We start from the raw sequence: 60,948 nt of genomic DNA on the forward strand, positions 1-60,948 counted from the left end.
TCTGTGAGTCTCTGGGCGCACATTTTCTTTAAAAAAATAAAAATGTTTTATTGATTTTTTACAGAGAGGAAGGGAGAGGGGATAGAGAGTTAGAAACATCGATGAGAGAGAAACATCCATCAGCTGCCTCCTGCACACCCCCTACTGGGGATGTGCCCGCAACGAAGGTACATGCCCTTGACCGGAATCGAACCCTGGACCCTTCAATCCGCAGACCGACGCTCTATCCACTGAGCCAAACCGGTTTTGGCTGGGCGCACATTTCCAACAGAGAGGTCGTTTGGGGGTGGGTGGTCCACGCTCACCCAGAATCGGTTGAGATGTTGAGACTAATGACACCACGAGCACCAAGAAGGAGTGAAAAGGTCCACTCTCGTGCTGGGATTTTCCTGGGGAGACCAGGGCAGGCACACGCCAGTCCCCGTGGCTTAAACAAAATCGGAGTGAGCGTGTTGGGCCTTTCCAGAGGCTGGGGCTGGAGGTTTGCAAGGCTTGACCTTCACTCCCACTCAAGGGCGGGAGCAAGCCAACTCTTTTAGGGCCTTTCCCGGATGTGGGGTGGGCCATCCAAGGCTGTCTGTCCACGGCCAAACCTCCGAGAAGAGAGCCCGCCTCTTTACGGCAGAGGTTTCAGCTTTTGGAAAACTATTTGCACATGATTGCAAAACGCACGCGGCACGAGAAATGGGTGCTGCGCTTAGACCCTGCCCAGTGCTGGGTACTGTTCACAGCAGCCCTGTGAGGAAGGGGCTACTCCCATACCCCCCCACACCGCACCCCCACCCCCACCCCCACCCCCATTTTCAGACGCGGAAGCCGCACACAGAGGTGATGTGACGCAGGGAAGGTCACACAGCCAGTGAGTGGGAAGGTTAGGACCTGAACCCAGGTCCCCTCCAGAGAGTAGACTCTCGGCCACTACGCTGTGCTCTCTCTTTGCAGGAACACCATGCAAACCAGATCTTTTGTTCATCTACACAGACATTTCCTCTTTTTTTAAAAAAAAAATATATTTTTATTGATTTCAGAGAGGAAGGAAGAGGGAGAGAGAGACAGAAACATCCATGATGAGAGAGAATTATGGATCAGCTGCCTCCTACAAGTCCCCCACTGGGGATCGAGCTCACATCCCCGGCATGTGCCCTTGACCAGAATCGAGCCTGGGACCTTTCAGTTCTCAGGCTGACGCTCTAGCCACTGAGCCAAACCTGCTAGGGCTATTTCCTCTTTTGTTGGTCACTCACATGGTAATGAACAAAAAGGGCGGTGTGTCCCCAGGTCACCCAGAACCGTGTAAGATACAGGTCCTGATGCGATAGGTCTGAGTGGCGCCGAACAAATTTCCAGATGTTGATGCAGTCGGTCTCCCTTTGAGAGGCCGCCGCCCTGCAGGGAGTCACTTCCCGCAGCCTGGCGTTCAAAGGACAGGCGGCGCTTCGGAGCTTCCAGGCGATGGGCCGATGGGCCAGCGTCTCAGGCACCTGGAGCGCTCAGATGCGCCGCCTCTGCGCGACTTTAAACCTTCGTTCCCGAGCGCCTCCTGGTGGGGACCGTGGGCGCGCCCTGAGAGCGGTCTTGGAGCGCCCCCTGGTGGGAAAATAGAGAGAAGCAACTCGCGTAAGTGGACACACCTCCGCGGGCCTAGAAGCCGGGGGGCGGAGCGTCCTGTGTGATGGGGCGGAGCCTGAGCTGAGGAAGTCGGGGTTCCTTGCGAGCACCAGGCTTTAGGGAACCCGATGGAGGGGAAAGGGTGTCGTTTCTGTTCCAGAAACCCTGACTTCTCCCTCCGGGCCATTCTAGGACCTGGTCACATTCTCGAGATCTTGGGGCGCCCCGTCTCCGTTTGAGCCTTAAGAGGTGCCCTGACAGGTTCATCCTCAACACACCCCTATTTCTCTGCACGGCCCGACCCCGATCCGGACCCCAGGGGCTCTGGACATTCATTTCAAGCCTGGCTCACAGCTAAACTCCAGTCACAAGGATCTAATTAGACAGCCACCCCAAGCAGGCTGGTGGCCTGTTTTTGCAAAGGCTGGCTCCCCTAAACCCGGCACCGACCCTGGCCTGCGGGGTCAGTGACTACAGGCGAACACCCCCCAGCACCACGGCCCTGGCTCGGGGCTTTGGCACCGGCTGCTCCTGCCCCCGCGTGCGCCCCGCTCGGGTATCCGCTGCCTCACCGCTCCCTCCTCGGGGTGTTGCTCACGCGTCCCCCCCTCAGCGAGGCTTCCCGCAGCCTTCAACGGGCGGGCACTGCAGACCCTCCTGCCCGCCTCCTGGGCCCGCCCGCCGGGTTTTCTCCGCAGCCGCCACGTCTAAGGCAGCCCTGCTTCTCCGGGACAGTTAGCCCTGCCGCCACCCCACCCCCACCGCACCCCGCGTCCGCATTGGTGCGGCTTCCCACACCCCAGCCTCAGCTCCAGCGCCGGGCCCGGATCCACGCCCTTTCAGCCTCGCAGGCGCCCCCGGCCTCCGCCCGGGACGCCGACTTCTCCCACCGGAGGCGACCGCGCCCCCCTCCGCCCACCCCCGGGGCCTCGGCACCTCGGGGCTCCTCGCGCCGCCTTCCCGGCGGGACCTCAGGGCCTCGGCGCGGCTGCTCCGTGGGCCTGAGACGCGGCTCCGCGCCCCGGGGCCCTCCCGCCGGCGGAGCGTCCAGCGCCGTCCTCGCCCGCGCAGCCGGGTCGGGTTCGCCCAGCGGTTCCTTCGGCCCGTGAGTCACTCGACAACCGGAACAGCCGCCGCCGTGTGCGGGCCCCGGGCTGGCGCTGGGGTCGCGGCGGGGACCGAGCGGACCACACTCACGGCCCCGACTCTGCTGCCCTAGATCCGCCCCCCGCCCCCCAGTCCGGTCCCCACTCACCCCCCCGCCCCCACCCCCACCCCCTCCACCGGTGGACCCTCCGCCTCAGCCCGCCCTGCTCCTCTGCCAGCTGCGCTGCGCCCACGGGCACGGGTGGCAGGTGGCGGCGGGAGGGGGCGCCGTCCGGAGGCTGCTGGGCTGCGGGGGCAGCAGCAGCGACTGAGCCGGGGCCTCCGCGCCCCGTGACCCGGCGGCCTGGGCTCCCGGCAGCAGCATCCCCTGGGCCGGCGCCGCTCGCTGCGTTTCTAATCTTTGGGGAACCCGACGCCCCCTTTCTGCACTTTGCCTGCAAAACTCCTGTCAATTCCCTCTCCTGACAATACACTCGGTGGCTCTTTAGAAAGAAGCAGGTGCACCGGGTGGCAGTCAGAGCTGACAAACCAGGTGGGGAGGGGCGGGAAGGTGACCTTTTTAACAGGGTGGTCGGGGAGCCCCCCTGGGAACGTGGCATTTGAAGAAAGACCCCATGAAGTGAAGGACAGACCCCTGCAAATACCCTGGGCGGGCACGCCTGTGGCCTGTGGGTATGTCCGAAGCCTTTAAAGGGTTTGGAAAGGGGAGTGACTCCATCGGCACCAGACCAGTCCTGACCCGACCCGCTGGCAGCCCCGTGGCCATGTGTGGGTCTGGGGCAGGGACCCAGGTAGGAGGGGAGGCCTCTTGGTCTGGGGTCCAGGGCAGAGCCTTGAAGGTCAGCACGGGAGCTGGGAGCTGGGCAGAGGTTTCAGGGTACGAGGACACCGCTGACGCCAGGGTGAGCACCAAGGAGGGTGGCGTGGGCGGAGCGCAGAGCTGGGCCCCAGTGAGTGAGGTGAGGGCAGGGAGCTGGACTGGGTGAGGGTGTGCCAGGCCGGGGTCTGGGCAGGTATATTGGGTGAAGACTGACCTGAAAGCTAGAGACTGGGGCAGAGACACGGCAAGTTGTGGGGAGGGAGGTGGGCTAGGGGCCAGGATCAGGGGTGAGGGCTGGGGCCCCAGAACCTGTAGTTGGGGTGGGGCCAGCAAAGGGGTTGTGGTGGCAGGGACCTAAAGATGATGGAGGCCTGGGACTGGCAAGACAAGACAGGCAGGAGGCAGCAGGAGGAGCTGGGAGGAGGGGAGGAGGCGGGCGGGCAGAAGCTAAGGCCTGGCAGGATCTAAGGGGGAGGGTCAGGGCAGGGGGGTGGGGCACATCACTGAGGCAGAAAGGACACTGGGGCTAAGTCAGTGACAGGGCGGTCCAGGGGGTTCTGGCTGGACCTCAGCCACGACAGGCGGGGCCTCTGGTGCCCAACCTCATACACGCCCCTCCCCCACTGCCCAGAGCACAGAGACCAGCCAGAATACTCAGTTCACTTTACTGGGGAGCCCAGGAGACAGCGCCCAGGAGAGGGCCTAAACGCTGCAGGGAGGAGTCAGTTCACGGGGGTCTCCCAGCCCAGGCACACACACACCCCCTCGAAGCTGCTCAGCCCGCCAGGCCCTGAAGCCCATTGGACCCCAGGGAGGACAGGCCGCCTCTCCCGCTCCATGCCCACCCCGACCCCACCCTGTCTGTCCCAGGGAGGTCCCTGCAGCCCAAGGGGGGCCACCTCCCCGCTGCTCCCCGTCTGTGTCCCGAGTGGGGCTGGGACAGTCCAGTCGGGCTGTGAGGACACGCCCAGGCGCCATGCCTCCCTCCAGGTGGGCAGGGAGGACCCTGCTGGCATGATGGGCTGGGCACCTCCTGGGGACGGGAACTGGGACACAGACACACGCAGCCCGGGACAGAGGGCTTGGAGGGGCGGCCAGTGGAGGGCGCTGCTGAGGGGACACTGAGATGGGCAGAGGGGCCGATGCACCGGCCACCACGTGGACAGGACACGACAGCGCTTGGGGCAGCAGGTGCTGACCTGCCAGCGCAGGCCGGGCTGCTGGGGGAGGGGTCAAATCGAGGGACCCGTCCTCCCCTCTAAGCACAGGACCCTGGTCACCCCCTACACTGGCAGGACGGGCCCCTGCCCCTGGGTGTCCCCTCAGGGTCCCTCTGGCATTTCATTCACTCAGACTCTTGATCAGGGGCTGCAAAGCCAAGTGCTGAGGGACTGGTCAGCCCGAGGGAGGGAGGGCAGCTGGTGGGACTACGGAGGAGCCACAGGCCTGGGGGAGGGCGCTGCCTGGCACGGCAGAGAAGCCATTAACCTGGACGGGAATTGCTGTAACTGAAAAGGTTGGAAATAATTCGGACTTTTGGAAATCACTGTGCAGTCTGCGCGAGAGTCAGCCTGTGGCAGCGGCAGGCGGCCTGGCCTTATTGCTGATTCATCTGCATCAGCGGCTTGGAGGTGGGCAGGGATGGTCCCTCCTTTCTTCCTCCTCCCCCTCCCGCTCGGGGTAACAGGTGGCCACTCCTCCCACCTCTTCTCTCCCCCCCCCCCCCCTTCCAGGGGAGGCGCCAGCGGCCTCTCAGGCTTCTCTTTCTGGAATCCTTCTCCTTCCAGGCAGGGAGCTCAGCTTCACCCAGACATCCACTGGCACGCTGGTGGCCAAGCCTCCATCACAGTCCCCATCAGATTGGGGGGGGGGGGGGGGTGCCACAGGCGCTGGCCAGAAGCAAGTGTCTGGAATCTTCGGGGCACCGCGAAGAGCCACAAAGAACTCACTGGCATCGCTGGCCTTCCCAGGTGGCCGCGTCCAGGGCCCACTCACCCCCGTGCTAACTGGGGTCACCCAAAGCCACGCCCACCGGTGCCCTCTGAGACACGGTCCCAACACCTGGGGCTACTGCCTGCGGGGTGTGTGTTTGTGTGTGTGTGTGTGTGTGTGTGTGTGTGTGTGTGTGTGTGTGTGTTTCTCCTTCTTCCATTAGGATCGCTCGCGCCGCCTGCAAAGGAGGGACTGGGAGGTAGAGGTGAGACCCGAGGCAAGCGCCTGGCGCACAGCAGGGCGCAGAGCGCGCGGCTAAGCGGGAGTCCGGCCTCTGCTGCCGGGAGGGCGGAGGGGACGCGGAGGGAGAGGCCTCCTGGCCGGCCGCTCCTCGCTGTCTCTGGGAGCCACTAGCAGCACTTGGGGGCCAGCCGCCCGCCCCGGCGAGCCTTCTTCCCGCGGGTCGGCTTGGAGCCGGTGGGCGGCTGCCCCCTGGCCTCGCCGGCCTTGGCGCGGGCGCCCGCACACCCCTTCTTCTTCTTCTTGTCGCCCGCCGCCTCCTCCTTGGCTTTCTTCTCGGGAGTGTTGCCCCGGTCGCCGCGGCCTCGGCCTCCCCGTCGGGTTTTGCGGGACCCCGAGGGGGCGCCAGCCGGACCCAGGACCTTGGAGGCCGTGCGGGCTCGCTTGGCCCGGGGCTTCTTGGAAGCCCGAACCTCAGGCTCCGACTCCTCGCTCTCCGTGTCCTCCGACGTCTCCTCGGAGCCGCCCTCCGAAGTCCCCTCCTCCTCCTCCGACTCTCCGTTCTCACGCGCCGCCAGGAGCGCCAGGAGCTCCCCGAGGCTGCCCCGGTGGTGCCTGCACTTCCCGCCTTCCCAGGCCCCTTCCCTTTCTTCCTTCACCCCCTCGGCCACGTCCTGGGCCGCCAGGAGCGCCACCAGCTCCAGGAGGCCCACCTCGCCTTCCTCCCCGTCTCCCCAGCCCGCGAAGAGGCCGCGCGGGGCCGGCTCCCCCCGGGGGCGGGGCTCGGGCTCGGCCAGGCTGGCGATGCACTCCAGGAGGTTCCCGTCGTCCGTGGCCTTCCTCAGCACCAGGGCGTCCACCTGGCGGCCGGCCTCCTGCACCTGCACGCGCGTCCCGCACGTGTCCTTGGCCATGACGGACAGGACCTCGGGGAGCGCGTCTTTCCGCGCGTCTTTCCGCTCCTTCTTGTCGCTCCAGCCCAGCGACTCAATCACGGAAGCGATTTTCAGCATCTCCTCCCGGGCGGACGGGTCCGCGGGGTCCGTGTAAGCCACGATGGCCACAAACTCAGGATGGCCCCCCTCCGGCTCCTGGTCCCCGCTGCCCTGCGACGCGTCGCTTTCCGAAGCGTCGCTGTCCACGGGCTCCTCGAACCACGTGTCCCTCACGGCCAGGAGGGCCACCAAGTCGGGGACCCCGCTCAGGTCTTCGATGTTCAGGCTGATGGACTCGGCCCCCGGGGTCTCTTTCTCGAGCTCCTCCTTCTTGGCCTTGTCCGTCACGGTGACCAGCGCCAGGAACTCGCGGGGACCGTGTGCGTCCTCGGGGTCCCCCTGCAGGGCCCACTTCCGCACGAGCTCCCTGGCGGCCACCTGGAGCGTGGAGTACAGCGCTCTCTGCGCGTCGAGCCCGCCCAGGGCCTCCTCGTCCAGCTCCTCGATCACGATGCCCAGGCTGTCGGAGGAGGAGTCCTCGGACCCGCGCCTGGCGCCGCCGGGGAACGGCCGCCCCCCTCGGCCTCGCTTCTTGCCCTTCTGGGTCAGCCTGTGGCCTCTGGCTCTGCTTCGGCGACTCCGCCGGCCCTTCCTCGCCTTGCTGGCTGCGCCCGGAAGGGGCCCAGCCTCCCGGGCCGCCCGCTCCGACCCCTGGGCCTGAGCCTCGGCGGCGGCGGCGGGAGCGGTGGGCGTGGCCCCGGGGGCCCTTTCATCCAGCAGCAAGCGCTTCATCTGCCTCAGGACCCTGGTGTCCTCCGCGCGGTCCTCGCACAGGACCCTCCAGGCGCCGTCCCCGCCGCCGGGGATGTCGCTGGGGATGGCGGAGAGATCCATGTCCTCCAGGAACTCCACCAGGGCGGCCTGGGCCTTCTCGCCCAGCATGGCCCGCGTGCTCCGCAGCCTGAACGTGCCCAGGGGCAGGAAGGCGGGCTGCAGGGCGGCCTCGATGGCCGCCGGCTCCAGGCCCTCGGGGATGCCGGTGACCAGCAGGGCCCGGCGCACGTCCACGTCCAGCCCCCTGCACCAGTCCTGCAAAAGGCTCCGGGCCATGGTGCCGCCCGCGGCCGCCGACTGCCCAGCGCCGCCAATCCCACCCGGAAAGCGCCGCGGGGCTCGGAGTGCAGGTTCGTGAACGTGGCGGGGCTGAGGGCTCGGGCTCGGGGATCCCGCAGCCACCGGCCGGCTGACGCAGCGGCCCGGCCCGAGGTCCCCTCCCCAGGCTGTCGGGCAACCCGCAGGGGGCTTACGTCTCCGGCCGGGGGCTGCCGCCGGCCCCTCCGCTCCGCCCTTCGTCGCCGGCCTGGGCGATGCGGCGCCGCCGGGCCGGACGCAGGGCGGGTGGCGCTGTGGCACCGGGAGCGGCGCGGGGAGGGCAGCCGCTGGGGCCCGGCTCCCGCCGCGTCTGGACGCGCACCCTCCGCTCCGAGCTCAGCAGTTCCGCTGCGTCGCGGCTGCTCTGTCCTGCGCCTGCGCACACGGGCTCGCCCCTCGGTGAGCGGGGCCTGGTCTCCATGGCAACGCGACTGGTCCGAGCTGGGTTCTGGGGACCCGCTCTTAAAGGGCCGGACCAAGGGAGGAAAGGAGGATGTGGGCGCTGGCAGCACCACCTTCAGCGATGAGCCCCCAACAGGCCAGATCCGCAGGGGGAGGATGTGGGGACCTAAACCAAGGGGCTCTGGCCATGGGACCCGGGCTCACGCTCGGGTTCAGAGTTGATGGGTGTCACTCCGTGGGAACGGGATTCAGTAGGGCACACTGGCCGCATCTGTGGGGTGCAGGCGCCATTCAGGTGCACAGGCCTCGGTCAATGAGCGCAGGCCTCGCTCTTGCTTATGGTCCTGATCCTGAAAGAATGCCGTGCAATGCGCCCTGGGTCTGTACATGGTTTGGATAGGGGTGTGGTCACCACGAGGTCAGACACGAATTCTGCAAGAAAGCATTTCCCTGCCTGGGTCCACCGACTGGGGCATGGGGCTGTCATAGCCGCTTTCACACCTCTGCTTCCCCAGCCTTTGCCTCCACCACCACCACCAACAACAACACCCCTGGGTGCTGTCGTCCAGCTGTGGGGTTTCTGTCCCTCCTGCATCTCCGGCTGCAACTTCCCGAGCTTCTCTAAACCTCAGTGTCCTCTGTGAAATGGCCATAGCCGCTCCCTACCTCATAGGGTTCTTACGGGATTAAGGGGGTGATGTATGAAAGCACTCGGAAGAGAGGGTGGCCCACAGCTGTGCTCCATCGAAGGTGGCCATGGGGATGATGTACTGAGATCTTACCATTATATAAGCATTTGTTAGATAGATAACCCAAACACTTCAAGCTTTTTTAAAATTTCTTTATTGATTAAGGTATTACATATGTGTCCTTATCCTCCTCCACTCATGCCCTCACCCCCTGTTGTCTGTGTCCATTGGTTATGCTTATATGCATGCATACAAGTCCTTTGGTTGATCTCTCAAGCTTTTTTTCCCCTTAATGTCAGAAGAGTTTATTGCAAGGTTACCATGGCAACTGGGCCTACCAGCAAACCAAAGGCTTTCTCACTCTCCTACCAACCCCCCTGCAGCTCCCGTTTCCCTGCTTTTCTCTTCTCCTTTCACCCCCCTGCTCCCCAAATGGATGTCACCTTCTCTGCAGAGCAACGCCCAACAGAAATAGAACGCAGCCCCAAACGCCAGCCACAGGATGTGACATTGGCTCTGGCCACCTTCGGTCAATGCACAGACACAGGTGAGATAAATTCTCAGAATAGATTTCATTTATCCCCAGATAGACAAAATATTATTTGTGCTTGCCAGCAATATAAAACAATTACTAATGAGATAGTGAACATTTTCTTTTTGTTGTTTTTTTTTAAATACATTTCTTTATTGATTTCAGAGAGGAAGGGAGAAGGAGAGAGAGAGATAGAAACATCAATGATGAGAGAGAATCATTGATCGGTTGCCTTCTGCATGCCCCACACTGGGGACCAAGCCCACAACCTGGGCCTGTGCCCTTGACTGGAATCGAACCCACAACCCTTCAGTCCACAGGCTGACGCTCCATCCACTGAGCCAGACCGGCCAGGCGGTGCTTCCTTCCTTTTTATGGCTGAATAGTATTTCATCGTGTGAATAGCATTTCATCGTGTGAATATTCCGCATGTGGCTGTTGTATGCTCATGTTTCTGTGTGAACGTGTGTTTTCATTTCTCGTGGGACATTCCTGGGAGCGGAATTGCTGGGCCACACGCTAACTCCGGAACCACTTGAGGAACCGAGCGGCATCGTTACAGCAGCTGGTTTGAGCAGAGCCCTTTTTCCACTCCCCCCAACGGCGCTGTAATGGCAGCCCCGTGTCTGACCAGCAGCCACTCACCAGGCAAGTCACGTGTCTCTTCCTGCCTCAGTGTCCCTACTGTGTCGCGAGGTGCTGAGGGTTCGGGAGGCGGCATGTGTGGGTGTTGGAACAATGCCCTGTCCTGAGTTACTGGCCTAAGGTTTCATGCTCACGGGGCTCAGGACAGGGCGACACACTGGGCTGCAGATTGTGGTGGGGACCCCCCAGCAGAGCAACGGGCACCTACGGGACTGAGGCCAGTCCCTTCCCTGAAGGTTGGCCTCTTGGGGGCTGTTTGCTACGTGATCCGGGCCCCACGGGCACCAGGGGGCGCCTGGGAGCGCCAGCGTGTGGGATGCAGGGAATGGTCAGGGCTTTGAGCTGTTGCTGGGAAACCCCACCAGCCCTCTGAGCTCAGAACCTAACTCCACTTCGCATGCAAACGCAACGCTGCTTTTTATACGTGGCTTTTAAAAAAAAATTTTATTTTTAGAGAGAGAAGAAGGGAAAGTGAGAGAGAGAACCATCTACATGAAAACAAAACATCCATCAGCTGCTTCCGGCACGCCCCACACTGGGGAATCGAACCAGCAACTTTTTAGTGCCTAGGACGAGGCCCAACCCACTGAGCCACACGGCCAGGGCTTCTGTGTGGATTTGATTGACACGCACTATGCCAGCTTTTAGTCTAGGGCCCCGCCGTGCTTCCGGTGTAATTCCACCCTCTTGCTTCTCCTAGGCCCACGTTTATTCAGGAAGAGCAGGTGGGACAATCTGTCCTCCTTTTCTGGCTGCCCCGTCCCCCGGAGGGAACCCCCATTCCTTTCTCTCCTAGTGGGTGGGCGTGGGGCAGAGTGGGTGGGGCGGGGCAGAGTGGGTGGGGCGGGGCAGAGTGGGTGGGGGCGGGGCAGAGTGGGTGGGCGTGGTGCAGAGTGGGTGGGGCGGGGCAGAGTGGGTGGGGGCGTGGCCCCAGAAGCTGAGTGGAGAATTAGAGACTCAGAAACTTCTGGGAGAAGGAGGCATCCAGGAAGTTGAGGGTCCCCGTGGCAGTGCAGCAGCGCCAGGGCAGGGGTCAGGGACCCCTCGGGATCCCCAAGGACAAGCCCGCTTTCATCGTGAGGCTAAGATGATATTCAGAGGCTGCATGGCCAGGGACGCCACAAGGGATGGACGGAGCCAGAGGCCGGCTCGGGACCCAGCGCCCTCTGCTGAGTCAGGCGTGGAAGAGATTTGCAAAAACACCTAAAGCAAGGCCACTCTTCTCAGTTAGTTTGGGTTTTGAAAACTACGGCAATGGGAATACATGTGTGCTACTTGGGTGACCGCGTAACATGCTTGTTGCTGCTATTTTTAACGAGCTCATGAATAAGCACCTTCCGTTTCTCAGTTGAAATTCCTGATACAGAGGGAACCCTCCCACACGCACGCCCTTTGGGGCGCTGGTCCTTGCTAATAATGTAAGAGGTCCTGAGACCCATAGTTGGAGGGCCGCCGTGTAGAGATTACACAATGTTCCCCGGCCACCACCCCGAAGAGATTGTTGGGGGGCCGTCCTCCAGCGGGCAGCCATTGAAAGGGGGGAGGTAAGCAAGTGCACGGTGGATTGTGGGGGAGCTCGGACGCCCTGGGTTAAAGGGGCGCCACCCAGAACAGGAGCTCTGCGTGGGGACCCCGGGGTGTCAGCCCCCATCAGACTACAGACTGGGGACACCCCCGAGGGCGAGGAGGGGCACGCCCCCCTCCAACTAGGAACCCGGTGGGCCCTGGGCCTGCCCCCGCCCTCCGTACCCCCCCCCTATCTTCCTCCCTGGGCTCAGCCCCCGCCCCCCGCCCTTCCCATTCACCCTCCGCAGCACGTCGCGAGCCTGACCTGGCCTCTCCCCAGTTCCCCCCCTTTCTGTGGCTCCCGGGGCCCGAGGAAGCACCCACTCCTCACCTTGGCCTAGGAGGCCCCGCCCACACTGCAGCCCCGCCCTCCTCCGGGTACCTTTCCCTCCTAAAAGGGCCCACCGGCTCCTCTACTTAAACTCCACCCGGGAGCGTGTCCGGTGTCCCCCTTCCCGCCCCCCGAGCCTGGGCTGTGAGCCCCGGAGGGCGGGGTGGACTGTCTCGGTCACGGCTGGCCTCTAGCCAGGCGGGAGCAGGTTCCCGGAGACGGTGCGTGGGAGCAGGGAAGGCGGCTGGGAGGGAGGGAGGGACAGAGGGATGGAGAGAGGAAGGGACAGAGGGAGGGAGGGAGGGAGGACCTAAGAGAGTAGCCAGAGAACATATACAGGGTGTCCCCAAAAAGTGTGTACACACTTTAACAGCTGATGGCTCAGTTGATGTTCCTTTCTTTTCCGATTTAACCCACCGGAATTATTATTCAACGTGTGCATACATTTTGGGGGGACACCCTGTATACATACATAGCCCATAGACACAGAGCGGTGCAGGCCAGGGGAGGGGTGCGGGACTGGGGAGGGGTGGGCAAAGCGGGGTGGGGGTGGGGGGGTGTCTGGAATGGTGTTAACAATAGAAAGAAAATCCTCATTCCACCTCCGCCCCCCGCGCTGAGTCTCCCTATGCCCACCAGAGGGCGCACTGGCCCCGCCAGTCCCTAACGCTGAGCCTCCGCCCGCTCCGCACCCAGAGAGGAATTGCAATGCGGACGATTCACAGGAATAGCCCGACTGAGCTGGCCCCGCCCGGGGTAGGAGGTGACTAGGGCCCTCGGTAGAGGAGAGGAAATGTCCCCGGGAGGGAGCTTCAGTCAGCCTTTGAGTCGCCCCCCAGCAGCCCGGCCTGCGCTGGCAGGTCAGCACCTGCTGCCCCAAGCGCTGTGGTGTCCTGTCCACGTGGTGGCCTGTGCATCGGCCCCTCTGCCCATCTCAGTGTCCCCTCAGCAGCGACCTCCACTGGCCGCCCCTCCAAGCCCTCTGTCCCGGGCTGTGTGTGTCTGTGTCCCAGTTCCCGTCCCCAGGAGGTGCCCAGCCCATCATGCCAGCAGGTCCTCCCTGCCCACCTGGAGGGAGGCATGGCGCCTGGGCGTGTCCTCACAGCCCGACTGCACTGTCCCAGCCCCACTCGGGACACAGACGTGGGGCAGCGGGGAGGTGCCCCCCCCCTTTGGGCTGCAGGGACCTCCCTGGGACAGACAGGGTGGGGTCGGGGTGGGCATGGAGCGGGAGAGGCGGCCTGTCCTCCCTGGGGTCCAATGGGCTTCAGGGCCTGGCGGGGCTGAGCAGCTTGGGGGGGGGGGGGTGCCTGGGCTGGGAGGGCCTGTGAACTGACTCCTCCCTGCAGCGTTTAGGCCCCTCTCCTGGGCGCTGTCTCCTGGGCTCCCCAGTAAAGTGAACTGAGTATTCTGGCTGGTCTCTGTGCTCTGGGCAGTGGGGGAGGGGCGTGTATGAGGTTCGGCACCCGAGGCCCCGCCTGTCATGGCTGACGTTTAGCCAGAACCCCCTGGACCGCCCTGTCACTGACTTAAGCCCAGTGTCCCAGGGACTGTGTCCCCGCCCAGCCTGCAGACCCCACCCCACCCCCCATTCCCAGGATCATCTCCTGCAGCCCAGCCCCAGAAGGCCCAGAGCAGGGGTTTTTGCAGTTTGGAGTCTAAGAAGCCCAGAGTCACGGCTGTAGTCCACTGGGTCCCTGGTCCCCGGCCCTGGTGCCGGTTTCAGCCAGCACTGCTCCGATGGCTGGGTCCTGGGTTACTCCTTTAAATGTGCTGAATGTCCCCCTCCAGCTGTCCCCTCCCGAAGAAGCGGGATTAGCAGAAGGGGCCAGTCCCCTCCCCAACAATTTCCTGGGCTGTGAGATCCAATTGCATATGGGTCCCCCATCAGCCTTTCTGACACTGGGTCATCACTGACTAACGCAGAGGTCTGAAATTGGGTGGGTGCAGGGGATAGGGAGACATGAATCAATTTATTTTATTTTATTTATTTGTAATCCTCACCCAAGGAAATGCTTATTGATTTTAGAGAGAGGGGGAAAGGAAAGAGAGAGAAACATCCATTGGTTGCCTCCCATACATGCCCCAACTGGGGATAGAACCTGAAACTTAGGTGTGGGCCCTGACCTGGACTCGAACCCCCAACCTTTTGGGATGACGTTCCAACCCACTGAGCCACACCTGCCAGGGCAATCATTTCAGTTTTACTCCAGTCACTGTGCCTACTTGGACCACCTAGAATCTTCCTTTCCTCAATGACATCCAGGGCCTGGCCCAACCACATCTGGTGAGGGAAAAAAAGTCCATCCCTCCTGTTTAAAGGTCTGTCTCCTTTCTTCCCCTCCCTCAGCTCTGGCCCCGGCACTTGCCATGAGCTGGGGCACAGCCTCATTTCCTCCTCACCCCCCTTTTTCAGGGTCTTGCTCCTGGTTGTGTCCAATGGGGAGAAGAGAGGTGCAGGAAGACACATCTCTGGCTTGCCTGGCCAATGTCATGGCCCTGGCTTGGTTTTGTGGCTTCTTCAGCCATCACAGACCAACTGGGCATCCAGTTGCTGATGGTCTCATGAAGTGCAGCTGCGGATTCTTTGGGCGGTGATAAGACATGAAGGAAAAAGTAATAAAACAAGCTAACAGACTGGGAATGACAGATCATCTGTCCCCCTAGGGCCTAGGAGGACAATCAACCTAACTCTTTGCTTCTAAGACAGGAAATCATCTGGCCGCCATATCTGATTCTCTATCAGCCTGGAGCACATTGCTTGCTCTGCCCTGGTGATTCCCTGAGACCTGCCCTATCCAATTTCCAGCCCCACCCAAGCTGTTTGCAGTAGCTTTTCCATATAAATGGCCTGTCCTAGTTCAGGCCTCAGATGTTGCTAAAATCTCTCAAACAAGCTGCAGCTGGTGACAGTGTGCCTCAAACCTATCAATAAAAGGCCTGAGACCTGGCTCAGGTGACTGGGGAGGCTGAGCTACTGGGCCCTACAGGGTACCCACTACACAAGGCCACTCTATCAATTCCAGAAGGCATAGCAGCTCTACCTAATACATAGAAACAAACACAGGGAAGCAGCTAATATGTGGAGACAAAGAAACATGTCACAAATGAAAGAAATGGAAGCAAGAAAACTACTAGATAATGAGTTCAAAACTATGGTTATAAGGTTACTCAAGGATCTTCATGAGATATTCAGGAACCTTAGTGAGAATGTCAAAGACATGAAAAGGACCAGTCAGAAATTAAGCATACACTAACTGATATAAAGAGTAATTTACAGGAATCCAACAGTAGAGTAGAGGATTCAGAGAATCAAATCAACACTTTGGAATATGAGAAAGCAAAACAAACAAACAAAAAGCCACCCAAGCAAAAGAACAAAAAGAAAAAAAGAATCCAAAAATATGAAGACAGTGGTCTGAGGGGTGCAAAGCCCCAACAGCAGAGACAGAGGATCCCCTAAGCTCATAAAACCGTGAAGAGAAAACGAAGTCCCCAAACGGTAAGAAAGCAAGCAAAGAACATTTGTATCAAGGTTACATGGCAGACGGACAGGCACTCTCACTAGCTAAGCATTTCTGGTGGCTGATGCCTTGAGAGGGAGAGCAGGGAGGGTCCCCAAGAGGAAGACGTCTCGGCAGCTGCTGGGAAGTTCCTGCAATCCCTGCCACGGGTTCCGCCTGCCACAAGCTGCTGGGCCCCCGCCCCGCCCGCCCCCCCCCCCCACGTAGCAAAGTGGGATGTGCCCCATCTTTAAACAAATTAAACCAAACAACAGAGAGACACAAAACAATAATCAACAGAGACACTCTTCTTTTTAAAAATTAAATGTATTGGGTTGACATGGAGCGACATGAACATACTGGTTTCAGGTGTGGTTTTCTGTTACAAGATCTGTGTATTGCACCATATGCTCACCTCATCACTCCAAGTCAAATCTTCTCCTGTCGCCCTCTATGAGGACCCCCACCCCTTTCCTTTTGGCAACCACCACACTGCTGTTTGTGCTCACAAGTCTCAGTTCTATAGCCCACATATGAGTGAAATCATATGGTTCTTGGCTTTTTCTGACTGACTTCTTTCACTTACCATCATGTTCTAAAGGTGCATCCATGTTGTTGCGAATGGCACTATTGTATCCTTTTTTATGACTGAGTAGTATTCCGTTGTGTATATGTACCCCATCTCCTTTATCCAGTCCTCTATTGTGGGACACTTTGGTTGTTTCTGTGACTTGGCCACTGTGAACAATGCTGCAGTGAACACAGAGGAGCATATATGTTTGGGAATACATGATTTTGAGGTTTCTCGGGTATATATCCAGAAGAGGGATTGCTGGGTAATATGGAGAGATATTCTTATATACAATATTTACAAGTGCACACAACAGACAGATAGTTGTTTGTGGCTTACCATGCACAGCCAGACAGAACCCCAGACAGAAGGCCCTGCACCCCACAGGGCCATGTCTCAACCCTAAGCTGATCAAGCCCAAGTGTGAGACCAGGCAAGGACTATGAGAGGCCGCTTGCAATCAGGAGCTGATCAGGCACACACCCGATTGAGGCGTGAGGTGGGGGGGGGCGGTGGTGTGGGGAGAGGAGTGCAACAGACAACAGACAACACACTCCCCTTGTCACAGAGTGACGGAATGCTCAATTCGATATAGGTTTTAGGTGAGATTACAGGGATTGCTGAGGCCGTGGCTGGGACTCAACACAGGAAAATTCCTGGAGGCGCCGCAAATACAGGAGTCCTGGCCTCAGTCCCAAGAACCCCCAGCCCAGGCAGCAAGCAGATCTCTGGCTCTCACCCCCAGAGGAGTCCCCTGCTTTTCATCCCACCAGAGTTGCCAGAAAATGAAACCAGACAACCAATGGGTCAGGCTGCCTGTCACTACCCGAGCCAGTTAAGCTGAGACAGGACTGAATCACACATGAGCGTTTATTCCAATACTGCCGGCAGGATGAGGAAGCAGCAGGTCATCCACTCAAATCTGCTCTGCCCCCCCCCCCCCTTCCCATAAGCCAGCTGCTTATATTGGGTAGAAGGACAAAGATTGCATGGGAAAGCAGGAATCACAGGCATGGAGAAGTAGGCAAGGGATAATGGTTAGAGGTTGCAGGCAATTCGGGCTGGGGGTTGCAAAGAGTGGGTGCCCCTGGGATCAGAATGTTTCAGACAGGCAGTTCTCAGGAAAGGAGGATGGACGGCGTTCCAGGTCAACTCCCATGTCCCGGGCATACGACTCTCAGCCAGGGTAGAATGTTCTCTCTCTGATCAGAACGGAACAATCACAGTTAACAGAGCATGATTAATATGACTTCTAATTATAGCTAGTCCCCACTCTTCTATTCCTGCCCCTAACAGAAGCACAGGGCCTGCAAGGGAGATGTTGTCAGGCCCTTTAAGAGGATGGAGGGTGTACCTGGGCCTCAGGCGGTGTAGCTCCGGCAGTCCTCAGCCTCCGTCTTGTCTGGGTTCTTGTGGATGACAAAGAAGCTAGTCTTCACCGAGCAGCACCGCTGGGTGGGTCTGTGAAAGACCAGCTGTGACCCACAGCAACTGGCTTCGGAGTTGTTGGCGTCCAGGGCCACCATCCCACAGACTCGCAACCTCTGGTATACGACGGTCATCACCGAATCTGGAAATGGGAACCCTCAGCCAGGGTGAGACCCCAGGGGCGAGCACCTGCTCTGGGCGATCCTGAGTCCTTTCTCACTCCCACTTCTCCCCTCGCTCAGATCCACACGCGTTACTGTGATCTACAAGCCCCGTGTGTCTAGCTTGTGCACAGCAATCCAAACTGTGGACAGAAACTGCTTTCCGTTCACTAAAATTCATTCTCTTCTCCCTCCCTTAGTAGCAAGATGCTCATGGAGGTCCAGTTAGAAACATCTGCCAGCCACCCTGGTTGGTTGGAGCCTTGTCCATACCCAAAAAAGTTGCGGGTTCAATTCCCAGTCTGGGCACATACCAAGGTGGCAGGTTTGAATCCTGGTCCGGGCACATGAGGAAGGCAGCTGATGAAAGTTTCCCTCTCACATCAATGTTTCTCTCTCTTTCTCTCTCCCTTCCCTCTCTCTAAAATCAATAAAAACATATCCTCAAGTGAGGATTTTTAAAAAAGAAACATCGAGGAAGAACCAAGATGACAACATAGGTAAACACCAGTGCTCACTGCCTCCCACAATCACATCAAAATTACAACTAAAATACAACCATTATTTAGAACCACCTGAAATCTGGCTGAATGGAAGTCCTACACCCGGAAAAGTAAAGAAGAAAGTACACCGAGATGGGTAGGAGGTGTAAAGGCACCAAACGGCTGGCCTGACACCACATGTGGCATTTTTTTTTAAATGGGGGCCTTCCATGAGAAGTGAGGAATCTCAGCCTCAAACCAGACCCCTAACCCAGGTTCCAGAGCTGGGAAGAGAAGTCCCTGTAACTTTGGGCTGTAAAAACCATCCTTGAACGCCTGGGAGGGGCCACCCAGGAGGCCGTGGCTCCCAGGCCTGAGCTCAGCGGAGGGCTGGTGTGGCCGGTGAGTAATGGGCCCCCAAGACATCCCGATCCCGAGCCTGTGGGCGTGTGGCACTGCCTGGCAAAGGGGACTGAGCTCCTGTGACGCCGTGAAGGCTGCTGAGATGGAGAGCGTGTTCTGGATGAGCAGGGGGCCCTCTGTGCACACAATAGTCTTTATAGCCTAATGGGCGGAACTGTGTTTCCAAAAAGACATGCTGAAGTCCTGTCCCCCAGACCTCAGAATGTGGCCTGATTTGGAAAAAGGTTGTTGCAGATTTAATTAGTTAAATTAAAATGAGGTTCTTGCCCTGGCTGGTTGCTCAGTGGTTAGAGCGTCGGCCCGAGGACTGAAGGGTCTCGGGTTCAATCCCCAGCCCTGGTCAGGGCCTGTGCAGGAGGCAAGCAATCGATGTGTTTCTCTCACATTGATCTCTCTCTCTCTCTCTCTCTCTCTCTCTCTCTCTCTCGCTCTCTCTCTCTCTCTTCCTCCCTTCCATTCTCTCTAAAAAAAAAAAAAAAAGGCAATGGAAAAAGTATCCTCGGGTGAGGATTAACCAAAATAAAAATAAAGTAAAATGAGGAGCTACTGGAGCAGGGCGGGTTCTTAATCCAAGAACTGGCGTCCTTATAAGAAGATACAAGGGGCCCTGGCCAGTTTGGCTCAGTGGACAGAGCATCAGCCTGTGGACTGAAGGGTCCCAGGTTCAACTCCGGCCAAGGGCACATGCTCGGGTTGTGGGCTCGATTCCCAGTGGGAGGCATGCAGGAGGCAGCCGATCAATGATTCTCTCTCATCATTGATGTTTCTCTCTCTCTCTCTCCCTCTCCCTTCCTCTCTGAAATCAATAAAGAAATATTTAAAAAAGAAGAAGATACAAGGGCAGGACATCATACGAGGCGGCAGACGGTGCAGTCCGCAGCTCTGAGCCACGCAAGGCCACGGCCACGGCCAGAAGCGGGAGGAGGCCAGCAAGGTGCCTGCCGGGTTTCAGGCCGAGTGTGGGCCTCTCGGCCCCTTGATGTTGGACTTCTCTCCGGCACCATGAGACCATGCACCCAGTTTGTGGTGCTTTGTTACAGCAACTCTAGAAAACTAATACAGTAAGACAAAGAGAGATGTCAGAGAGAGAGAGCAAGAGCGAGAGGGAGGTGAAGATGCCACGCTGCTGGCTCCGCCGATGAAGGAGAGCGCACAGGCCCGGAAGGCAGGCGGCCCCTGGGAGCTGGAAAAGGTTGGGAACCGCATTCTCCCCAGAGCTTCCTGGGGAGCACAGCCCTGCCAGCACCTCACTTCAGCCCCATGGGGCCGGCGCAGACTCCTTGCTCCAGAACTGGGAGATCATACACACCTGTTATATTTAAATATGTTTTTATTGATTTCAGAGAGAAAGGGAAATCGAGAGAGAGAGAGAGAGAGAGAGAGAGAGAAAAGAGAGAGAGAGAGAGAGAAACATCAGTGATGAGAGAGAATCATTGATCAGCCGCCTCCTGCACTCCCCACACTGGGGATCAAGCCCACAACCAGGGCATGTGCCCTGACCGGGAATCGAACCGTGACCTCCTGGTTCCTAAGTCGATGCTCAACCACTGAGCCACGCCGGCTGAGCCACACATGTTATTTTAAGCCACTGAGCCTGTGGCGATTTGTTACAGCAGCAACCAGAAATGAACGCAGTGGGCTGAGGACCAAAGTGCAGACAAGGAGGGGAAGGAATGAGAGATGGAAGCACGGAATGAATGAGATGCGGGCGGAAGGGTGATGATGTCATCAGGGCCTGGGCCCAGGGCAGCTGTGCGCCATGCGCAGACCGTGAGAGAGGAGGTCGCAAGGGAGGCTGGGAAGAAGCAATCCTGGAGCTGACAGGAGCTGACAGCGGTCACTCATGCAGGCAGTGTGGCGTCCCCACTTCCCAGGGAAGGTCCCAATGTCACCTCTGTGCTGACGGCTGCCCCGCCCTGACGCCAGAGTCCCATTTGGCCTTGGTTGCAATTCTGTGAAGATGATGGGTTGCCACTTGCAAAGGTATAAGTGGGAAGCTTGACCGGGGAGACGGGGGACAGTGTTTCCCAGGGAGGGGTGCCCAATGGCTGGCTCAGTTGTAAAAACGGAGGTGACTCCCTTTCCTGCAGCCACGCACAGATACTGATTTGCACTCTCAGGCCCATCTAAACAACCTGCCCGCGGCAAACAGACCGTGGGCAAGAACCTCACTGTGTTTTCCTGGGCGGCTCGAGACCCCGCCACCAACCTGCTCTGTTGATACTTTGAACAGAAGAGTCTTGTGAGAGTCCCCCAGAAATTGTTGCCAGAGCTTGAGAACAATAACCTCCCGGAGAAGCCTGCCATTCTGATTGGTTGTCTTTCTTGATCGTGTGTTGTCATGGTGATAACATCATCTCTCTCTCTCTCTCTCTCTCTCTCTCTCTCTCTCTCTCTCTCTCTCTCTCTCATTAAAAGGAATGAATGCTTGTCGGTTTTCTCTCCCTCTCTTAATCAGAAGAGGATCGTTGGCACTTTTCTTTTCTTTTTTATATCTTTATTGATTTCAGAGAGGAAAGGAGAGGGAGAGAGAGAGAGAGAAACATCAATGATGAGAGAGAATCATTGCTCGGCTGCCTCCTGCACTAAAGCCCGAAACCCGGGCATGTGCCCTTGGCCCGAATAGAACCTGGGATCCTTCAGTCCGCAGGCTGATGCTCTATCCACTGAGCCAAACCAGCTAGGGCTCTCCCACAAACATAATCGAAATAAAAGCCTGTGACTGCTCGATTTCTTATTTGAACAAGCACATGGAAAGTCCTGTCTCATTTAAATGAACCAAAGCGCTCAGCCGGGTGGACCGATGGTCACTGTAATGACGGTGATGTGCAAGCTTAACTTCACCAGGGCGCCCTCTGGTGGGAAAGGAGAGAACGACAGGGCTGTAGCAGCCGGGAGTCCCTCTCTCCTCCCCTCCTCTCTGGAGCACTCACCATCACCACCACCACCACCACCCACCGGGCTAGAGGCTTGCAGTGGAGGGCGAAGCCAGGACAGAGATCTCCAGAGATTCTACAGAGGGTGAGGGAGTATACCCTCCCTCTCTCAGCACACGCGTGGACACCTACTGTGTGCCAGGCACTGGGGGCTATGCCCTCTACACTGTCCATCCTCTCTTACAGAGGGACCTATGCCTTCTCCCACTTTCTGCAGATGAAGACTCCAAAAACAGAGAGGTTAAGTCTCTTTCCCCAGGCCACACAGCCAGAAACTGGAGGAGCCATGAATTATTTTTTAATACATATTTATTGATTTCAGAGAGGAAGGGAAAGGGAGAGAGAGATAGAAAACACCAATGATGAGAGAGAATCATTGATGGGTTGCCGCCTGCATGTCCCTCACTGGGGCTCAAGCTCACAACCGGGCATGTGCCCTGACCAGAATTGAACTGTGACCTGGTTCACAGGTCGATGCTCAATCACTGAGCCACGCCGGCCGGGCAGGCATGAATTATTCAAACCCAGACCCCTCTGACTCCAGGCAGAGAACCACTGCAGTGTAGAAGGGTGTCGGGACCCGAAAGGCTCCTAATCTACCCTCAGGAGAGACTACCCAGCCCTGGCCGCTGTGGCTCGGTGCCTGTGGCTGGAGCTTGGGCCTGTGCGCCCGAAGGTCCGTGTTCGATTCCCTGTAACGGTTGTGAGCTTGTGCTCAGAAGGCAACCAACGGATGCTTCTCTCTCTCCACCCCCCTTCCACTCTCTCTAAAAAAATCAATGGGAAAAATCCTCAGGTGAGGATTAACAAATAATAATAATAATAATCAATATTATAAAAGGCCTGTGGCTGTCACACTCTAATGTGGAACAATCGGTCACCAGGAGTTGCTGGAGCACCTCTTGGTCCCTCCCCCTGGCCCACGAGCCACTCGAGGCTCACGCGGCACGATGGGACTCGCACGGGGCCAGCGGGACTTGCGAGGGGCTGGTGGCTCTCACGGAACTTGCAGGGCGGGTCTGGGTCTCGCACGATTTCGAGCGCTGGGCCTCTAGTAATAAATAAGAGACTATCCAGTACCAATTGGGTTTGTCAGCCAGGGGCTCACCAAAGTCATGGTAAATCTGAGCTCTTGTTATGTGTCATGTTCTTGGTTAAGCACTTTTGAGGTGTCATCTCTCTAGGTCCTCCTGGAGAACATGTATTCGTGTGCCTCTTTCACAGAGGAAGAGACTGAGGTTCCGAGAGCCCGTTCAATTACCCAAGGTCACACAAGTGGCACTCACACCTGCCCACCTCCCAAGCTTCCCTCGTCTCCATGACACCATCCAGGACAGAAGATGGGCTTTGGATGTGAGTGCGGGCCCGAGTCTGTACAGGAAGTGCTTTCTGGGCCCAGATAACAGCCAGTTAGCTGCTTCTGCTTCTTTTTTTGTTCCAGTTATCTATGGTGGCGTAACAAATCGCCCCCAAAACCTGGGAGCTTTAAACCATTATCTCTCTTGCTCACAAATCCACACCATGGAGAAGGCTCCCCATCGTGTCTGCTGAATAGCGTCCGCATCTGCTTGCAGGACAGCCCACTCCGCAAGCTGTCTTCCCCGAGCTCAGCTGGCGCTGAGGGCTTGCGGCCTCAGTTCCTCTCCACCTGGGGCTTTCCTCTGGCTGCTTGAGCTTCCTCACAGCATGGCGGCTGGCGTCTGAGCACAGGCGTCCCAGGAGAGCAACCAGGAAGGGTGGGACATTTTTCACTTCCGCTCTCTTCACCGAGGCCGTCACCGAGGCCCACTCCCGTTCCAGAGAAGGGGACACAGGCTCCACCCCTGGAGGCAGGAGTGGCAAGGTTCTAGAAGACCACGTGGGATGGGAGACATTGGGTGGCCACTTTGGGGAATGAAGCCTGCCGTACTCCTGAAGGCAGCGGAGGGTAGAGTGGCATGTCCCTCTGGGCCGGCCTCTCCTGCCCCACTGTCTGGGAGGAGGGCGTGTTACTGGGGGACGATGGGAGGTGGAAGACCCTGCGTAGCCTTGGCCGTGCAGCTCTAAGAAGCCAAGAATCTAAGAATTGTTTTGAAGACAAAAGGTGTCATTTGGGCAAAGAGTATCTCTTTGAGGGAAGCATCCCATGGTCAAAGCCGGAACAATCTGAGCAACAAAATAAACACTGTGCATTGGATTATAAGCCATAGCATAAAATAAACACCCACAAGTCCACACTGATTAAAACAAAATATTAGAGTGATTGGAAAATAAACAAATGGGGGAGAACAGACAGATTTCCTGTGCTGAGGATTTCCAAACAACTGATGCAGACAGCACCCTCTCAAGGAGAGGAAGCCAAACGCTCCCCTTTAAAGCCTGGACTGTGGCCCTAGCTGGTTCGGCTCAGTGGGTAGAGCATCAGCCTGAGGACTGAAAGGTCCCAGGTTCGATTCTGGTCAAGGGCACATGCTCGGGTTGTGGGCTCGATTCCCAGTGGGAGGCATGCAGGAGGCAGCCGATCCATGATTCTCTCTCATCACGGATGTTTCTATCTCTCTCTCCCTCTCCCTTCCTCTCTGAAATCAATAAAAATAAAGTGTGGACTGTGCGGAGTGACCTCCTACCAGAGTAGTACAGTGCGGGAACCGGGGCGGGGGAGGGGGGGCGGGGGAGAGAACCTTACACTGGAGAAGTCTGATAAATACAATGATCAAGGTGAACACTGTGGGGATGAGTCACGTTGGTGGTATGGACCCTTCATATCATGGAGTGAGAATGACACTTTATCTCTGTCTTCCCCTGAAAACCATAATCCCAGTCTAATCAGGAGAAAAACATCAGACAGACACCACATGGGAGACATTCTACAACACGCATGTCAAACTCAAAGGCTAACACGGGCCAAATAAACAAGGTGTAAGTGTGTGTGGGCCAGAAAAAAACAAAAGCTTCAATCTTCATAGAAACGTAGTTTTATTTCGATAGAGACGTGCAGAATACAAAGGGCTGAAACAAATGAGTCATCGTTAGCATAAAATAATCGCTACCGACAACAAATAATCCATTTGAATCACGCTTTGATCATGAAACGACCAGAATGTGCCAGAAGACATGGCAGAGTCATTTTGCTGCATGATAACGCACCATCACACCCTTCAAAACCAGTTAAAGACACGTTAAAAGATCTTGCCTGGGAAGTATGAACCCACCCGCCGTATTCACCAGACCTTGCTCCTTCAGATGACCACTTGTTCCGATCGATGGCACACGCGCTTTCTGAGCAGCACGTCAAAACGTACGAAGAAGTGGAAAATTGTGTCTCTGAATGTTTTGCCTCAAAACAAGAAAGTTCTATTGGGACGGTATCCACATATTACCTGAAAGATGGGGGAAATGTGTAGCTAGCGATGGACATTACTTTGAATAAAGCACTTTTGATGTTTCTCTTGAAATTATCGTGTTTTCTTTTTTATTTATTTTTTTAATTTTATTGATTAAGGTATTACATATGTGTCCTTGTGCCCCCATTACCCCCTCATGTTTTCTCTTAATACAAAATCCGCATTATTAACCAATATACCTGGTAACCACCTCTAACTGCAGAAAGGTCGGGAAGTGTAGTTTTCATTCGAGGTGGCAATGTGCCCAGTGCAACGTCTGGAAGAGAGGGAGAGGGGGCGATGGCAGACAAATGCAATCTCGGCCACAGGTAGCGCAGTGGTGTGGAAGAGTGTGGGGTTTTCAGCCAGACTGCATGGGTTCAAATCCTGATTCTGCCTCCTACTGTGTGACCAAGCCATGTCACTCTTCTGTTCAAGAGCAGAAAGGCCCGCCCTCGCAGCTGTGGCTCAGTGGGTTGGAGCATCATCCCACGCACCGAAAGGTGGCGGTTCCAATTTCTGGTCACGGCACATACCCAGGTATCAGGTTCGACCCCTGGTTGGAGCACGTATGGGAGGCAGCCGATCAATGTTTCTCTTTCTTCTCTCTCTCTCAAAAAAAAAAAAAAAAAAATTAAAAAAGAAAGAGCATCAGTGGTTGAGTGTGGACCTATGAACCAGGAGGTCACAGTTCAATTCCCTTCTATTCTAAATAAGGGGGGGGGGGGTCGGTTTCTGAACTCTAACAGACAAATTGTCTTGGCTAACCTTGCACATGCCTATGTTGGGCCTTGATCCCCAGTATGGAGTGTGTAGGAGGCAGCCGATCAATGATTCTCTCTCATCATTGATGTTTCTCTCTCTCTCTCTCTCTCCCTCTCCCTTCTTCTCAAATCAATAAAAATATTTTTACGAGTACCATTTGTCCATTTCTGCCTATCTTTAAAAACAGACAAACAGCGCTGACCTGTTTGGCTCAGTGGATAGAGCGTCGGCCTTCGGACTCAAGGGTCCCAGGTTCGATTCTGGTCAAGGGCATGTACCTTGGTTGTGGGGACATTCCCAGTAGGTGGTGTGCAAGAGGCAGCTGATTAATGTTTCTCTCTCGTTGATGTTTCTAACTCTCTCTTCTCTCCCTCTCTCCCCCTTCCTCTCTGTAAAAAATCAATAAAATATATTTTAAAAAATAAATAAAAATAAAAACAGACAAAAAAAACCCAAAAACACCCAGAAAAGTCTTTCACCTGTTTGGTCTGGTCTAATTCCAGTGGCAATAAAACTGTTTCATCGGGTGGAAAATGGACGTAACAAGCCCATAGGAGGTCATGAGAATTAAATGAGCTAATTCGTGCAAAGGGCTTGAAACAGGAAGTGCTCAAAGGCCTTAGTAGTCGTAGCGGTATCATTTCATAGCCCTAAGGAATTCAGATCTGCCTGGGGATGCTGAGGGGGGAGAGAGAGAGAGAGAGAGAGAGAGAGAGAGAGAGGGAGAGAGCCGGAGCCTGCCTTCCTTTGCTTATTTGCTCAGCAAATGTCAGCTGGGTCCTTGGCCTTCTCCGTGTCAGGGCCCGTGCTGATGACCAAGACAGACTTTATCCCTCAGGAATTCTTTGGTTGCAGGTGACAAATTCAACTCAAACGAGACGAAAGAGGACTTTCAATGGCTCGTGTACTCAAGATTCTGGCATGCTGGGGTGCAGGCGTCCTCCAGAGCACTGGAACCAGGGAAGTGAATAGCAATAGGACCATCCCGTCTTTGCTTCTCCCCCGGTCAGTTTTATTCTCTCCTCCGGGGCGGGACCTCCGCCACAGAGAGCTCTGGACTTATTCCTTCACAGCCTCACCACCACCCAGAAGCAAAAGGCTTCCTGCGCCCAAAATCCAGATCCAAAAACTGCGGAAAAGACTCTCATTGACTGAGAGTGCGACATAATGACTGGCCCAGCTTGACTCACTTGTCCATCCCTCAGCCAATCATGGTGAGGAGAGGAGGGGCACATAAGCGAATGGCAGCTTCTATTCTAAACTAGAGGCCTGGTGCACGAAATTCGTGCATGGGGGGGTCCCTCAGCCCAGGCTGCACCCTCTTCATTCCAGGACCCCTCAGGGATCAGGCCTAAACCAGCAGTCTGACATCCTGCTCATAATCTGGGACCGCTGGCTCCTAACCGCTCACCTATCTGCCTGCCTGGTCACCCCTAACTGCCCTCCGGGGCTGGCCTGGTCACCCCAAACTGCCCTCCCCTGCTGGCCTGGTGACCCCTAACTGCCTCTGCCTTGGCCCCCACCACCGTGGCTTTTTCCCGAAGGATGTCCAGAAGATATCTGGTCTCATTAGCATATTACCCTTTTATTAGTATAGATAAGGAGGGTGGTGTTTCTGAGCTCCAATAAACAAATTGTCTTGGCTAACCTTATCATTAATTATTTTTCCTCTTGTTGCTGGAACCTTGGAACAAGGAATGAAAGATTCAGGAATGAAAGAGACAGGAAAGTATGGTCTCCAAAGCCCAGCTAAGCACAGGCCCCTGCATACAGCAGGCGCCCAACTCATGCTTAGTAAATGATGGGCTGAATGAATGCCCTGTTCCTAAAGCCTCTTTTGGGACGGCCCCAATTTCACAGGTCAGGAGCGAAAGCGGGGAGAGGGGTCCCGCCACCCGTGGAGTGCATCTCAGGACGCAGACACCTGCCCGCGGAGTGGGATGGGCAGGGGAAGACAAAACCCTGAAGACCCCTCCACCTGCCAGGGCCCAGTTGGGGGCGGGGCTTCAGGCCACAGCATTTTGGATTGCACCATCTTCCACCTGCTAGAGGGGAGATCCTAGAAGTTCCTAGCACCTTCCACCGGTCGTTTACCACTCTAGCCACAAAGACGATGTGTTTGTTTCTCTAGCAGCCATGCGGTTTCACCCTTAATCTCGTCCCGCCTCAACCGCTCCACGCGGCCACACATTTCAGGTTCCCCCTCGCCACCACGCAGTGGCTCTTCCCAGTTTGACGCATTGCAGGGAAGGTCGGACCAATCGCCGCTGCGCTCTCATTTCCGCCGTGGCCCGGGCCCAATAGCGGCGCGGCTCTCACAGGGACGCGTAATGCGCAGCCCACCGTGCCCCTCCGCCGGGAAGGAGTGGGGAGGGGACAGGGGGCGGGGCGCGCGGCGACGGAAAGTAGTCCCAGGGCGGGTGCGCGCGCGCGCGGCCGGTGGCAAACCCCGGCCTGTGACGGGTGGAAGCGGGAAATTCGCGGGACCCGCGGCGCGGAGAGGGGCGCGGAGGGATCTGCGGGAGTCGCAGTGCGGCAGCACGTGGGCCGGGCGGGGCGGGGCCGGGCGAGGCGGGGCGCGCGCGGCGGCCGTTGGGGGACCGTTGGGGCGGGCGGCGGCGCGCGCTGCGGGCAGTGAGTGTGGAGGCGCGGACGCGCGGTGGAGCTCGAGCTGCTGCAGCTGCTGCCGCCGCCGGAGGAACCTTGACCCCCGCGCTCCGGACACCCCGGCCTCGCCATGGTGAGTGAGGAGAGGGCGCTGCACAGGCAGGGGGCTCTGAGACGACACCCGCGGAGCAAGACCCCTGAGAGGGAGACCGGACCCGGAATGGGGGTCCCCCGGGCCCCGGCGGTCGCCTCTGATCCCCTTTCTGCTTCCCCATCGGGGGCATTGGAACCCAGAGCGGTATGTTTGGGTGGTGGAGACCCCAAAATAGGCATCTGAGTCCTCTGTGGGAGCATTGGAACCCAGGATGGAACATCTGGACCCCCAGAGGGGACGTTTGGATCCCCCAAAGGGCTTCTGAACCCAGGATGAGGCGTTTGGTCTCTGAGATGGGGGTGCTGGACCCCGGGGGGTCGAGATAAGAACCACTGGCCGGGAAGGAGGTTATTGGGGCCCCGAGGAAGGCTTTGGGTCCCCAGAGGATGCAGGAAGAGGCTGGGCTCCTGGGGGGCTCCCCCAGAAGGCGCGGGGGACCGCTGGGCCTGGGTGGGGATGGGGGTGACTTCAGATCAAACCCTGGAGGATGGAGTGGGGGTTCTCCGAGGACCGGCGTTGCTGGGGATGGAGGAGGAGGGCACAGCTCCGGGGAGGCAGGGCCTGGGGCGGGTGGCCGTGGAGGCTAAAGGATGCTCTCGGGCCTGCGGGGACGGGAAAGGATGGCGGTTGGGGGGTGGGGGTGGTTAAAGGGGGGTGATGGCGAGACCTGCTGGCCCGTGCTGGGGCGGCGGGGGCCGCATGAGTGATTTGGGGGCAGCCAGAAAAGCTTCTGGGGTTCCTAGTGGGTTGAGGCTGTTAATCGTGGAAGGGGGTTGGGTTGGGTTGGGGGGAAAGGAGGAGAATTGGGTTTGGGTCCCTGGAGTAGGAGCTTTCCACGGGGAGAGGTGGGAAAGGCCTGGGCTGACGGTGGGGGCGAGGTGGGAGGAGGCCTGGGCGGGGTGGTGGGAGGAGGAGATGAATGACAGCCAGGGTGGGTCTGGGTTTGGAGGCAGATGGGGGTAGCTCCCTGGGAGTCTCCGGGGAAAAGCTGGGACAAAGACTGTGGGGTCTGGCTGGGGAGTGGGCTGCACAGTCGGTAGGGAGGGGTTCTGCGGCCCCCCCTCCCCGGGCAGACGGGGCTGGTGAGGGCCCCCATTGCGCACTGAAGCCACGTGAAGTGGGGGTGGGGGATCAGAGTTGCGGCTGCATCACATGAACCAGCTCTGGAAGCCGGGAGCCTCGCCCCTCACTGCCCCTTGCAGACCAGGAGAGCGGCCTTTCCCAGCGGGAGGCTGGTTTCTGGCCTCCAGCTCCGCATCCCTCGCTTGTACCAAATGACAGTGCGGTGCAGTGTGGCGCCGCCTGTTCCCGTGGCCTCAGGGCGGGAGGACCCCCAGAGGCACCCCTCCTCGGCCCTCACGGCGTGCTTCTGCTCATTCACACCGCCGGGCCCTGAGAGCCGGGAGACTGGTTCCTCCCTGCTCCCTCACCCACAGCACCCGGCCTCCCAGCCCAGCCTCGGCCCGGGCGCAGACCTCCCTGGCAGGGCTGGGAGGCCGTGGATCAGATCTCACACTTGCTGACACAGACTGGATGGCTCCTGTCGCTGCGTCCCCACTTTCCCCAGCAGAGCCTTGCTGAAGCGCTGGCAGGTGCCAAGAGACCCCCCCCAACCTCCCAAACTTTGGCCCCCACTAGTTTCTCTTTCCATCTGTAATCAGCAAGGTGTGGGTGGGACAAGTCGCTGTGAACTGGCTTGGGCAGACTTTGGCCTGAGAGCTGTGGCTCCTCCTTGGCCGGGTGAGGGGCCCTGGCCTTGGTTTCTGATCTCATCTAACACTGCTCTCTGGCATTGCCTGGGGGCTGGGCAAGGCAGAGATAAAATACCCTCTTCCCTCCCCCGCCCCATGGTTTTTTTCTAGTCCAGCCTCTTGCTGTGCCCAAGATGAGGAATAAGGAAGCAGGAGACCAGCTGGGTTATTTTGGAAGCAGTTTTGGTAAAAGCTTAAAATCTTCAGTGCTGGAAAGGGAAGCCGCCCTGAGAACGGTCCCCCCAGTGACGATCACTTCTCAGGTGATCGGTGTTCTGGGCGGCAGCAGCCAGGCCTCGTGATCCAGCTCTGACCTGGGAGCCGGCCTGCACCCAGCAGGGGAGAGGGTCTCCTGGCCTGGAGGGAGCGGCCTGACAGGCCACCAGGCAGAGCCACGCCTATTTGCAGCAGCCCTGGAGCAGGGTGGCCGTGCCTCCTCTGTGCCTTCAGCTCCTCTGTGGTGGGGAGTGGCAGACGCTGGCCTTGGCCTTCTATAACCTGCCCCAGCCTCCGAGCCCCAGCCCCTGACAGCACGTCCCAGAGACGGGGGAGAGTTTGGCTGGTGCGCGGGGCTGCGCGGCCCCTGGTTGGGCCAGCTTTTCCATCTAGGCCGGGGAGAGGATGGAAGCAGGTGGCATGGCGGCCCTCTTCCCCGGCTGCCACTCGGTTCTCCAGGCTTCCTCTTCCCCCTCCCCCGGCATCGCCTGGCCTTGGTAACCAGAGCCCATCCTCCCTTCTCACTTTCCCCGAGCAGCTTCCTCAGGTGGCGGGATCTGGGGGATCAGCCTGGGCTTCTTTCCGCTTCGGAGCCAGGGGAAGAGGGTAGAGAAGGGGCCGGTGGGTCTGAGTCTGTTTGGTTAATCCTCACCTGAGGGTACTTTTTCCATTGCTTTTTCAGAGAGAGGAAGGGGGGCGGGGGGAGAGAAACATTGATGTGAGAGAGCCCCATCGACTGGTTGCCTCCCTCATGTGCCCCAACCGGGGGTGGGGAGCGAACCCACAATCCAGGTATGTGCCCTTGTCAGGAGCCGAACCCGAGACCCTTTGGTCTGAGGGCTGACGCTCTAACCACTGAGGGACACTAGCCAGGGCCCAAGTTTTTTATATGTATTTGGGGGGGGGGGTAATCCTCACCCGAAGGTATTTTCCCATTGATTTTTAGGGAGAGTGGAAGAGAGAGGGAAAGACAGAGAGAAACATCGATGTGAGAGAAACATCGATTGGTTGCCTCCTGCACAAACCCCAACCAGGGCCCAGGCCAGGGAGGAGCCTGCAACCAAGGTACGTGCCCTTGACCGGAATTGAACCTGGGACCCTTTGGTCTGCAGGCCGACGCTCTATCCACTGAGCCAAACTGGCCAGGACGAGAGTCTTTTAAGGCGATGCAGAAGTGTCTCCATTTGGCCTCTGAACCTCTGTTTAGACTTTGGACTTTTCTAGAATGTGCATGTGTGGTACTTTTCCTTCTTCCCCCTCCCTGAGCCATCTTTCCTCTGTCACCATCTCTTTGATTTCCTCTCCTTTTCTGCCTATTTGGGGCTTGGCCTCAAATTCCTCTTCCCTTAGATTAAAAAAGAGAACATTTTAGACCAGTTTTAAGAAATGTAACCATTTCTTAATATTTAGGATGGGGTCAGGGTTTGGGGGTAGTTTCTAGCTTCCATGGAAGTCTGGAACCTCTCTGTCGCATAATGCAAATGCAATAGTTTGCATCGGTTTGGGGGACTCTCAGAAGAACCTGCTGTAGACTTGGAGCCACTTTCTCCTAATTGTGAAAGGAAGCCAAGGAGGGGAGCAGCGGTCTGGACCCACAGTGGTCTGGGGAAGGCGGTGCCAGGAAAATGTATCTTTGCTGCCTAAATGGAGCTAAATGTTGGGATCAGCCCCCACCTGAGTCCTCCCACAGGATCCCTGTACCTGGCTGCTTCCCAGCGCAAGAAGAGCTCGTGTTGGCCTCTCCTCCACCCCGCCCCCAAGCCCCGCCCCCAAACCCCAATGCAGCAAGAGCTGCCTGCCACCCACTGGCCGCTTCCCGGAGCAGCCAGGCCTGGAAAGGGTTAAAAACTGCAGCGCAGCGGGGAAGCTGACTTTGGTCCTATAGCCTCTGCCACCTCTGCTGCTGCCTGCTGCAGTCCCCTCCCCGACAGTTGCCCCTCCTCCCCAAAAGAAGCAGAGGGCGTGATGCCTGTGCCATCCCTGTGTGCCAGGGAGTGGAGCAGCTGCCTCCAGCCTGACCGGGGTTCTCAGAGCCACCGCTAGGGGATTTGTGCCAGTTGGTGCACTGTGCTGGACTCCGCGCCTCCCAATAGCTGACCCAGGAGCGAGCAGGGAGCCCAGCACTGCCCCGCTGCCCTGCCCACCGACGGGCCTGTTCCAGGTTGGAGCCTTCTAGAGCCACTTGATGAAGCCTCTAGGGCAACTGCTCCTTCACGCAGCCGGGGCTCCCAGCGCAGCTCTGACACAGACCAGACCTGTGCTGTGCCAGGGAGGAGCGGACCTCCCGCCCTCCGGGCCAGCATCTGGGGCCCTTGGAGCTGGCATCTTATCGGGCCCTGTGTTAGGCCAGCCTGGGTGTCCTGCCCACCTGAATCCCCGGCTTCTGGGACCACCAGACTTTATGCCAGGCCCTGGCTCTGCCTCAGACCCTAACTCTCCCGTGCCCAGGTGCTCCCACGCCACGTAGAACTGGCCTCTCCGGGGTGGGGACTGGGTAGAGCAAGGGGCGTAGCCGTGATGGCCAGCAGCCCCGTGGCTGACTTTCTCCTTCCTGCTTTTCCAGGCTGACCAGCTGACTGAGGAGCAGATCGCAGGTGAGCGTGCCTCCCCCGCCCCGCATCCTGCCTCAGGAAGGCCTCTGCGTCCCCAGCCAGATCTTCCTCCGGCCAGGAGTGACACCTGACAGACAGACCTGTGTCCCCTCCATCACCTGGTGCTATGCCTTGTGCTTGCAGTGTTGCCAACTGGTGTAGAAGAGCACCCCGGTGCGCCAGTAACACCATACCCCACGGTCCTGAGACGGGCACTAACCAGACAGCAAAAGCTGCGACCCCCTTCTGGCTGCGGGTCATCTGGGGCCTTTTAATCAGTGGCTGCCGGGTGGACCCAGCTGTCTGTCCCGGCTCCTGCAGGGAGGCTCAGCAGCTGGGCTCCCTGCCTCCCTGTCCCTCGTCAGGACCGCCCAGGAGCTGGCCTGTCCCTCCCACCTCTGCACTTCCCTGCGCGCAGCACTCACCAGAAACGCGGTCCCGTGTCCCGTCCCCCCCCAGCCGTTCTCTGCCTGGGCAGCAGCTTCTCCATCTCCGGTCTCCATTCACAAGTCGCCTCGGAAAGGCCTGCCCTCACTCCCTCTGAAACAGCCTTCCTTTACTCCTGTCAGGTCACTGGTTACTTCCCTCGTAGCCTCTCTCGCTGTCGGGCGTTATTTTATGATGCCCTTCCCTGCTGTGCCTCCGGCCCTGGACGCGCGTCCCTGGAGCTGGGCTGTGTTTCTGTTGGTCCCCGGGGACCTTCCGTGCCGAGAACCTAGCAGGTGCTCCGTACATTGCTGAACAAAGGAACAAGGGCACCCTCACATACCTCCCAGAACAAGAAACCCCTGGAGCCCGTCTGACTTTCTTGTAGTGTGCTCCCCTTCCCCCAAAAGGCCAGAGAGGTCACAGCTGCAGGAACTAGTGTGTGACTGAGTGGGCTTCCGGGGCCTGCTCTCCCCCGGGCTGAGCTGCCTGAGGACAGACCAGCTCCCGGCTTCTCTCCGTAGCCACGGGCCAGCACAGAGGCCGGAGTGGGTTCAGGGAATGGGCCTCGGGCCGCAGCCCGCTGTCCGGTTCACGGGGCTGTGACAAGTCCTGGACGCCCTGCTTCTGAGGTGGGAGAAGTCCACTCCTACCCCCTCCCCAACACACAGTCACCTTCCAGCTTCTACACTTTAGCCCCAGCGGCTGCGGAGCCCCACTGCGGCAGCCAGAGGACCGCCTTGTTCAGTGATCGTGAGCTCAGGGCGCACACATAACCCACTCCGGCCCCCGTGCCCCCAGAACAACCAGGGAGGTCCAGCATCCCCAAGGAGACTTACCGTCTCCCCAGGGCCCAGGGGCTCCCGCTGCACCTGACACCCACACCCAGCTCTGACCTTGAGCAACACAGACACCCCACTCCCCACCCTGTTCCCATTAGCACACTGTCCCCCACCTCACCCCAGCCCACGCCTCTGGGAACAGGCTGCTGGGCATCTGCTCTCAGGGTTTGGGGGTAGAGAGTGCCAGGTGCCAAAACGGGCCCAGTGGGAGGGCAGGCGCCACGTGTTCCTCTCCCGCTCCTGACGCGTCCCCAGCTGTGGCCTTCCCACTCAGTGCCACCAGCTCCTCATCCTCCTGACTTGGCAGCCGTCCCCTTCCTCCCATCCCCCACCCACCCCACGCACCGTCCGTCAGCTGAGCTCTGCTGCCGGGCACCCCGCACTCCAGCATGCAGCCGCTCGCTCGCTCCTCCGGAAGCTGGTAGCACCGGCCCCAGGGAACGGGCTGGCAGTACCAGGCGAGGGACACAGTGCCACCCGAAGGCGTTCTGCAGCCTCCCCTCCCCTGCAGTCCCCTCCCTTTCCCAGCCAGTTGACCTTGGCTGGCACACTTTAGATGGAGACTCCTCCTGGCTCTCATCCACTCCATGACATTGGTCCATTTCATCATTGGAGGGAGGGGCCGAATCCAGAGGCCATAAAGAAATGTGGACTCATCTGAGGACAGTCCTCGCTGGCTAGGCTGGCACAGGGGTCCCTGTGCCTGCGGGGGGAGGTGCTCAGTAAGTGCTGACTGAAGGAAGGAGGGGGCTCCGACCGGAACTGCAGTCGGTCTGGTGTCTTTAGGTGGGGCACAACCTCAGCCTCCTCCAGGGAGTCGGCATCCCAGCATCAGGGCTTCCCCGCGGCCCTCCAGCCCTGACTCCTTTCCTTTCGCCCCCAGAGTTCAAGGAGGCCTTCTCCCTTTTCGACAAGGATGGAGATGGCACCATCACCACCAAGGAGCTGGGGACGGTGATGCGGTCCCTGGGACAGAACCCCACCGAAGCAGAGCTGCAGGACATGATCAACGAGGTGGACGCGGATGGTGAGCCCCACTCCCGCCCCCCCGCCCCACGAGCACAGGGACCTTCCTCGGGGGAGGGGATGTCGTCTTCCAGGGCCCGGGCCCAGGGTGTTGCCAACGCCTTGTCCACCTTCAGGGAACGGGACCATTGACTTCCCGGAGTTCCTGACCATGATGGCCAGAAAGATGAAGGACACCGACAGCGAGGAGGAGATCCGAGAGGCCTTCCGTGTCTTTGACAAGGTGAGCAGCCCTGTTCCAGAGCGGCTCCGGGGCGCGGGCTGAGGGGCAGAGCAGGCGGGGCCACAGGATGCACAGCACAACCAGAGCCACTGAGTCACCACCTCCAGGAGCCCTGGAGCCCTCTCAGGCCCACCCCGCTGCCCCTGCACTGCCCCCGGGGAAGACCAGGTGCCTGCCTCACGCTCAAAGCCTTTACCTGTGCCCAACGCCAGGATGGCAACGGCTACATTAGCGCGGCAGAGCTGCGTCACGTGATGACGAACCTGGGTGAGAAGCTGACCGATGAGGAAGTGGATGAGATGATCAGAGAGGCTGACATCGACGGAGATGGCCAGGTCAATTATGAAGGTGAGCTGGCGCCGGGCTCGGTCTCCTGGGCCCCTCCTGTCAGGGAGGGCCACTCAGCTTGTCCCCACTCCCCTGCTGACCGCTCTCTCCCGCTTTCCTTGCAGAGTTTGTACAGATGATGACCGCAAAGTGAAGGCCCGGGCAGCTGGCAATGCCCATTCTCTTGATCTCTCTTCTCGCGCTCTCTCTTCAACACTCCCCTGCGTTCCAGTTCTAGCAAACACCAATCGATTGACTGAGAATCTGATAAAGCAACAAAAGATTTGTCCCAAGCTGCATGACTGCTCTTTCTCCTTCCTCCCTGAGTCTCCTCCGTGCCCCTCATCTCTTCCTTGGCCCTCCCTCTCCCATCGACCTCTGCCAGGGCCTGACGCATTTATAAGAGGAATTCCCCGTCCTCCTGGGGGAGCCTCTGCCCTCCTCCTCCAGCCCGGGTGGCTCTCCTCTGTTTTGGTTTGTTTCCTTCTGTTTGTCATCTTATTTTGGGGGCTGGGGTGGCTTCCAGTCCTGTCCTGGGACCTGCTAGGGAGGGGGCGAGGCCCGCACCCAGGCACAAGAGCTCGCCTTTGTCTGTTGCATGCAACCAGTCCTGTGATCCGTGTGCAAATCCCAGCAGCCTTTGGGACAGTGGTGCTGAGAGAGGCGTTCCAGGAGGACAGGGGATGTGGGGGTGTGGATGTGGCTCCGGGGGGAGTTGAGGGGCAAGGGAGTCTTAGTCTTGGAAGCTGGCATTCTTTTACCACTTGAGGGGCCAACTCATAGAAAGGGACGGACCGAGGGGACAGCACTCAGACCCCACTGGCTGATATTCCCAAACCATCTGATTGGCTTCCTGACGCTGGTCTGGGTGGGACCGCTCAATTGGCCACTCTGCAAACCGTACCTGCCCAGACCTGCCGTGTTCCCAACGCGATCGCCAGCTGTTCTGTAAATACCTGGTGCTAACACCCCACGCCCTCCCTCCTGCCGCACCCGCCCACCCACATGGAGGTCCCCTCGTGGGAACTGAGGTGGGGATGGTCGCTTTGTAATGTGCTGGTCATACTGTTGTTTGTTTCTTTATGCCCCTGAAAACTTTAAGTTTTATCAAAAAACCATGCCGGGCTAGCTGAAGGGAGGGGAGAGGGAAGATGCACCCCACCACGCTCTCAAGAACAAACACCTGCAATAAACAAACCTGTGGGCCAGCTGCCGGGAGGACCAGCAGCCCAGCGAGGGCTCTGCCTCCTGGTCGGCGGCCCCTCCCGCTTCTCCGTGGTGACGTGGCTGGCTCCCTCACATGTGCGCTGCCTCTGCCCTTTGCTGCCGCCCCTCGCCCACCTGCCTGCCCCACGCCCCCAGCGGAGAGCATGATCCGTGACCTTGCTTCTGGCTTTCGCCTCTGGGACAAGTAAGTCAATGTGGGCAGTTCGGTCGTCTGGGTTGTTTTTGTTTTGTTCTCCCTTTTTCTGTTCATTTCATGTGCCCCCACCCCCAGGTCGATCAAGTGGCTTTTTCTGGGACCTGCCCAGCTTTGAGAATCTCTTCTCATCCACCCTCTGACACCCAGCCTCCGGGGATGGGGGGGGTGCGGGGCATAGCGGGAGACCCGGCCAAGAGCTGAGGGAAAGGGCAGGTAGGCGTGAAGCTGTGGACATTTCGGAGTGTTTGGGTTTTGGTTTTGTTTGTTTTTTTAAACCGGGCAATATTGTGTTCAGTTCAAGCTGTGAAGAAAAATATATATCAATGTTTTCCAATAAAATACAGTGACTACCTGATTGGCTCTGGCCCTCCTCTTGGTTTCTGGGCCTGGGGCCCGCAACCCTGGCCTGGAAGAGCCTTCGCTCCCTGCTCGCTCCAAAGACTCGGCCTGGCCACTGCAGCCAAGTAGGGACCTCCGAGCCGGAGTTCGGATCCCAGCTAGACCGCAAGTCGTCGAAGGCTGGTCAGCCTGGAGTGATCGCCACAGGCCAGCACAGGGTGTACACCTGGGCCGGAGACAAGCCCCGCCCTTGGGCGGGGGACATAGGACGTCAGACTGCAAGACAAGAACTGAGAAGGAGTGTCAGACCCTGACGGGGCGGTTCTCTGGTCCTCTGGGGAAGGGGTGGCGTTCATTGAGGGAGCCGATGGCAGGCAGGGGCCTGAGTGCTCAGTGGTCCTGAGCTGGAGAGGGCACAGGACTTCGGGAGCTGTGAAACTGAAAGCCCAGAGCAACTGCACACTACAGACGGCTCCTTAGCATCCCTGAGGTAAGGGGGACAAAGGAAGAGCTGCGCCCCAGCCGGTGTAGCTCAGTGGATAGAGTGGCCTGCAGGGTCCCAGGTTCAATTCCTTGGTCAGGGCACATGCCCAGGTTGCGAGCTCAATCCCCAGTGGGAGGCGTGCAGGAGGCAGCCAATCAATGATTCATCATTGATGTTTCTATCTCCCTTTCTCTCTGAAATCAAAAATATTTTCTACCCAAAAAAAGGCCTGCAGTCCAGCCATGCTCTAGGGGAGGGGTGTAACAATCTACGGAGCTTTTCCCACATACATGCACCCTGCCTCCTGCTGCAGATCCTGCCGCTCGTGTTCATACTTGACCACAGGCTGGGCAGGAGGCAAGCGGAGACAGAGCTGAGTGGTAGAGGGACTCCCTTCTGCTCATCCCCCCCTGGCCTTGAGGGGATGGGGAAGCCTGGCAGGGCCCCACCTCAGGGGCCTTCCTGGTGTGGGCCAGTCACTAGGGCCCCAGCTGCTTTGCCCCCTTTTTAAGTGTTTTTAATATATTTGTATTGATTTCAGAGAGGAAGGGAGAGAGAAACATCAATGATGAGAGAGAATTAGTGATCAGCCACCTCCTGCACGCCCCACGCCAGGGATCGAACCTACAACCCAGGCATGTGCCCTGACCGGGAATCAAACCCTGGCCTGGTTGATGGGTCGATGTTCAACCACTGAACCACACTGGCTGGGCAGCTGGCTGGTTTTAGAGTAAATGGTCGTTTTAAAACAAAGATGACTTCAGGCAGGCCAGGGACAGCGAGTGGGACGGCTGGGGTCACTGGTGGGTCTGAGATGGGAGCTGCCTTGTTAGCAGCCAGGCCTGTGGGGGAGTCTGGCCTGGTCGCTGAGAGAAGATAGGCTTTGGGGACCCACAGAACTGGGTTCCGGGCCCGTGTGCTCGCTAAGCCTTGGGCCACTTCTGCCACCTCCGACCTGATAACCGTGGAGCAGTGACTTCACTTCTCCGGCCTCCGTTTGCAAAATGAAGAATAGCCCTGGCTGGTTTGGCTCAGTGGATAGAGCATCAGCCTGCGGACTGAAGGGGTCCTGGGTTCAATTCCTGTCAGAGGCACATGACCGGGTTGTGGGTTTGATCCCTAGTAGGAGGTGTGCAGGAGGCAGCCAATCAATGATTCTCATCATTGATGTTTCTATCTCTCCCTTCCTCTCTGAAATCAATGAAAATATTTTTTAAAAATATATACCTAAAAAAAAAAACAACACAAAAATCCACCTCTGCCCTAGACGGTTTGGCTCAGTGGATAGTGTCAGCCCTGAGGGGTCTTGAGTTCGATTCTGCTCAAAGGCACGTACCTTGTTTACAGGCTCGTGTGGGATGCAACCAATCAATGTGTCTCTCACATCAATGTTTCTATCTCTCCCCCTCCCGTTTTCTAAAAATCAGTGGGAAAATATACTCTGCTGAGGATTAACAAAATTTTACCTATATATACACCTCAGAGGGTTGTGCACTTTCTGGATATCTCATTTCTCACCCAGGCCAGATTGAATCCCAATGAAACAATGCTGTGGGCATAGAGGCATGAGACAGTCATGCAGATCTGACAGTGCAGGAGTGAGGGCCCAGGCAGGGGACGGCTCTTGCACCGCACTTCCTGGGAATGGCTGAGCTGGGTCTCAAAACCCCAGATCGTTCAGATCCCAATGCCCACGCTTCCACCCACCGCCTCCCGGTGCCCACATGTCCCTGCTGCCTATCATTTCCCCCCTTGGGTCCTGTGTTTTGAAAAACTTTTACTTCCAGACAGGCCATGTTATTAAATAATCATGACTTCCCTATCCCATTCTTTATTAATCAAGGACAGGCAGCACTCGGAGCTTCTAATGGGCTCGGGGAGCCGACTCGAGCCCAAAGCAGAGATTCAGGGGAACCATTTCCAGTTCAGGCCCACAGACCTGCGGGCCCAGCCCACAGCCTGTCCTGACAATGTGCCTAGATGAGGGGACACACCAGGAGGTGCCTAACCAGCGCCAAGGGAAATCAGGCTCCGCTCACCTCCCTGAGGGGAGTGGCCATCTAGAGCAGTGGCTCTGGGGCCACTTCTAGTTGTCATTCCCAGTGTGGCCAGCAGGTGGGGCAATGATGGCAGAAGTCCCCCTGAGCTGCAACTGCTGTGGACCAGGCCCCAAGCTAGGAAGACAATGACTAAAGAAATGACCTTAAAAATGAATCAAGTCTCCAAGGGAGAGAGACCCATTCCTAGTGTGTCACTTCCTGACCCTCCCCACCCCCCCCACCCCCCCCACCCCCCGCAGCCCAGACTGGCACCTGGAGTATGTTCTCACAGATCCATGCACTGTGCTCTCTCAGCACATGTCTCAGCTTGTAGTTTTGTATTTTTGCTGCTTGTATTATTTTTTAAATATATTTTATTGATTTTTACAGAGAGGAAGGGAGAGGGATACAGAGTTAGAAACATTGATGAGAGAGAAACACCGATCAGCTGCCTCCTGCACACGTCCCACCGGGGATGTGCCCACAACCAAGGTGCATGCCCTTGACCAGAATCGAACCTGGGACCCTTGAGTCCGCAGGCCGACGCTCTATCCACTGAGCCAAACCGGTTAGGCTGCTTGTGAGTATTAAATGGTCACCCCACTGCATCATGAGCGAGGGAGGGCCAAGGTCAAGTCAGCCACTGCTACATCCCAGCAGGCACACAGTAGCCTTGTGCCCAGAGCAGGCTCAAGGGAATTTATATTGAATCAGTGAATGAATGAGGCTAAAGAAGGAAGGCATTCGCCCGGCTGATGTGGCTCAGTGGGTTGGCATTGTTCCATGAACCAAGAGGTCACTGTTTTGATTCCCAGTCAGGGTACATGACCAGGTTGCAGGCTTGATTCCCAGGAGGGGGCTTGCGAGAAGCAGTCAATTCATGTTGCTATCTCCCTCTCCCTTCGTCTCTAAAAAAAATCAATAAAGCCCAGCCGGGTGTGGCTCAGTGGTTGAGCGTCGACCCAGGAACCAAGAGGTCACCAGTTCGATTCCTGGTCCGGGCACATGCCTGGGTTGCGGGCTTGATCCCCAGTGGGGGGCATGCAGGAGGCAGCCGATCAATGATTCTCTCTCATCATTGATGTTTCTATCTCTCCCTCTCCTTTCCTCTCTGAAATCAATAAAAATGTTTTTAAAAAAATCAATAAAAACATTTTTTTAAAAAAAGAAGGAAGGCCAATGTCAGAGCTGTGATCACAACAGAAACCCTCCTCTTGGCTCACTGTCTTCCAATCCTCATGTCTCCGCTCAGCCACCCCCTCCCACAAGCCCTCCCTGATGTCCCCCAGGAGGGCAGGGCAGGGCTGTCTGTCACGGCATCAGGGAAGTGGGCCCTCCGTGAGAGCCTGCTGAGTGAGCAAGTGTCTGGCCAGGCAGGCTGCAGCGAGAGCCACCCTGGAGCCCGAACGTGCCAGCGTGCCTGCGAGCAGTGATGAAGTCTTCAAGGAGGAGGGGGAGGAGTTTAAGCAGGACCTTGAAGGGCCTGGTGCTTTCCACGGATGGAGAAGGGGAAACACTGTTCCAGGAAGGATGAGCTCAATAAGCAAAGAGGTGGAGGCCCGAAAGGTCACGGGCTCTTTGGGGAAACCTCGTTGTCGCTGTGGCTGAGCAGAGTGAGTGGGAGTTGGCCCTCGGCCTCCAGGCCGTGGGAGCCCTTGAACCTGGCAAGCAGGGGAGTGTCCGCTCAGACGGGACCTTCCGGACGGGACCTTGGCAGCTAGCAGAGGCTCCACCGACAGTGAGGTCAGGACACCAGCTGGGGGACAAGTCACCCCTGAGGCCTGCGGTGGCCGGGGTGGGAGTTATTTGAGAACCCTGACCTGGCAGACAGTGTAGCATCCAGTGTGGACATCTAGGCCAGAGGTGGTGGGTGGTGTCGAGGAGGGCGGTCTCTGATGTTAGGCCCGTGGTAAGAGCCAGCAGGAAACTGGCTTCAACACTTCATCCTCCCCTCCCCTTAAACCGCAGCTGAAAACTGGGCGTGATAATAGCACCCGCCTCAGGCCAGGATGCTGTGGGTCACATGCCCAGCCCTATGCTGGCCTTCATTTTTATTAAATGCACTAAGGGCCCAGTGCACAAATTTGTGCACCATAAAAGGAACTGGGCCACAAAGCTGCAGTGGGCACAGGGGTGGGTCTCAGCCCATCCTTTGTGCCCCCGCCCAGCCCCTCCCACCACACCCCCAGGCCCCTGTCTGCCCACAGCCCCCTCCCACTGCCACCGCTCCCACACGCTGATGGCACTGGCCCCAATCACTCAGTGCCTGCGTCAGCGGGTGCGAGCAGCGGCTGCTGCCCCGATCACTCCTCAGGAGCAGGGGAAGGTGGAGAAGCCCTCAGGGGCAATCAGGGCCGGGTGCCGCGATTGGGACTAGCACTGGGCATCGGCAGCGGGTGTGAGCAGCAGCTCTGGTGCCAGCTGCAGGTGTGAGCGGGGCTGGCGTTGGCAGTGGGTGCGAGCGGGGCCGTCGCCAGCAGTGGGTGCAAGAGGCAGCTGCTGGCCCCCATCACCTCTCAGGAGCAGGGGGAGGTGGAGAAGCCCTGAGGGGTGATCGGGGTCAGCAGCCACTAACAGCACCAAGGGATTGGAGTCAGCGCCAGGCACCGGGTGGGACCACGGTGCGCGGGAGCAAAGAATTTTCAGTAACCACCAGAGGCCCACCCCGATGACAGCGACTGGCACCCCACCTTGGTCTGGCACCCCCGCTCACCTGGTCCACCATCCCGCTCCGGCCGATGCTTGCCATGTTCTGCGCATGCCCCCTGGTGGTCAGCACACGTCATAGCGACTGGTTGTTCGGTTGTTCCACCATTCAGTCTATTTGCATATTAGTCTTTTATTATATAGTATTTTAATTGATTTCAGACAGGAAGGGAGAGGGAGAGAGAAATGGAAACATCAATGATGAGAGAGATGAGAGAGAATCATTGATCGGCTGCCTCCCACACATCCCACACTAGGGATCGAACCTGCAATCTGGGCATGTGCCCTGACCAGGAATTGAACTGTGACCTCTAGGTTCATAGGTCGATGCTCAACCACTGAGCCACGCTGGCCACCCTAAGGCCAGGTGGAAAGCATTGACCCACCTTCAGGGCGGCACAGAGACTGGAGGGAGCGGCCCCCTGGATGGCAGGCCCCTCTCTCCGCTCCGCCCTCTGCAGCCCCTCCACCCTACCCCTTCTCCACCCCCCAGGGGTCCCTGTGGGTGAGTCCCCACTGAGTCTGGGCCATGTTTGGTGACAAAGACTGGACCCCAACAGAAGTTTCTTCACCTGTTTTTGTACAATTCAACTTTATTATGAAATTCAACATCGTCTATAATAATAAAAGCGTAATATGCTAATTAGACCGGACATCCTTCTGGACGAAGCTGGGGCTGCGAGGGAAGCCCGGGTCCTGGGTGCCAGAGGGAAGCCGGTGCCGGCAGCTGGGGGAAGGAAGGCCTACTCTTGCACGAATTTTGTGCATTGGGCCTCTAGTATATAACAAAAAACTAATTTTCAAATCGACCCAACAGCAGAACGACTGGTTGCTATTATGTGTACTGACCACTAGGGGGCAGACTCTCAATGCAGAAGCTGTGCCCTGGTGGCCAGTGGCTCCCTCAGGGGGAGCACCGCTCAGCCAGAAGCCCGGCTCATGGCTGGCAAGTGCAGCAGGGGTGGTGGGAGCCTCTCCCACCTCCGAGGAAGCGCTAAGGATGTCCAACTGCCAGCTTAGGCCCACTCCCCACGCCCCGGCCTAAGCCAGCAGTCGGATATCCCCCAAGGGCTCCTGGACTGCGAGAGGGTGCAGGCTAGGCTGAAGGACACCCCCCAGTGCACAAATTTTGTGCATCAAGCCTCTAGTATATTATATTACTTTGTCAAGACTGCTATAAAAATTTCTACACACTCAATTTTTTCATTACATTTTTTTTTATTGTGGTAAAATACCCATAACATAAAACTTATCATTTTTACCATTTTAAAGTGTACAATTCAGAGACATTTGTTACATTCACCATGTTATGCAACCACAACACTCTAGTTCCAGAACACTTTCATCACCCCAAAAGGAAACCCCAAACCCGTTGAGCAGCCGTCCTGACCTATGTTTAACTCTCCCAGACACCCCTGTTCTTCTTCAATAGGATCAGAAACACGGTGACGGGAGAAAAAGGTCAAAACAATGGAGCAAGCATTGCTTTGTTGTCAAACCACATTTGCCCAGAGAGCCAAAGCCCACACCCGCAATGCCAGCAGCAACAACAGGACACTTCCTGCCCTCCACTCCAGGCCCTGCGCTCACTGCTCCTCCGGGGGCGGGGCGGGGCGGGGGGGGGGGGGGGGCGTGGTTCGCCCTCAGCACACCCTTCAGCGAACTACGCAAAAGGAAGCCAAGGTACCCAGAGGCAAAGTCACTGGCCCGACCAGGGAGCTGGGCTCCAGAGATAGACCAGCTCCGCCCACAGGCTGGCTTCCTTCTTGCTGTGTGGCCTGGGGCTGGTTAACTGCCCCCTCTGGGCCTGGATTCTGGCCCCAGTGAAAGGCTCTAATAGCGGACAGGAGTGAGAGGGTACCGCTCACACCCACCGAGGAGGAGGACTTGCTGCTGTTAGCTGCTATGGAAGGCTCTTGCCTTGCCTACCCCACCCTTCCCCAGGTTCAGATTCACTGTTTTACCCAGGAGCAAGTGAGAAAGGGGGACTGAGGTGGGCTGGGATCAGGGAGTGGGGGGGGCGCTTTCCCATGAACCCCACCACCACCCTAAGCACACGTCCCTTCAACTTGTCAGCCCCCTGGCTCACTCCTGGGCACCGGTGATTCGGGGCCGCTCTGAGGGCAGGGGGTGGCAACGAGAAGGGGCAGGGGTGGAAGTCCAGGGTGGGGCAGAGACTGGTCTGTGTCCCCAGCACCCGGCAGAGTCAGCGCCCACTACTTGTTGAATGAAGAATGAATGAATGAATGAATGAATGACATTTTTGTGAGGCTCTAAGGACACGTCAGGCTCTGTCTGGAGGCAGCTATTTAGTTGGGCGCAGGCACAGGACTTAGGTCTGCATTCTGGGGCCTTCCCTGGGATTCACACGCCACACCCGTGCCCCCCCAGTCCAAGTCTTATAACTACTGAGCCACACCAGGTTTCCTGGGCACACGCCCAGCAGTGTCACCCACACCAGCATCTCCCCTTCCTCGTGCCTCTCTGGGGGGGGATGGGGAGCTCCGAGTTAGGTGGGGAAGGAGAATCAGAAGTGAGGGGAGGCAGAGAGGGCGTGGCTCTGGGAAGGGGCCTGGGAGAGGGCAGGACCATCCCCCGGGGTCGGGGGCACCCTGAATGGATGGGGATCGGCAGGAACTCTGACCCTAACAGACTGGAGAGCACAGGAGCTCTGGGAACTTTTCCGCCTTCCAAATATTTAGACAGTGAGATGGATGGGCGGCCGGGACCAAGCCCCAGCCAGCGGTCATTTGAGAGAACTGCTCTTGAGCTCCCTCTCCTCCCAGAGCTGGTGTGGCCACCCTGGAGGAGAACAGCAGCTGATCGCCCCCCTCCCGGCTCTCCCCCCCCCCCATTCAGGGGTCAAGGCCCTGCCCCCTGCCTGGCAGGCCAGGGCTCCAGGGTTCATCGCTCTGCTTGTCCACCGGCAGCCGCCGGCCTTCCCCGGACTGTCCGGCTCCAGTCCCAGGAGACGGGGCAGGAGGCCACCGGACGCCCAAGATGTCAGCAGAGCGAGCAGGCTGCCGTGGACTCCACTTTGGACAGCGTTGCCACGGCGCTGCCCGACCGCTGGGCCGGAGGCAGGCGCGCCCCCTGCGCCTCGCCCCAGGCTGGCAAAGGCACCCAGTTCCCCTCCTTGCCCCCGGGAGCGGCGGGGGCCCTGGGGTCCTTCCCCCCGGAGGTGGGCTGGGAGACGGGGTGCTGCGAGTGGCCGCGGGCAGGCCTGTGCCAGAGGCAGCAGAGCCAGAGCTTGAGGCGCTGGAAGACGGCCTTGCGGAAAAGGATGAAGACCCAGGGGTCCAGGATGGGGTTGAAGGCGTTGAACCGGAAGGCGAGGAGGTCCCCCATTTCACTGCTGTCCGGGGCGATGGCCTGGGTGAAGCCGCGGATCTGCGGGCGGGCGAGCGTGTCAGCCAGCGCCCACCTACCACCCACCCACCCTCCTCACCCTCCTCCACCCGCTTGCTCGCCCAGGGAGGAGGCAGGGAGGAGCGGCCTGGCAGAAGGGGAAGGAAATAAGATGAAAACTAAGAAATGGAGCGCATCCGGGGAGCAGAGAGATAGAAAGCCCCAGGAAACAGCCCGCAGAGGCCCAGAGGGAGCGAGATGGGCTGTGTGGGCGGGCCCGGCCGGGCCTGTGTGTGTCCCTGCGTCAGCCGTAAACCCCCTAAAGTTGTGATGCTTCTCCAATTTAGTGCAGCCTGGAGTTCCACAGAAAGAGAACGAGGCCCGGAGTACAGATGGGGTGACCAGGTGCCACAGGACGGGGTCTGCCCTGCTGCAATCCGGGAGAGGCTGGGCGGGCATGGAGGAAGGGGGGGTGGAGTCCACGGCAGATAGAGGGGGGCACTGGGGGGAGGGAGCCTGGGTGTCTGGGTGGGGGGGTGTGGGGGGGGGGGAGGGCTCACACTCTGGAACCAAAGGAGCCTGGGGTCCAGACCCGACTCTTTGCCATCGTGGGCAAAAGCCATTGCCCCTCATGTGTGAAAAGGGTGACAAGCGGGGAACCCTCACCTGCTTCTTGTAAATGCTTGCAGCCTGGTCACCACAGAGCAAGTGCTCCAGGAATGGGGGGTCTTATCGTCACTGGGGCTAGGGGCGGTCCGGGAGCCTCTGAGTGTGTGGGGACAGGAGATCCGGAGGGCAGGGGGGGGGGGGTCCCAGGGGTCAGGAGGAGGCCAGTGGAGCAGAAGCACGTGGGAGAGGCTTCTCCGGGGAGCCGGCCGTGGTTTGACGGCTGCCCGAGTGTCCCCATCCGTGAAATGGGCACAAACCCTGGAGGCCGCTCCCCACCCCGCACCCCCCCGCCCCCCGGCCGCCGGTGGGGGGACTCACCGTGAGAGGCAGGGAGCACACGGCCATGACGCCCGTCATGAGGCCCAGCAGGATCAGGTGGTCCACCTCGTCCTCGCGCGCCCGCGCCCCGGGGCCCGGGGCCAGCGCGCCCTGGTGGCGCCGCTGCTGGCGGTACATGCGGCAGAGGCTGAGGGTGACGGAGCCGTTGCAGAGGACGATGGCGGCCACCAGCAGGGCCACGAGGCTGGCGTAGGCCAGGGAGTAGGCGCAGCCGGCCAGCGCGGGGGCGCGCAGGCGGATGAAGCACCAGCTGCCGGGGCAGTACTGCTGGTGCTGGCCCAGGCCGAGCAGGGGCAGCGCGCAGAAGAGCGTGCAGAAGGCGTAGACGGCGGGCAGCGCCAGGCGGGCGCAGCGGGGCCCGTCCAGCCGGGCGTACCGGTAGGGGTGGCTGAGCGCCAGGCAGCGCTCCACGGCCATGGCGCAGAGGATGAGCGTGGAGGCGAGGCCGAAGAAGGTCATGGCGAAGGCGAAGGCGTCGCACAGCACCGGCTGGCCGCGCGCCAGGCCCAGCAGCGAGCTGTTGCGGGCGTAGGCCACGAACACGGCGGGGCTCAGGAAGCACGTGCCCAGCAGGTCGGTGACGGCCAGCCCGGTGACCAGCACGGCGAAGGCCGAGGGCCGGGACCGCGCCCGCCGCCGCGCCCCCAGGATGCCCAGCGCCAGCCCGTTGCCCACCACGCCGGCCACGAACATCAGGGTGCTGGTGGCCGGGCCCACCGAGTCCCGCACGTAAGTGAGGTTCCGGCAGGAGTCCGCCATCCCGGCCGCAGCGCCGGCGCCTGGGCTGCGGGGCCCCGAGGGTGGGAGGCGGCGGGGCGGGAGCCGGGGCAGCCACTCAGCGATCCTCCGCCTGCCTCCCCATGGGCCTGCCCGCCGCGGGGTCCCCCAGTCACCCCCAGTCCTCCTTGTGGGCCCGGCTGTCTTGGCTCTGTCTTGGCTCTGTCTTCTCCAGCCTTTCTGTCTCTCCCCCCCCCTCTCTCTCCACCCTCTCCCTGTCTCCTGTCTCTTTCCTTCTCTATCTGTTTCCTCTTTTCCCCTCCTCTTTCCCTCTGTCCCTCCGTCTCTCTGTGTCTTGCTGTCTGTCTCTGTCCCCTCCCTTGCCCACACCCTCTGCCTCGCCCTCCTTCTCCCCCCCCCCCCACTGCTCTCTACCCCCTTCTCTGCATTTCTGCTCTTGCAGCCCCTCCTCACCGCACCTCTGCCGGCTCTCTCTGTCCCTCCGCTGTCCCCTCACCCGGGCCTGGGATGGCTGTCTGTGAGGTCTCTGTGTGTCAGCTTCTCCCTCCTGCCCTCCCTCCTCCCGCCCTCCTCATCATCGTGCCTGCTCGCCCCAGCTTTTTCATTTCCTCTCGCTGCCCCGCCTTCCCTCCCCCTGCTTTCTCCAGAGGCCCCCCCGGGCTCCCTCCCGCCCGCCCTGGCATGCTCCCTCCATCTGTCCCCTCTGCCCAGCACATCCACCTCCCGCCCTGCCCCCTCCCTGGTCCCCATCACCGAGCCACCTGCCACCGCTGCCCGCAGGTCGCTGCCCTCCTCCCAGCCCCAGCGTCGCCCAGCGCCCGGGGCGGGGATCACCGAGTGGTGACACATGGAGCGTGGACTCACCGGGGACCAGGACTGTTCTGGGAGCACAGCTGGCCAGCGCGCAAGGCCGTCTGGGGTGGCCCCTGGGATCTATTCTGGGCTCCGGGGTTAGGATTGAGAAACGACCAGGAAATTCCTCCCCGATGCAGTGTTTTCCAGGCACCTCTGAGACCTCTATTCCCTGGATATAATTCCTTCGCTCCTTCCAGAAGGAGCCGAGAAAAATGCCGGTCCCTGGAGCCGGTGTCAGGCTGGGCTTCCGCTCCGGCTCCCGCTCCCGCCCAGAGCCCTGGGAAGCGGAGAGGAGACGCCCTCCTGCCCTCCAGCTCCTCACCTGAGCGCTGCCAGGCCCCAGGCCAAGCTCTGGCGACCTTGACCTCCAGGGACAACATTTTGGCCACAGACAGATGCCCAAGGCTCCAACTTCGGGGTCACACTGATCTCACCCGCCCCTCCACAAACTCAGCCCAGGATGCTCCCCCCCCACCCCCGTGTCCCAGCCGCAGCACAGCAGCCACCTGTCCTGCTCCCACTGAGCCAGCGCTCCCAGGCCGCCTCCCCCCCCCAGCCCCCACAGGGCCAGATGGGACCTGGGAGACCCTCTCAGACACCCCTTATCTTTCAGGGGGCAGTTTCAGGATAGAGAATCCTAACTCGAGGTCTCACTCCATTTGTCTTGAGTTTCTGTCCCAGTGTGACCACCTCCTTGCTTTGTGATGGTCTCGGGCAAGGATGGGAGCCGGTGTGCCTCGGTTTCCTCATCTGTACAATGGGTGACGGCCGCTTCCCGGCCCGGTGGCCCACCTGGGCCCGTCCCAGAGCCTGGACCGAGGAGAGAGCCTGTACGGCGTGTCCATCCCGGGCCAGGAGCGACGCCCCTGTCTCCGAGGCGGCAGGCTTCCCCTCCGGTCCCTTGTCCCCTGATAACCGTGGCTCCCTATCACCGTGCCCAGCTGGCACCCCAGCTTCCTGCAGGATGGATGCCCCAGGTCCGGCCACCCCAGGGCCTGCAGGAGCGCCCACACAGCCCCGCCCTGGGGTGCCTGCGTGTGCGTAATCAGACCTCCGGCCATGTGGTCCCTCCCGGCTCATGCCCTGCCGTCGCCAGGCAGAGCAGAGGGAACTCGGGAAGTTTTATCATATTAATGAAGGGTGACGCCTGGCAGGCTAGCATCCGCCTTGGCATCTGGGGAGTGGGGGGGGGGGGAGCTCTGGTTCCCGGAGCCTCCCTCTCGCTGGCTTCCTGTCCCTCCAGGGACCACTGAGCACTCAGGGGCTCCAGTGTGTTTCCCTGCCCAGTGGGACCTCAGACAAGCCCCGCCCTCCTCCAGGCCTCAGTTTCCCCCTCTGCGCCAAGGGGGCTGGGACCCGTGCCACCCGGCGTCAGTTCGGTGCTGGGGGGGCAGGTGGGGGTGGCCATGGCTGGAACTCATTCCTCGTGAGAGGACTAAGGGTCCCTAGGGTCCGCGCCCCGCCCCGCCGGACACACCTTCTGGGGCCCAGGGCCTCCTGCCCGGCTGTGGCACGGGCCGCCCACAGCAAGGGCAACTAGGGTTCCTCTTTCCTCCAGGTGCCTGTCGGGGAGAGGTCACCCCGCGGGGCAGGGTGGGGGAGGGGCAGGGGATGGTTTCCGGGGCAGGGAGGGCCGACTGTGGGAAGGAACTGCTCCGGTGGGTGAGTCAGCAGCTCCCCTCACCCCCACCCCTGCTAGGAGCAGGGGCCGCCCCCAGGGACCCGGGGCAGTGGGGCAGCAGCCGGCAGGACAGCAGGGACCACTGGAAATGGACACACAGCGTGGGGCGGGGGGAGGGGCGCCCAGAGGCGTGTGCTAGGGGCCGTGGCCTGTGACTGGCAGGTGAGGGAGGGGGTTATTCTCGCTAAGGCCCATTGGTGCATCTCTGTGTCTGTGAGCGTCTCTCCTGCAGGCTCATGCGTTGATGGCTGTGTCTACCCTGTGAGTGTGTGTGTGTGTGTGAGTGTGAGTGTGTGTGTGAGTGCGTGTATGAGTGTGTGTGTGTGTTTGTGAGTGTGTGTGTATGTGTTTGTGTATATATGTGTGTATGTGTCTGTGTATATATGTGTGTGTGAGTGTGTGTATGTGTTTGTGTATATGTGTGTGTGTATGTGTGTGAATGTGTGTGAGTGTGTGTATGTGTTTGTGTATATGTGTGTGTGTATGTGTGTGAATGTGTGTGTGTATGTGTCTGTATATATGTGTGTGAATGTGTGTGAGTGTGTGTTTGTGTATATACGTGTATGTGTCTGTGTATATATGTGTGTGTGAGTGTGTGTATGTGTTTGTGTATATGTGTGTGTATGTGTGTGAATGTGTGTGAGTGTGTGTATGTGTTTGTGTATATGTGTGTGTGTATGTGTGTGAATGTGTGTGTGTATGTGTCTGTATATATGTGTGTGAATGTGTGTGAGTGTGTGTTTGTGTATATACGTGTATGTGTCTGTGTATATATGTGTGTGTGTGAGTGTGTGAGAGTGTGTGTGTGCGAGTGTGTGTGCGCGAGTGTGTGTGTGTAAGTGAGTGTGTGTGTGTTAGTGTGTGTTAGTGTGTGTGTGAGAGTGTGTGTGTGTGTGAGAGTGAGTGTGTGTGTGTGAGAGTGTGTGTGTGTGTGCGAGTGTGTGTGTAAGTGTGTGTGTGAGTGAGTGTGTGTGTTAGTGTGTGTGTGTGTGTGAGAGTGTGTGTGTGTGTTTGTGAGAGTGAGTGTGTGTGTGTGAGAGAGTGTGTGAGTGTGTTTGTGTATATATGTGTGTGTATGTGTCTGTGTATATATGTGTGTGTGAGTGTGTGTGAGTGTGTGAGTGTGTATGTGAGTGTGTGTGTGTGTGTATGTGAGTGTGTGTGTGTGTGAGTGTGTGTGAAGCTCCATCCACCACCACGGTGTGACGCTGGGAGGTGACTTCCCCGGGCTGGGCCTTGGTGTCCCCACCGAATGGCAGCTTGCCCTTGTCAGGCTGCTGTGAAGCTGCTGTGAGGACTAGAGATGGAGCCCCCTCCCGCCTCCAGGAGGCCCCGAAGCCACTGGTGCTGTTATTCACTCAGCACACGCTCACGGCCTCCTGTGCCGAGGGCTGGACGCTGAGGCTCAGAGGACACCCTCTGAGGGGGCGTGCTCCCAAAGGCAGCTGCAGCGACGGAGAGGAAGGCTGGAGCGGGCCTGCCTGGCCGGCCCTCAGCTGCGTCCCCCCCACCCCGCCGGACTCACATCTGGACCAGCGTCCTTGAGGGCAAGAGCCAAGCAGGCCCGGAAGCGGGTGCGCGGGCCCCACCCAGCCTGCTGGCCAGGCGGCCTCTGCGGTGCCGCTGCCGGGGCTCCCGCCGCCCGGAGAAGCTGCCCGGCCGCCCTGGCAGGTGCCGCACCCGTAGCCACCACCTTCCCCATCCCCATGGGTCCTGGCGCATCTGTCTGCTCCTGTCCCAGGGGCTTCTGCTCTCTGTGTCCTGGGCCGTCCCCTCACCTGGGACCCCTCCCTCCGTCCTTCGGGCCCCCTCCCGCCTCCAGAAGGGCCCCGAAGCCACGGTGCTGTTATTCACTCAGCACACGCTCACCGCCTCCTGTGCCGAGGGCTGGACGCAGAGGCTCAGAGGACACCCTCTGACACCTCCTCCAGCCCCTCCTGGGCACAGCCTCGCTCCCAGGGCACCTCAAACCCCGACTGGCCCGGTGACGTCACCCCTCGCCCGGTGACGTCACCGCTCGTGCCTGCGGGCCGGATGTAAAGGAGGACGCACAGCGTCCCTGTGGGAGCTTTCGGAGAACTGAGTGAGACGGAGCCTTAAGACAGGACTCTCAGGAGGCGATCGATGGCCACGAGGGTGGCTCCCCTGGCTCTGGGCTTTGGCCCCCGGCGCCCCTTGGTGGGGTGCGGGGCCAAACACTGCTCTGAGCACTCGGGGTGCGGGGCGCAGGCGGGTGGAGAGGCAGCCTGGGAGGGGCAGCCAGCAGCCCTGGGGTTTGGAGCCGCGTGGGAGGGTCCTTCTGAGCAGGCACTTCCCCAGGCGTTCCCCTCCCTGCCCTCTGACCCCGGAGCTGACCTCCCAGCCGGGGCGTCAGGACAGAGCAGCGGCGGCCAGAGCGGCTGTCGCAGCGTCATACCCGCTAACGAGATGATCCGGGTTTGCACGCTCGCAGGCTGGTCACCAGGGAGCTACCCTGTCCCTCTGGCCTCTCCCTCCAGCCTCAGTCCTGACAGACTCACCCCCCCTCCCCGCCCCCTCCCTTCCTGCTCCAGGGGGACCCCTCCTCCCTGCCCCACCCCAGGTCAGCCAGCCCGGCTCGCTCCTCCTCAGCTCCCCTTCCCAACACCTGGAATTTGAAACAGGAAGCTCCCAGATCCCAGGAGGTTAAATGCCAACAGTCTAGGTGCAAAGAATGCTCACACTCCTGAAGTGCTGGACAGGGGGCGGGACCCCCAAATCCTGACGCCACAGGATGGGGAGACTCGGGAATTCCAGCCCTCCAGAGTCCTGGGGTGACAGATTCCTGTGCATCTCCGGTTCTAAGATGCAAGGATGCTAGACCTGAGAGATTCCGGAATCCTTCTGGCAACTTCGGTCCCGGCATCCCTCCCAGCCCCACCCCACCCGCAGCTCATCCTTGGCTCTCCTGTCCCCTGCGTCCCCCGGGGCTCCCACAGACATGATGCAACCAGCCGAGAGGTGGGAGGCAGGAGGAGATGTAATTACAGCCTCTCCTTCCTCCATTCCACAGGAAGCTCAGAGTTGGGGCCCAGGGGACCCTAATCCGATGTGAATAATGAAACACTTGCCAGACACATGCACGGCCCCCCTCTGGGGAGGGGAGGCCCCGTGAGCTATCCATCTCCATCCAGACCCAGGGGTTCAGCCTCACTCCGGGGAGCAGAGGTTGCAGTGGGGCCCAGGGATGTGTTCAGGAGGGGCTGGAGGAGTTGGGGGGGGGGGGCGGCTGGAGGACAGAAGGGAGGGGATCCCAGGTGAGGGGCACAGCCCAGGGAAAGGCAGGGGAGGGACACAGAGCAGAAGGCCCTGGGACAGTGGCGAGAAGCAGAGAGATGCTCCAAGACCCATTTGGGGTGGCGGAGAGGAGCGGGGGTGAGGAGGGGGAGGGGGTCTTGGGCCACCAGGTAAAATAATTAACCAAACCCACAGCTCGCCTGCATTTCCTCATTTTCAACAGACATTTCAGCTTTCTCTTCATCCCACGAAGCAGCCCCTGACCCAGGCTCCATGTCAAAGCGCAACTGGACCTCGACCTCCTCGACCAAGAGACAAAAGGGCAGGGTGAGGACTTACTGAGCCGGAAAGCCCCCATCCCAGCTCACAGCCTGTGGTCTCCCTGGGAGGTGTAGGTCTGAGGTCACCAGATCTTCCAGCTCCCAAGAAGCCGGAAATAGGGACTCTCGTGCGATTACTCTATTTTTCAATTTGGCAATCAAGTCAAGAACATTTTATTGATTTTTTTTTTAAGAGAGAGAAAAAGGGAAAGGGAGACAGAACAGCGACGTGAGAGCCAAGTATCGATCGGCTGCCTCCTGTATGCCTCCTACCGAGAATCAAACCCCAAACCCGGGCATGTGCCCTAACTGGGAACTGAACCTGCAGCCTTTTGGTGCACTGGACACCACCCAGCCAACTGAGCCACACAGGCCGGGGCAAGAACATGTAAAACATTACGTAGGCCAGCCCTAGCCGGTTCGGCTCAGTGGCTAGAGCATCGGCCTGCGGACTGACTGGTCCCAGGTTTGATTCCCGTCAAGGGCACATGCCCAGGTTGTGGGCTCGATCCCCAGTAGGGGGCGTGCAGGAGGCAGCCGATCCACCATGATTCTCTCTCACCATGGATGTTTCTATCTCTCTCTGCCTCTTCCTTCCTCTCTGAAATCAATGTTTTAAAAAATAAACATTATAGCCGAAACTGGTTTGGCTCGGTGGATAGAGCGTCGGCCTGCGGACTCAAGGGTCCCAGGTTCGATTCCGGTCAAGGGCATGTACCTTGGTTGTGGGCACGTCCCCAGTAGGGGGTGTGCAAGAGGCAGCTGATCGATGTTTCTCTCTCATCGATGTTTCTAACTCTCTATCCCTCTCTCTTCCTCTCTGTAAAAAATCAATAAAATATATTTTAAAAAAAATTAAAAATAAACATTATATAGGCCCAAAGTAGAAAAGCCAAAAAATATATATAACTGCCGGCTATACATGTCCTGCGGGCCACCAGTATGTGACGTGGGAAACAGGGCAGACACCAGAGCTGTCACGCCACCCTGTGTCCCCGGAACAAAGAAGATGACGGCTGAAGGATGTACACGTTAGTGTGTCTCCTCCCTCTCTCTCGCCACACTTCTCTCTTCCCTGGGTCCCAAGTGTTATTACGGCCATTTCCAGCTTCCTCCTCCAGGGAGCCCTCCCTGACCCCCAGGCCGAGTCAGGGGCTCCCTCTCACTCCCCCACCCCAGCCCTGCCCACTGTCTGTCTCACCCACTGGATGCTGAGCCCCAGGAGGCAGGGCCAGGCTGTGTTGGCCACAGCCATGTCCCCAGCAGGTACTCAGGGAGTGTTTGGAGGAATGAATGAATGAATGAATGGACAGAGCTCAGTGCTTAAGGACAGAGAGAGGCCTGGGGCGGGAAGTAGCCAAATGTGAAGGAAAAGGGTGAAACTATTCAGGGGTGAGAAAGGTGGGACGGGCACAGGGACTCCTCAGGATCTGCAACCCAGGAGGGAGGAGGGAGGAGGGAGGAGGCCCGCTGAGGGCGCAGGGAGCCTGGAGTCCAGTCTTCACCCCATTACCTCCCTCCCGGCTGTGTGACTCTGAGCCAGGGACTGCCTTTGGCTCCGTTTCCTCCTGTAAAGAAGGTGGTACACTAGCAGCCAGCTGCCTCTGGGGCTGTTGGACGATTAAATAAATTCAGGGTAGGGGAGGCTCCTTTCCTCCGAGGCGCCCTCCGCACCCACACACCCGCCTATGGTGTCCTCACCCCCACCCCCACACTCCGGACGTGAGAAGGGATCGGATTTCCCCAGCGAGTGCCTCAGGTACCACCATCACCACGTTTATTGGGTTCAGACTTTGGCAAAGCAGAGTAAGCCGTCGGGAAGGCTCAGAGCAGGACGCAAAAGAGGCGCTTGTCGCGGAAGGGGTTCTCGGCGGCGGGGACCGGCGTTACCATCGGGTCGTCTTTGGCGTGCGTCTCGCAGAAGGCCAGGAGCTCGGCCGCCGCCTGCGACACCTGCGGGCACGCGGTGAAGTCCACGCCCGGGCCCCGCCCCTCTCGGGCCCCGCCTCTGGCCCGCCCCGTCCGTCAGGCCCCGCCCCTTGTCTAAGGGCCCGCCCCGTCCTTCAGGCCCCGCCCCTGGTCCGCCCCGTCCTTCAGGCCCCGCCCCTGGTCCGCCCCGTCCTTCAGGCCCCGCCCCTTGTCTAAGACCCTCCCTCAGGCCCCGCCCCTTGTCTAAGACCCTCCCTCAGGCCCCGCCCCTCCCTTCCGGCCCCGCCCCTTGTCTAAGGGCCCGCCCCGTCCTTCAGGCCCCGCCTCTGGCCCGCCCCGTCCGACAGGCCCCGCCCCTTGTCTAAGGGCCCGCCCCGTCCTTAAGGCCCCGCCCCTTGTCTAAGGGCCCGCCCCGTCCTTCAGGCCACGCCCCTTGTCTAAGGCCCCGCCCCGTCCTTCAGGCCCTGCCCCTTGTCTAAGGTCCCTCCTCTCGGGCCCCGCCTCTAGCCTAAGGCCCCGCCCCAGGCCCCGCCCCTTGTCTAGGGCCCCGCCCCGCCCCGGGCCCCGCCCCTTTCCCGAGCCCCTCCTCGGGTCCAGCTCGGTTCCGAAAGGGTTCTTACCCCCCAACCCGGGTTCCTGGCCCCACCCCTAACAGAGCCCGGTGCAGACGCAGCCCGGCAGCCCCCGCCTGCCTCTACCCCAGACCTCGCACCTTCATGCGGTCGATGTTCACTTCCAGCTTCAGCTGTTCCACCGCCTTGCGGGCTTCCGCGATCTTGGCCATGTTGTTGGACATGGCTGCGGCGGGCAAGGAGTTAAAAGCCGGGTGGGAATGGGGGCGAAGGGGGCAGACTAGGGCGCGTCTGAGGCCCTGGTAAGGGTGGCGATGTGGTGGGACCAGCAACTGGGGCGTGGGTGGAAGAGCGCGCGAGGGTACCCAGGGGCGGTCGGAGGGACAGGAAGGCAGGGTAAGTGGAGAGAAGAGCCGCTCAGATGGGGACCGGGGACCGAGTGGCAGGTGGAGGGAGGGACAGAGAGGAAGGCGGCACGGTAGCACAGATGCAGGCGAGGCAGGTGGAGGGAGGGACAGAAGGACAGGGCCACAGGTGCTGGAGCACGACCCAGGTGTCCTCAGCCCCCAGGGACGGAGCGAGCAGGAGGGGGCCTCCCCAGGCCAATTAGCAGCGGTTCCAGGGAGAACAAGGAATTAAGATCTCGGCGGGAGGGGCGCAGAGGGGGCCTCATTAGGGCCTCGGACGCAGCTGCCCCCTCCGCTCCCCTCGGGAGCTCCCCCACCCAGCCCTCTACCTCAAAGGCTCCTCTGCTCATTAGCACTTGGAGAGAGCGGGAGGAGGGGAGGACAATCCGGACACGACTGGAGAGGGGCAGAGAGGATGAAGAGAGGGGCAGAGGGAGGGGCAGAGGGAGAGACAAAGTGACGGAGGGAGAGACTGAGGCACAGGAGAAATAAAGAGACTGAGGGGGGAGAGAAAGGGATGGAGACGGGGAAGGATGAAGTGATGGACAGAGTTGGGGGACAAATAGAGGAGCAAAGAAAGGGATAGAGTGACATGGGGGGGGAGGAGAGAGGTTAGAGAAGGGAGGTGGAGTGATGGGGTGGGAGAGGATAGAGATGAGGACACGTGGAGGGGGAGAGGAAGGGGCACAGATAGAGGGGGAGGGAGAGGCACAGGGGGACAAGGGGACAGAGGACGGGGGACAGAAAGAGGGAGACGGAAAGGTTTGGGGAGAGGCAGGCTGGTGGACACGCAGACATATAAAGTCATTCATTCGCTCACTCATTCACTCCCAGGCGGACCGACTGGCTGAGGTGGGGCAGAGGGACGACCTGTTGGGGCAGGACCGGAGCCTCCTACCTGTTGTTGCTCAGGGCTGGGATGGCGGGCTGCTGGCGGAGGCAGGCTGACAGGCAGCTGCTGGGTCCCCCAGCCCAGCCCAGCCCAGCCCCGCCCCCTCCCCTGGGGCAGCCCCTGAGGACCTGCCTGCTCCTGCTGCTGCCACCACCAGCCCCACTGCTCTCTCAGGGCCTTGGTCTGTCTCTGCGGGTTCTACCTCTGTCTGTCTGTCTGTCCCCCTCTGGGTCTCTTCCCCTCCCTCTCTCTCTCCGCCTCCCCCTCTCAATCTCTGTCTCTGCCTGTCTCTCGCACTCACACTCACTCATGGGAAGACAGCCTCTCAAGGTGTGCCCATACGCTGCTGCCTGGATTCTACAGTCACAAGCACCTCTCCCGTGTCCCACACAGCCTCTCCTTCCATCACGAATGCTCTCCCACCCTGCCACCCCACCCCCTCGGGGTCACCCCACCACAGCGACCCCTCTCGGCACACAGCCTCACACGCACAGCCCCTCACTCGGGGACGCATCGTGCCTCACTGTGTCACCTGGTATCGCCACAGATTCTCACAAATGATCTGTGCTCAACACACAATCTCCCGCCGTGCCCCAGTCCCATGGTCTCTCAAAATGCCGCACAGTCAGTCCCTCACAAGCTCTTGGAGAGGGGGCATCATCACCAATGACATCTCGCACAACCACAGTCAGATACACCTTCTCAGGGTGAATGGCACAGGTTCACAGTGTCACAGTATTTCAAGATGTCACACACACATTCACCGGCGATCAAAACTTCCCTTCTGGTTTGGCTCAGTGGATAGAGCGTCAGCCTGCAGACTCAAGGGTCCCAGGTTCGATTCCGGTCAAGGGCATGTACCTTGGTTTCGGGCACATCCCCAGTAGGGGGTGTGCAGGAGGCAGCTGATCGATGTTTCTCTCTCATCGATGTTTCTAACTCTCTATCCCTCTCCCTTCCTCTCTGTAAAAAATCGATAAAATATATACTTTTTAAAAACCACTCCTCTTCCATCCTATCTCAGCCTCATACTTTCTCTGTGTCTCACATAGTGGCATGTAATAACTCGTGCAACCTCCTTGAGAAACACTATCACATAATATTTTATAGTATTACACAGTTATATCCAGTGACTCCCACATACAGTCCCATGCATTCTTGCACAATCTCTAAATGACACACACAATCTTACACGTTCCCTGACACATAGTCACACAGTCACCCCCCCACACACACTGTCATGTACAGAATCTCTTGCTGAGCCTCAAACAGTTTGTATCACACATGGCTGTCACCGTCATACAGCAATGTCCCAGGGTTGCACACTTGCACACACAAGGTCTCTCTCAAACTCTATCTTTTTAAAAATATATATTTTATTGATTTTTTACAGAGAGGAAGGGAGAGAGAGAGAGTTAGAAACATCGATGAGAGAGAAACATCAATCAGCTGCCTCCTGCACACCCCCCACACTGGGGATGTGCCCGCAGCCAAGGCACATGCCCTTGACCGGAATCGAACCTGGGACCCTTGAGTCCGCAGGCCGACGCTCTATCCACTGAACCAAACCGGTCAGAGCTCTATCTTTTAATTTATTTTTTTAATTTTTGTTACTCCCCACCAGAGGATATTTTTCCCATTGATGTTTAGAGAGGGTGAAAGGAAAGGGAAAGAGAGAATTATCGCTGTGAGAGAGACACATTGACTGGTTGCCTCCTAAACACACCCCCACCTGGGCAGGGGGTAGAACCTGCAACCCAGGTATGTGCCCTTGACTGGGAATGAACTGGAGACCCTTCCATATGCTGGCCAACGCTCTAACTACTGAGCCACACCAGCCAGGGCTCTCGTGCTCCAGTCTCTGAGTGCCCTGCACAGTCACACACTCTCTCATGCGCGGTCACGATGCTGTGCCAGTCTGCCAGGCGCCCACGTAGTCTGTGTCACAGTCACACACCACCCGCACAGCCCATCGGTGTGGCTGACACATGCTGTCTCCCACTCACATGGTCTCCGTCACACCGAGTCCCCCGGGGCCTCTCACTCTGCCCTCTCACGCCACCTCTGTGGACCGCACTCATTCAGAGTCCCATCGTCTGCGACTGTGACGCACACAGCACTCATTCCTCACCAGGTTGCACGCTGTCACACACAGTCTCTCCCTCGCACATGCGATCTCTCAGTACCACAAACAGTCCCCCAACTTGGCACAGGCAACCTCATGGTGTCACACGCCGTCACGTACACGTCATCTCTCTCCCCTCACGTGCACAGTCACATATGGCCTCCAGGTGTAACACACTGTTTCCGTCATACTCTATAACAGTGCACAAGGGCACATAGCCACACACAACCTCTGTGCACTCACAGTCTCTCCGTGTTACACACCATCGCCCCTGCGGGCTCGCACATTCAGCCCTCGGTCCTCTCCTGCCAGTCCCCTGCAGGCCACGTGGGGGCGCGCGCGGCCCGCCGAGCCCGCGCCAAAGCCCTAGGTCCTCAAATCCGGAGGGCAGGCAAGGCGCCCCTGCGGCCGGTTGGGGTGCAGACATTGGAGAACAAGAGATGTAGGAACGTGGAGGGAGGGGTCTCGAGGGAGAAAATGAAGATGGACTGGGACACCGAGGGAGAGGGTGGGAGATGGAAGGAGAGACAGGCACGCAGGAAGACACAGAGACAGAGAAATTTGGAGAGATAGAGACCTAGGGACTCAAGGCGACGGACAGGCAGAGGACTGCAGAGAGAGACAGAGACACAGAGACAGGAGGGTACAAGAGAGACATCAGACCGACATGTAGCCTCGGAGACGGGGAACAAGAGGTACGACACCCGGACAGAGCCAGAGGCGGCCAGAGAGGTGGACACTCAGACCGCGCCGGACACGGGACGGGGGCGGGGGCGGGGCCTGCAGAGGTGCGTCTCAGGGGCGTGGCTCGGCGTCCTCAGGGGCGGGAGGCGGGGCGTGGTCTGGGGGCGTGGCCTGGGGCGTGCCCCGACCACCCCAGCCGGCTGCGGAGGGGCGGGGGGCGGAGGCGGGAGCCCGGGGAGGAGGTGGTGGTGGGGGACGGAGAGTGTCTACCGCAGTCAGCCCATCCCAGTTCGGTTTTTACGACCTGGTCTGGAAGCAAGACCGGCGGGGAGGGGACCACGGCCCAGATCCGCGGTGTAGCCATTTGATAGGGGGCGTCGGACCCTGGCT

The 60,948-nt window shown here is 59.1% G+C and overlaps 4 protein-coding genes across 6 annotated transcripts; 1 reads left to right on the forward strand and 3 right to left on the reverse strand.

Moving 5' to 3' along the window:
• Positions 1-5,877: 5,877 nt before the first annotated feature.
• On the reverse strand, positions 5,878-7,752 carry PNMA8B (PNMA family member 8B). The gene has a single exon (XM_008154546.3). The coding sequence runs from the start codon at positions 7,750-7,752 to the stop codon at positions 5,878-5,880; it is 1,875 nt and encodes a 624-aa protein (XP_008152768.2).
• A 20,451-nt stretch (positions 7,753-28,203) lies between these two features.
• On the forward strand, positions 28,204-36,046 carry CALM3 (calmodulin 3). 2 transcript variants are annotated; one of them, XM_028129670.2, is made up of 6 exons: positions 28,204-28,330; positions 32,882-32,912; positions 35,061-35,204; positions 35,320-35,426; positions 35,639-35,774; positions 35,879-36,046. In XM_028129670.2, exons 1-6 carry the CDS (start codon positions 28,328-28,330, stop codon positions 35,905-35,907), a joined length of 450 nt encoding a protein of 149 aa, XP_027985471.1. In that variant the 5' UTR covers positions 28,204-28,327; the 3' UTR covers positions 35,908-36,046. The 2 variants fall into 2 exon arrangements, with proteins under 2 accessions (XP_027985471.1, XP_027985470.2); XM_028129669.2 differs by lacking the exon at positions 28,204-28,330 and adding an exon at positions 28,367-28,495.
• A 9,565-nt stretch (positions 36,047-45,611) lies between these two features.
• PTGIR (prostaglandin I2 receptor) lies at positions 45,612-48,063 on the reverse strand. The gene is made up of 2 exons (XM_008154442.3): positions 47,080-48,063; positions 45,612-46,134 (listed from the first exon to the last, which is right to left on the reverse strand). The coding sequence occupies exons 1-2, from the start codon at positions 47,857-47,859 to the stop codon at positions 45,748-45,750; spliced, it is 1,167 nt and encodes a 388-aa protein (XP_008152664.2). The 5' UTR covers positions 47,860-48,063; the 3' UTR covers positions 45,612-45,747.
• Positions 48,064-55,736: 7,673 nt separating this feature from the next.
• On the reverse strand, positions 55,737-59,800 carry GNG8 (G protein subunit gamma 8). Of its 2 annotated transcripts, XM_054710903.1 has the most exons (3): positions 59,756-59,800; positions 56,591-56,676; positions 55,737-55,902 (listed from the first exon to the last, which is right to left on the reverse strand). In XM_054710903.1, exons 2-3 carry the CDS (start codon positions 56,672-56,674, stop codon positions 55,774-55,776), a joined length of 213 nt encoding a protein of 70 aa, XP_054566878.1. In that variant the 5' UTR covers positions 56,675-56,676; positions 59,756-59,800; the 3' UTR covers positions 55,737-55,773. The 2 variants fall into 2 exon arrangements, with proteins under 2 accessions (XP_054566878.1, XP_027985245.1); XM_028129444.2 differs by lacking the exon at positions 59,756-59,800 and having other exon boundaries at positions 56,591-56,728.
• Between the last annotated feature and the right edge of the window lie 1,148 nt (positions 59,801-60,948).

This window comes from Eptesicus fuscus, chromosome 21, assembly GCF_027574615.1.
Source record: "Eptesicus fuscus isolate TK198812 chromosome 21, DD_ASM_mEF_20220401, whole genome shotgun sequence".
NCBI lineage: Eukaryota > Metazoa > Chordata > Mammalia > Chiroptera > Vespertilionidae > Eptesicus > Eptesicus fuscus.

Coding starts and splice junctions, on each gene's coding strand:
- PNMA8B (XM_008154546.3), bottom strand. CDS start 7,752: ATGGCCCGGAGCCTTTTGCAGGACTGGTGCAGGGGGCTGGACGTGGAC.
- CALM3 (XM_028129669.2), top strand. CDS start 28,418: ATGGGGGTCCCCCGGGCCCCGGCGGTCGCCTCTGATCCCCTTTCTGCT. Junction 35,205..35,319: donor CAACGAGGTGGACGCGGATG/GTGAGCCCCACT, acceptor GTCCACCTTCAG/GGAACGGGACCATTGACTTC. Junction 35,427..35,638: donor CCTTCCGTGTCTTTGACAAG/GTGAGCAGCCCT, acceptor GCCCAACGCCAG/GATGGCAACGGCTACATTAG.
- PTGIR (XM_008154442.3), bottom strand. CDS start 47,859: ATGGCGGACTCCTGCCGGAACCTCACTTACGTGCGGGACTCGGTGGGC. Junction 46,135..47,079: donor TGTGCTCCCTGCCTCTCACG/GTGAGTCCCCCC, acceptor GCCCGCCCGCAG/ATCCGCGGCTTCACCCAGGC.
- GNG8 (XM_054710903.1), bottom strand. CDS start 56,674: ATGTCCAACAACATGGCCAAGATCGCGGAAGCCCGCAAGGCGGTGGAA. Junction 55,903..56,590: donor TGAACATCGACCGCATGAAG/GTGCGAGGTCTG, acceptor GCGTGCCCGCAG/GTGTCGCAGGCGGCGGCCGA.